Source organism: Salmo trutta, chromosome 25 (assembly GCF_901001165.1).
Source record: "Salmo trutta chromosome 25, fSalTru1.1, whole genome shotgun sequence".
Taxonomy (NCBI): domain Eukaryota; kingdom Metazoa; phylum Chordata; class Actinopteri; order Salmoniformes; family Salmonidae; genus Salmo; species Salmo trutta.
The window spans coordinates 40,423,045-40,478,582 of NC_042981.1; the positions used below are offsets into that span (position 1 = coordinate 40,423,045).

The 55,538-nt window shown below is 45.3% G+C and overlaps 1 protein-coding gene and 1 pseudogene across 3 annotated transcripts; one reads left to right on the forward strand and one right to left on the reverse strand.

Moving 5' to 3' along the window:
* Positions 1-307: 307 nt before the first annotated feature.
* Positions 308-15,504, reverse strand: LOC115162679 (mitochondrial fission regulator 1-like; annotated as a pseudogene).
* Positions 14,785-34,274, forward strand: LOC115162562 (nuclear receptor coactivator 7). 3 transcript variants are annotated; one of them, XM_029713991.1, is made up of 17 exons: positions 14,785-15,327; positions 15,596-15,802; positions 17,148-17,364; positions 17,925-18,115; positions 18,880-18,959; positions 22,643-22,759; positions 24,914-25,093; positions 25,498-25,629; positions 25,732-25,916; positions 26,298-26,704; positions 26,954-27,110; positions 27,843-28,023; positions 28,256-28,372; positions 29,418-29,570; positions 29,919-30,014; positions 30,784-30,857; positions 31,032-34,274. In XM_029713991.1, exons 3-17 carry the CDS (start codon positions 17,300-17,302, stop codon positions 31,165-31,167), a joined length of 2,271 nt encoding a protein of 756 aa, XP_029569851.1. In that variant the 5' UTR covers positions 14,785-15,327; positions 15,596-15,802; positions 17,148-17,299; the 3' UTR covers positions 31,168-34,274. The 3 variants fall into 3 exon arrangements, with proteins under 3 accessions (XP_029569851.1, XP_029569852.1, XP_029569850.1); XM_029713992.1 differs by lacking the exon at positions 15,596-15,802 and having other exon boundaries at positions 14,785-15,378; XM_029713990.1 differs by lacking the exon at positions 14,785-15,327 and having other exon boundaries at positions 15,392-15,802.
* The last annotated feature ends 21,264 nt before the right edge of the window (positions 34,275-55,538 follow it).

The following is a 55,538-nucleotide window of genomic DNA, read 5'->3' on the forward strand; positions in this document are numbered from 1 at the left end:
TATAGCAGCAAAGGGGGACAAACTCCATATTAATGCCCATGATTTTGGAATGAGATGTTCAATGAGCAGGTGTCCACAAACTTTTGAAAAGTGTACCTTTGTGGGACTTCCCTTTCACTGCAAACTAAACTAGAGTTCCCCTTCCTAGACACAAGTTGCTATTCAAACATCTCAAAGAGTACAGTAATAGAATTATCAAACATCCTATCTTGATATAAGAGCTTAAAATAAGTGGAGCAGGATTTCTTCTGTGAAGGGGTAGGGGTTTCGTGACAAAGATGAAGAAATTACACCTGATTGGCTCCTGAAGCAGTCAGTCACTTGATTTATGCAAACGTCATCAAAAGTGTGGTGGATGCATACAAGTTTATGGGGCTACAGAGGATGTAAATGGAGGAAAAAGCCAAAACAGTGGAAAGACAAATGGGGATGGGCTGATAAAAATAAAAAAAGCACACTAACCAATGAATAAAAGGAAAAACTGTCATATTGATAGAGGCAATAGGTTTCGTAGTAAGGCATGCACAGGATAATATATTTTCAAAAGCCACACAAGTGACACTCATACTCATATCTTTAGTATATTGTGACAGCATGCACATTGTCTCCTACACCTAAGAGCCCCAGATTCTGTCATTTAAAAAAAAGCTGCAGTTTATCGCTGGTGTCATATAGCACAACAGCACACAAGGAAGGAGAACACTTAAATTCTAATTTTACAGTAGATTTACAAGTCTTCCAAGCTGTCCTTGTATCAGACAAGTTCAAAGACCACACACATCATAATCATTTAGTCATGGCCGTCGACCAATTTCAAATTGGGATTTATTTCTCTGTATCATGTTGCCCAGCGTCCATCAATCAAGCTAAATTCGGAGAGTTATTACCCTAAGGACAGCGATAACATTTTCTCGTACTGGTACAATGGGGTTATGAGTAGGTTAGGAGCTATGTGAAGATTGCAAATAAACAAACTTATGCTGTACACATTGACCATGACTAACAAACTTGAACAGATGTTTTGCTGTAAATGAACAAAGAATTGTGTAGGTATTGCAGTACTCTGTTACTTTCTGCAGTCTTATTTGTATATACAACTTCAAGGACTATACAGAAATGAAAAGATAAAAAAAGAACTATCCCACAACAAATGTGTTCATCCACAACTCTTCTGTTGAAGCTTGTCAGGAAAAAAAGGGGGAATGGTTTCTCTCATGGTACCAGGACCGGCACTATACAGAAGAGAAAAAGGTTACTAGGCAGCACTGGAGTCAGTCTGATGGTGAGCAAGAGACATCAAAGTAGGTGAAATCTGAAGGGGAAGTTGTACAGCACCCACAAAATGAAGTTGCTATGACATTGCTTTTGAACCAATGGGATAAGGAATCCACCTTTTGGGGAGGTGTGTGGGCCCAGATAGTGAGCGTACGGGGAGTGTTGATTGAATAACAGGAGATGTCGTGCCTGGACATTGGGGTATGGTTTCAATTTGGTTTGGTTCAGACCGACTTGGCCTGCTGGGAGGTGGTTGCTTGTTTTTCCAGACGTGTTGTTTAGCCATTGCCATGGTTGATGAGGTGCATCCGGGTCTCCATGGGGACTGGGTCCTTAGGCACAGGCCTGGCAACAGAAGAGAGAGACACGGAAACAATGAAATACATTCCTCTGTAGACCAAGAGTAAAATCCTGGCATGCAACACACATAGGAGTGTCCACTGGCAATTTACATTTTAAAAGTAAAGCTTGATAGATAAATGTTTATTTATGTTTCCGTCTAATCTTGCGAGCCATATTGTGTATGAATGTCTGTCGACATAGACTACTTTCTATGTGGCCTGACTTACGTGGGGAGGTGGAGTTGGGTGGAGGTTGAGGACTACGGAGCCTCTACTTGAGTTTCTTCATCCCCACAATGTCATTATCCTTCAGGGTAAAGTTCTTCCTCAGGGCCTCTGAGATCAGCAAGGCAGTGTCTGACTTCCCCCATTAGGGAGGTGCAGCCTCTGTTATACCTGCATGGACACACACGTTAAAAGCATAGTCTGGTACAAAGACATAATCTGAAACTTATTACCTAATAATTGTTTCCTCTCGCAGATTTTCTACCTGTGGAAAACATGATGACAGTCAGCTGCCAATGCATTATCACACACCTTCTGCTAACATGATATTTAGACAGTGTGTGTGTGTACTAATGGAGAGGGAGGCATTTTCCTCAGTGTCCTGACTCGCCCTTTAAACCTACCTGTCCTTGCTCATCTTCATGCGGTTCATGTCCTTCAGGATGTCCATGACGTCGGCGAAGCTGGTGGATTTGGACAGCAACACCGTGTCCTCCTCCGCCTCCCGGAAGTCCATGCTGGGACGTCCAGGTCAAAGGTCGTCATGAAGGCCGACATGTTCGCAAGTGGCAGGGGGTCCGGCATCAGCTCCGATACAATGGACACCACGTCCTCCTCATCCTCCTCACCACGTCGCTGATGACAAAGGAGGCAGAGGCGGCGGGCTGGTAGGGTGCCATCTTGAAGGGCGCCATTGAAAAACTCATGCTGGTGTTGTCGGGAGAGAGGGGGTCAGGTGTCAAGGGGTTTGAGCTTGAGAGGTGCAAACAGTGCAGAGCAGTGATAGGCAAGTTATTGAACTTGTCAGAGTTAATTTAGATACCATCATTTTCCCATTAATAAACCTTAGAATTGGGACAGACAGAGCCTTAAAAAGGGACACAGATTGGCAATCAACTCGTCTCCTGCACTGTTGTCACATGCAATGTTCCCTCTAAGCTGCTCGCGGGCACACAGTAGCCCCGAGACTGCCACGCAGTTCCCCCAGGACTGCCAAGCAGAAGAAATATCAGCCCACTGAGAGAAGCACGAGATTGAACTTCACTTTCTAGAGTTTTCCCTGCGAGTTATTAGCCCAGTTATAGTTCATTTGTAGTCTGATTGCTTCCTACAAGAGCAGAAAACGTGTACTTTTCTACACATCTTTGAAAAGTGAATCAGGTAAAAAGCTTTTTGTTGTCTTAAAATAGGCAGTGTTGTATTTTGATGCAGGTTTGAATAAGCCAAGTAGCCAATAGGCAGAGGTATAGGCTCATTTGTCTGATTCTCTGTAATAATGGTTTGGAAATAATAATGCATTTTATTTTGTAAAGTAGTTTCTTGCATCAAATGAAAACATTTGCAGTCACCTCCTTGTCTGAAGGACAAGTGGATAAATAGGTTAATTTCAAACCCTGCATTTGTATTTATTTTGTGTCATGGAATGTAGGCCTACATTGAACACCACACATTGGCTGCTACTGTAGGCTGAATGATAGAACATGTTCAAATGTTAATGGATCCATTTTCTTTTTTTTGATGGTAGGCCACTCTGGTAGGCCTACATTATTATTATTTCGATTTTTTTTATTTAACCTTTATTTAACTAGGCAAGTCGGTTAAGAACAAATTTGTATTTACAATGATGGCCTACCCTAGACGACGCTGGGCCAATTATGTGCCGCCCTATGGGACTCCCAATCACGGCCGGATGTGATACAGCCTGGATTCGAACCAGTGAATGTAGTGATGCCTCTTGCACTGAGATGAAGTGCCTCAAACTGCTGCGCCACTCGGGAGCCCAAATTATGATCAAATACCCACACGAGCCTAATTAGCCACAAAAAAAACTGTAACTTAAAGTGGGTACAGCCTCAGTGTTCAGAGTAAACACACACTGGAAGTTGCACAGAATTTTCACAACATTCAAGTTTGCGCTCAGCAGACCAGAAATTTGTTCAGTGGCAAATTTATTTTTAGGGAACATTGGTCACATAGTCAGGCTATTTTTAATACAATGTCCTTGATGAGTTTTTGAGGCATGGGTGGGTCAGTGTTTTTTCAGTTTCAATGCCAAAGCCCATCACTTGGCTAGAGAATGTGAAACAGGTCATCATAATCCCTGCAACAATGACATGACTTTAGGCCACAGAGTTCCTGTGCATATCCATGCAGAAAGACATACAATCTTAATGACCAATAGACAAGCCTACAAAAATATATATACACACAGTAACAAATAAAACAACATTTTATTGATCACATGCGCCAGATACAATAGATGTAGACCTTACCGTGAAATGCTTACTTACAAGCCCTTAACCAACAATGCAGTTCAAGAAATAGAGTTAAGAAAACATTTACAAAATAAATAAAAAATTAACACAATAAAATAACAATAACGATGCTATATACAGGGGGTACCGGTACTGAGTCAATGTGTGGCGGTACAGGTTAGTCGAGGTCATTTGTACATGTAGGTAGGGGTAAAGTGACTATGCATAGATAATAAACAGCAAGTGTAAAAACAAAGGGGGGGGGGGGTCAATGTAAATAGTATGGGTGGCCCTTTGATTCATTGTTCAGTCTTATGGCTTGGGGGTAGAAGCTGTTAGGCTTGGGGGTAGAAGCTGTTGGACCTAGACTTGGTACTCCGGGACCGCTTGCCGTGTGGTAGCAGAGAGAACAGTCTATGACTTAGGTGACTGGAGTCTTTTCAAATTTTTTGGGGCCTTCCTCTGATACCACCTAGTATATAGGTCCTGGATGGCAGGAAGGTTGGTCCCAGTGATGCACTGGGCTGTACGCACAATTTTCTGTAGTGCCTTACAGTCGGATGCCGAGCAGTTGCTATACCAGGCGGTCAGGATGCTCTCGATGGTGCAGCTGTAGAACTTTGAGGATCTGGGTACCCATGTGAAATCTTTTCAGTCTCCTGAGGGGGAAAAGGTGTTGTTGTGCCCTCTTCACAACTGTCTTGGTGTGTTTGGACCATGATAGTTTGTTGTTGATGTGGACACCAAGGAACTTGAAACTCTCGACCCGCTCCACTACAGCTCCGTCGATATGAATGGGGGTGTGTATGTCCCTACTTTTCCTGTAGTCCACGATTAGCTCCTTTGTCTTGCTCATGTTGAGGGAGAGGTTGTTGACCTGGCACCACACTGCCAGGTCTCTGACCTCCTCCCTAAAGGCTGTCTCATCGTTGTCAGTGATCAGGCTGTTGTGTCACCAGCAGACTTAATGATGGAGTTGGAGTTGTGCTTGGCCACGCAGTCATGGGTGAACAGGGAGTAAAAGAGGAGACTAAGCACCCCCTGAGGGGCCCCCGTGTTGAGGATCAGTATGGCAGATGTGTTGTTGCCAACCCTTACCACCCGGGGGCAGCCCGTCAGGAAGTCCCGGAGTCGCCTCTTCACTTTTGACATTGAGACTGGTGTTTTGCGGGCACTATTTAATGAAGCTGCCAGTGAAGGAATTGTGAGGCATATGTTTCTCAAACTAGACACTCTAATGTACTTGTCCTCTTGCTCAGTTGTGCACCGGGGCCTCCCACTCCTTTCTATTCTAGTTAGAGCCAGTTTGTGCTGTTCTGTGAAGGGAGTAGTACACAGCGTTGTACGAGATCTTCAGTTTTTTGGCAATTTCTCACATGGAACAGCCTTCCTTTCTCAGAAGAAGAATAGACTGACGAGTTTCAGAAGAATGTTTTTGTTTCTGGCCATTTTGAGCCTGTAATCGATCGCACAAAGAAGGCCAGTTTTTTTGCTTCTTTAAATCAGTACAACAGTTTACAGCTGTGCTAACATAATTGCAAAAGGGTTTTCTAATAATCCTTTTAAAATGATAAACTTGGATTAGCTAACACAACATGCCATTGGAACACAGGAGCAATGGTTGCTGATAATGGGCCTCTGTACGCCTATGTAGATATTCCATAAAAAAAATCTGCGTTTCCAGCTACAATAGTCATTTACAACATTAACAATGTCTACAATGTATTTCTGATCAATTTGATGTTATTTTAACGGACAAAAAAAATTGCTTTTCTTTCAAAAACAAGGAAATGTCTTAGTGACCCCAAACTTTTCAACGGCAGTGTACATGTACAAATTACCTCAACTAACCTGTACCCCTGCACAATGACTCGGTACCGGTACCCCCTGTATATAGCCTCGTTATTGTTATTTTATCGTGTTACTTTTTATTTGTATTTTATTTTTTTACTTTAGTTTATTTAGTAAACATATTCTTTACTCTTTCTTGAACTGCATTGTTGGTTAAGGGCTTGTATAAACATTTCACGGTAAGGTCTACACCTGTTGTATTCGGCACATGTGACAAATAAAATTTCATTTGATGTCTCCAGATTGACTTCAGAAGCAGTATAACATTAGCTAGTTAGGATTGAGGGGATACCACCGGTTTTGAGTTAGTTAACATTGCTAGCTATTTTGGACAAACTTTGCTAGCTAATGACAGCATTGGCATCTGTCTAAAGCAAATTTGACGACATGATAATGGCAAAGCTGATTCCTACTAAATAGTTGCCTATTTTAGCAATGCCATCGTATTTCCAGATCACTACCGTGTATTTTAGACTAAACAGTCATTAGCCCCCTTTCAGAGTACTGTGATTCACAGGACGTTTGGTCAACAATATGGCCACGGCGTCTGTAGAATGTTCATAATAATGCCAACTACGCAACAGAGTGACGGAGGTGCAACCCATGAATAGGCCTAATATAGCTAACTTTGCCAGACTTTCACTGGGGAATTGAACTTAATGAAAACAATTCCTTTACAAATTCCCTACCAGACTCTGTGGCAACGAACTTGGCGATCTGGGGAGTCTCCTCAGCTCGCCCTGCAGGGTGCGGTTCATAGCCGTCACCGCGGGTTTCCTCAGCGTCTCCACCTTCTTGACGTAACGGCGGAAGTAGGGCACAGAGGAGTTCCATTGCATAACCAGGAGAGACATGGGCTGCCACTCGCGGGCGTGAGTCGCTTCTGAGAAAACACAATGGACCATAAGAAAACACTCTTGCATTAACAGAACAGGAAGCTTATTGACAGACACAAACACAGTGGAATCTTCCAAATTTGGAAGAGTGCCTTGCCACCACTAATGCTGGCATAACCAATAACCAGTATTGTTGTGGCTGCTTCGCATGATGTATCGTTGTCTCTACCTTCTTGCCCTTTGTGCTGTTGTCTGTGCCCAATAATGTTTGTATCATGTTTTGTGCTTCTACCATGTTGTGTTGCTACCGTGTTGTTGTCATGTGATGCTACCATGCTGTGTTGTCATGTTTTGCTGCCATGATTTGTTGTCGTCTTAGGTCTCTCTTTATGTAGTGTTGTGGTGTCTCTTGTCATGATGTGTGTTTTGTCCTATATTTTTAATCCCAGCCCCCGTCCCCGCAGGAGGCCTTTTGCCTTTTGGTAGGCCGTCATTGTAAATAAGAATTTGTTCTTAACTGACTTGCCTAGTTAAATAAAGGTTAAAAAAAAAACATTTACAAGCCAATCATTTCGACCCGACGATAGCTGCCGGCAATTTTTGCTGCCCCACTAAAGGACTATCCTCGAGATTAGCAGACCATTATTCTGCACTGTGGGTGAGAGAAGCACGTTCTTACCACACTCTGGCATAGGTCTCAGACTCCTCATCTGCTGCGATCCAGGCAATGTCTGCCGGTGTGGGCACCATGGGGCCATCCATGGGCCGCAGCGGAGAGAGGCCTGGGAGTTCCTGGTAAACAGATGCAAGTGCTCTTGGTTAGCACCTTTAATGGAATTTGGCCACAAGGTCTGCCTTCTGACAAAGTCAATGTTTGTACTATGTGTAATATTATGGCATGTGTTGAATTTGGAAAATACCATATTTACCTGGAAACATGCCCTGGGATGGGGTTTCATGGGCACAAGGGAGCCTATTCTCCTCAACACACTGTGAGTTGATCCATGAGGCTTGTTCTGCCAAATAGGAATAACCTCCTGAATAGTGGTAAGAAACGTGATGTTACTTTTTCAAACATCCACAAACTTAGCATGGTCCCAGATCTGTTTGTGTTCTTGCCAGCTTTGCTGTTATTGTCAAGCCACACATGACAATTCCGTCAGGAGTTGGCAGGAGAGTAGAAAACAACTGGCACCCAGGGCCCAGGCCACCACAAACTCTTGTTAGTAACCTTACTCTACAGAATGCATGCTTTTAATCTTTAGAAATAGCTAACTAACTGTTACAATGTATATACAAAAGTATGTGGATTCGGCTATTTCAGCCACACCTGTTGCTGACAGGTGTATAAAATTGAGCACACAGCCATGCAATCTCCATAGACAAACATTGGCAGTAGAATGGCCTTACTGAAGAGCTCAGTGACTCAACATGGCACCGTCATAGGATGCCACCTTTCCAACAAGTCAGTTTGACAAATTTCTGCTGGAGCTGCACCGGTCAACTGTAAGCGCTGTTATTGTGAAGTGGAAACATCTAGGAGCAACAACGGCTCAGCCACGAAGTGGTAGGCCACACAAGCTCACACAACGTGACTGTCGAGTGCTGAAATGAGTAAAAATAGTCTTTCCTGTTTCAACACTCACTACCGAGTGACAAACTGCCTCTGGAACAAACGTCAGCTCAAGAACTGTTTGTTGGGAGCTTCATTAAATGGGTTTCCATGGCCGAGCAGCCGCACGCACACAAGCAAGCCTAAGATCACCATGCGCAATGACAAGTGTCGGCTGGAGTGGTGTAAAGCTCGCCGCCATTGGACTCTAGAGCAGTGGAAAAGCGTTCTCTGGAGTGATGAATCACGCTTCACCATCTGGCAGTCTGATGGAAGAATCTAGGTTTGGCGGATGCCAGGAAAATGCTAACTGCCCCAATGCATAGTGCCAACTGTAAAGTTTGGTGGAGGAGGAATAATGGTCTGGGGCTGTTTTTCATGGTTCGGGCTAGGCCCCTTAGTGCCAGTGAAGGGAAATCTTAACACTATAGTATACAATGACATTCTATACAATTCTGTACTTCCAACTTTGTGGCAACAGTTTGTGGAAGGCCCTTTCCTGTTTCAGCATGGCAATGCCCCCGTGCTAAAGGCGAGGTCCATACAGAAATGGTTTGTCGAGATTGGTGTGGAAGAACTTAACTGGCCTGCATAGAGCCCTGACCTCAACCCCATCAAACACCTTTGGGATGAAATGGAACGCCAACTGCGAGCCATGCCTAATCGCGCAACATCAGTGCCCGACCTTACTAATGCTCTTGTGGCTGAATGGAAGCAAGCAACAACTCCATTATTAATGCCTGTGATTTTGGAATGACATGTTTGACGAGCAGGTGTCCACATACTTTTGGTCATGTAGTGTATCTAGCTATCTAACTTACTGCTTCAGTTTCCATGGTGATTAATCTTGCTTATACACTGTGCAGAGGACACCTAATCGGTGCTGGGCTCAGTTGGCTACTTGTGTGTTTAGTAAGCAGTCTTCAGACGCTGATAGTTAGGTCTTCCAACATCTGTAAAGGAGACAAACACACATGTTGACAGTGAGCATTGAGGAGCTATAGATTATCAACAGAATGCTTGGTGGTATTTACTAGCAACTAAACGGAAACAAACGGGGAGGGATATACCTGAATTTGTCCGATGCGAAACGTTTTGCAACTGTATGCTAAAGTGTGCACTAATGATTACACCCCAGGCCACACACAAACATCTGGAAGTTATAAAATGATTTTTTTGCTTCATAGCTATTGGTAGTAGTTTGGGGGTGTGGGTGCTGCAATTATTTCGCACTACAGAAGGCTATATATGAACGCTAATACAGGACTATTAAAGGCCCAGTGCACTACTTCTGTGACAAAAACACCCCCCCCCAAAAAAACATTTTTTATTGATGTAATAGCGCAGTGAAGCTGTCTTCGTTTCACAAGTCAGCAGGTGTGTAGTGCTTTCAATGTGAGAATACACAGAAAATGCATTTTTAACAATTATAAATAAATGATAATTAAATGATATTTAATTAACACACAAAATCCATGAAAAACAATAGAATGACAACCAAATAATGGTGGTTTCTTCCCTGTCTTCTCTCTGGCAAATTATGAAGAACTGTAGGCTACATGTGTGCACTGTAGAGGCCTGTTGGAGGCTTGACAACTTCAGAAAGTCTGCCTTGATATTCATAAAACTCCACCGACCTGCTCTTGCGCAGTTGAACCCAGAACGATATGTGACCACTTGGTTACAGCAACAACGTTCTGCCGAGGACCAGTGGCGGTTCTAGACCACTTCAACTGGGGGGCCAAGTTGGGGCCAGTTGTACTGTTAGAGGGGCCAGTTACATTAGACGTTATTGTTGTCATATCGTTTTCTTCACTGCATTGCAGGCATTAGCAGGCAAAATACCATGTTCCGCGTTGCCACTGTCTAATAACGGATGTAAAAAAAGAACGATAGCAAAAATTTGTTATGTAAAAATTATTTCATACTCCACATTTAGGGGGGCCACAAGGGGGTCCAAAATTGTTGTCACAGGGGCACTGGCTGTTTTAAAACAAATTTCCTGTAATTCTACGTAGTAATTATTTATGTTCACTACTTGGTCAATTGATTTGATACAAGAAAGGCTAATAGTTTATCATCTGCTCTAACGCGCTCACAAAACAGTAATTCAAGAAGATCGAAATGCATAGGCTATTCCCAAGAAACTGATTGAGATCAATCAAATGATTGGCATGCAGATGCAGTTTCACCGGTAAAATTTAAATAATTATCATTCACGATTGACAGTGATGATGGCCTATTTTGAAATGAGGTATTCCTAACTTGGTGTTTGAGGGTATTAAAAATATAAAATCATATCCCGATAGGTCATTTCATATCCCGATAACGATACATATCAATATATAGCACATTTTCTGTAAATTCAATGAATAAATAGTTTATATACAATGTATTAGTACATTTCGAATTACACTCAACAAATAAGAGGTACTTACTCATTAGATTATTTCTCCTTTTATTTCGAACCTTTGTGCAAATGTTCAATTAAGCATGTAACAAAATATTAATGTATAAAATCTAAAAAGGTCAATAGAAAACACCAACTATAGTTGCGAACAAAATAAATAGGCCTAAAATATATACAGTGCTGTGAAAAAGTATTTGCCCCTTCCTGATTTCTTATTTTTTTGCACATTTGTCACACTTAAATGTTTCAGATCATCAAACTAATTTTAATATTACACAAAGATAACCCAAGTAAACACAAAATGCAGTTAAGTGATGATTTTATTTATTAAGGGAAAAAAGCTATCCGAACCTTCATGGCCCTATGTGAAAAAGTAATTGCCCCCTAAACCTAATAACTGGTTGTGCCACCCTCAGCAGCAACAACTGCAATCAAGCGTTTGCGATAACTGGCAATGAGTCTTTCACATCGTTGTGGAGGAATTTTGGCCCACTCTTCTTTGCAGAATTGTTTTAAATCAGCCACATTATAGGGTGTTCGAGCATGAACCACCTTTTTAAGGTCACGCCACAGCATCTCACTCGGATTCAAGTCCGGACTTTGACTAGGCCACTCCAAAACCTTCATTTTTTTTTTTTTTTAAGCCATTCAGAGGTGGACTTGCTGGTGTGTTTTCGATCATTGTCCTGCTGCAGAACCCAAGTGCGCTTCAGCTTGAGGTCACGAACTGATGGCTGGACATTCCCCTTCAGGATTCTTTGGTAGAGAGCAGAATTCATGGTTCCATCAATCACAGCAAGTCGTCCAGGTCCTGAAGCAGCAAAGCAGCCCCAGACCATCACACTACCACCACCATATTTGACTGCTGGTATGATGTTCTTTTTCTGAAATGCTGTGTCACTTTTACGCCAGATGTAACGGGACGCACACCTTCCAAAAAGTTCAACTTTTGTCTCGTCAGTCCACAGAATATTTTCCCAAAAGTCTTGGGGATCATCAAGAAGTTTTTTCCCAAAAGGGAAACGAGCCTTTATGTTATTTCTGGTCAGCAGTGGTTTTCGCCTTGGAACTCTGCCATGGATGCCATTTTTGCCTAGTCTCTTTCTTATGGTTGAGTCATGAACACTGACCTTAACTGAGGCAAGTGAGGCCTGCAGTTCTTTAGATGTTGTTGTGGGTTCTTTTGTGACCTCTTGGGGTAATGTTGGTAGGCCGGCCACTCCTGGGAAGGTTCACCACTGTTTCCATATTTTCTCCATTTGTGGATAATGGCTCTCACCGTGGTTCGCTGGAGTCCCAAAGCTTTAGAACTGGCATTGTAACCCTTTCCAGACTGATAGATGTCAATTCATTTGTTTCTCATCTGTTCCTGAATTTCTTTGGATCGCGGCATGATGTCTTGCTTTTTGAGATCTTTTGGCCTACTTCACTTTGTCAGACAGTTTCTATTTAAGTGATTTCTTGATTCAACAGGTCTGGCAGTAATCAGGCCTGGGTGTGGCTAGTGAATTTGAACTCAGCTTTCCAAAAAATGTGATTAACCACAGTAAATTCATGATTTAACAAGGGGGGGGGGGGGGAATTACATTACTTTGTCACATAGGGCCATGAAGGTTCAGATAGCTTCTTCCCCCGTAATAAATAAAATGATCACTTAACTGCATTTTGTGTTTACTTGGGTTATCTTTGTGTAATATTAACATTTGTTTGATCTGAAACATTTAAGTGTGACAAATGTGCAAAAAAATAAGAAGTCAGGAAGGGGGTAAGTACTTTTTCTCAGCACTGTATATTTTGGGGGCTTGCCTGTTTTGCATGTTATTTTGTGTCACGACTTCCGCCGAAGTTGGTCCCTCTCCTTGTTCGGGCGGCGTTCGGCGGTCGAAGTCGCCGACCTTCTAGCCATCGCTGATCCTCTTTTCATTTTCCTTTGGTTTTGTCTTGTCTTGTATCACACCTGGTTCCAATCCCATTCATTACATTGTATTTAACCCTCTGTTCCCCCTCATTGTCCTTGTCGGTGATTGTTTGTTTGTAAACATTGTGCAAGTTATGTTCTGGTGTGCGACGGGTTTTGTACCCACTTGTATTATTTTGTATATTTTGGTTTTCAGAGTTTTTTTAGCACTTATTAAACTGCTCCGTGTTATACCAAGTTCGTTCTCCTGCGCCTGACTTCCCTGCCACCAGCACGCGGCCTTACATTTTGGCATTAATACGTGCAACATATCAATTTGCATTTGGTACCTTGGGTCGTTTCTCGACCGTGTAAATTGGGGCCATGTCTTTGCAGATGTACAGTTGAAGTCGGAAGTTTACATACACCTTAGCCAAATACATTTAAACTCAGTTTTTCACAATTCCTGACATTTAATCCTAGTAAAAAGTCCCTGTCTTAGGTCAGTTAGGCTCACCACTTTATTTTAAAAATGTGAAATGTCAGAATAATAGCAGAGAGAATGATATATTTCAGCTTTTATTTCTTTCATCACATTCCCAGTGGGTCAGAAGTTTACATACACTAAATTAGTATTTGGTAGCATTGCCTTTGAATTTTTTAACTTGGGTCAAACGTTTCGCGTAGCCTTCCACAAGCGTCCCACAATAGGTTGGGGGAATTTTGGCCCATTCCTCCTGACAGAGCTGGTGTAATTGAGTCAGGTTTGTAGGCCTCCTTGCTCACACACGCTTTTTCAGTTCTGCCCACAAATTTTCTATAGGCATGAGGTCAGGGCTTTGTGATGGCCACTCCAATACCTTGACTTTGTTAACCTTAATCCATTTTGCCACAACTTTGGAAGTATGTCATTGTCCATTTGGAAGAACCATTTGTGACCAAGCTTTAACTTCCTGACTGATGTCTTGAGATGTTGCTTCAATATATCCACATAATTTTCCTGCCGCATGATGCCATCTATTATGTGAAGTGCACCAGGCCCTCCTTCAGCAAAGAACCCCCACAACATGATGATGCCACCCCCATGCTTCACAGTTGGGATGGTGTTCTTTGGCTTGCAAGCCTCCCCTTTTTCCTCCAAACATAACTATGATCATTATGGCCAAACAGATATATTTTTGTTTCATCAGACCAGAGGACATTTCTCCAAAAAGTACCGTCTTTGTTGTGCAGCAAACCATAGTCTGGCTTTTTTATGGCCTTTTTGAAGCAGTGACTTCTTCCTTGCTGAGCGGCCTTTCAGGTTATGTCGACATACAACTCGTTTTACTGTGGATATAGATACTTTTGTACCTTTTTCCTCAACCATCTTCACAATGTCATTTGCTGTTGTTCTGGGATTGATTTGCACTTTTCACACCAAAGTATGCTCATCTCTAGGAGACAGAACGCGTCTCCTTCCTGAGCAGTATGATGGCTGCGTGGCCATATGTTTCGAAAGCGATTACTGACGTTTCAAACGTTAACCACAGCGTAGGGGATTCGAGTTCACATGAGGCAGTCGTGGGCGAAGCTATGGCTGTGAACTGTATGGAGAATGCAGAATGCCGCCTACAGTTTGGGAAAGCTAAAGCACCGCTAGCTAGTTTATAGTTTAACGTTAGTTGCGATTTACTGTTAGCAGACGACGCTTGCCAGTTAATGTTAACTAGCCCTTCCACCGGTCTTCCTGGCTTTAATCACCCTCAGTGTAGACATCGAAATTATACCGTGTATTGTAGCTAATGTCGGTTATCCTAACACAAAATAAAGAATGGCGTTGCTTTTCCTAGCAGGTTAGAGTATTTTAGCTAACCCTTTTCCTAACCTGCTGCCTAAATTCACCCTTAAAGGCGCTCCATGGGCAATCAGATGTCTGCATTGGCCGTGCAGCATTTACGGCGATACAGCCTCAGCAGGAGTCAGGGCATTCATACTTCTCGCGCAGAGTTGTCAAGGAAGTGCGTTAGTTTATACAGGACCTTCCGCCTTCACCTACCGTCATCAATCATGTCAATGCGTAGCTATATGGTGCCGTCCACATTGTTACAACATTTGAGAGGCTCATGGCGATGCTGTACTGAGCTCATTTTCGCCTCTACTGTACATGCCTCTGGGAGGAACCGCTACTGAGTCACAACATCCATATGGCACCGCCGACCACATTTCGGATCAAGCATAAATTGTCTCTTAAATGCACTGCATGTTCAATCTGAGGTCTGCATTGGCCTTGCGGCATTTACATGATATTGCCTTTGCAGAAGTCAGGGAGTGTTCATACTTCGGCTTCGCAGAGCTATATGGGAGGTCCTGTAAAAACAAACTCGCTTCCTTGACAATTTATTTTACAACAACTCTGCTCGGCGAAGCGGAAGAAGTATGAATGCCCTGACTTCTGCAGAGGCCGAATCAGCTGCACGGCAATGCTGATGGCAGATTGACCATGGAGCGCCTTTTAACCCGCTACGAAAAAGTTACGTTTGGTTTTAGCTGTACTCACTCTCGTCAGAACCGTCGTTTTCTCCAGAATTTGAGCATCAACAAGCGAAGCGACGCAATGAAAGCGCTTCGAGTGGCAGAAGGCAGGTGCGAGGCCTTTTGCGGAATTGATTTATAAGCTATATATATTTCCCAAAGGTATAAGCCACTCCAGTTTTCTATTCTAAGAAATGCCATGTTATTTTCTGCGAAAGTTATGTATAGGCTTTTTCTATCTGCAATTAATTAGTGCAACAAACCAAAGTCATTTTGAAAAGTTACCATTGTAATCTATGCTATTTTAAGGCGTTTGAATGGGGAATTTAAAAACATGGGGGTTGGATTCATTATTACAGTGAGTTAACCGTTATTCCAGCCATGCAATGATTCAACCACGGGCCCTTTAAAAAGGATGGAGGATGAGGGAAATAGGCGGAGCATACATGCTCAACGTGTTGCTGTTGGCGCTGCAGTACTGAGCTATATTCTGCAGTGCTATCACAGTCTACACAGTAACACCGCAATATGAAGTCTGTCGAAATCACCCGCTCTCCATCAACATTCCGGGCAGTCTTTGTGACAGGTCAGTCCCCAAATGCTTGTAATATGTTGCTGAATTCTGGGTACCCCAGTGCTACGTTTTATTGCCGCATCCCCCGGATTTTCGATATGGAAGTGGGATCATTCATGTGTAGGAAGACTACAGTAATTGCAATCTTCTCCATGGCATAATGATTTGTCGGCATGCTTCATACAGTATTGCACGTAGAACCCCTATTCATTATGAACTTGAGCTAAGTGGAGAAACCGATCTCTTCTGACTGAATGTGCTAGAAATAAAAAGGACCATAGATTACATAAATCACAGGAGTTAAATTCATTGCATCAGAAGTCGATCAGGCCCTAAGGAATTTGTATTTGCAAAGTCAATTTAATGTAAGAATGAATGCACCAAAATGCCATTCAATATACACTACATGACCAAAAGTTTGTGGACACCTGCTCATCGAACATCTCATTACACAATCACGGGCATTAATATCGAGTTGCCCCCCCCCCCCTTTCTGCTATAACAGCCTCCATTCTTCTGGTAAGGCTTTCCACTAGATGTTGGAACATTGCTACTTCCATTCAGCCACAAGAGCATTAGTGAGGTTGGGCACTGATGTTGGGCGATTAGGCCTGGCTCGCAGTCAGCGTTCCAATTCATCCCAAAGCTGTTCGATGGGGTTGAGGTTAGGGCTCTGTGCAGGCCAGTCAAGTTCTTCCACACCGATCTCGACAAACCATGGACCTCGCTTTGTGGACGGGTGCATTTTCATGCTGAAACAGGAAAGGGTCTTCCCCAAACTGTTACAACAAAGTTGGAAGCACAGAATCGTCTAGAATGTCATTGTATGCTGTAGCAAAAATATTTCCCTTCACTGGAACTAAGGAACTTTTTGTGCTGACATTGCTTCCAGAGGCAGTTTGGAACTCTGTAGCCATGTTGAAAGTCACCGAGCTCTTCAGTAAGGCCGTTCTACTGCCAATGTTTGTCTTTGGAGATTGCATGGCTGTGTGCTTGATTTTTGTACACCTGTCAGCAATGGGTGTGGCTGAAATAGCCGAATCCACTCTTTTGAAGGGGTGTCCATACTTTTGTATATATGGTGTACATGCATTTACTTCCTGGCTTCTCTCCCCTGGCATTTGTCTTGTCTAGATAGTCTTTGAGAGCATTTTCTCAATACAAAATGTTTTTTAATTTTTTTTATTGCTTATTCGACCTTTTGTGACAGTTTTTCCAGCGCAAGGTTATATGCCTGCTAAAATGCTCAGATTGCATCATTGATTCTCCTGAAAGACCTGACTCCATTACTTGGGGTATATGCACTGTCTCACTCTCTTATTCTTCTATGTGTGCACTAACTTACACTCTCCTGTAGGTATGATTACGGGGGCCTAATAAGCATGGGGACCCAACATAGGAGGATGGATGCCAGCTGAGCCCCTCAACTCACCAGACCATCGCTGTTGTCAATATCCCAGAATTCTTAGCTAAGCCCCTGAGAAGGCCTTCTTGCAAACCCTTGGAGCCATGGAACACAAAATACAACAGAGGGACAAAAACAGGCCCAGCTACTTTGGCAACGTCAAGACCAGGTCAGGCCTGCGATTAACTGATTATTGGCAAAAAATGAGGAAAAGCACTGCTTAGAATTGTGACGCGTTTAGTTAATCCCAGAATGCGTCCTATCCTTTTTTGGATTGATCTCCCTACATGTTGTGTTGCTCTCCCTACATGCTGCGATGAATGGAGCACAGTAGCTCAAAGTAGAACTTCAACACCTTTTTTGATATAGTCACTCTTTTGAATTTACTTCTCGTTTGCATAAAGGAACACAAACAGTCATGGGCATTACGTGGGCAAGAGGAGTGCAGGTGCTTGCCAGAAACAGTAACAGCCCATATCCCTAACTCCCACTATCCTATGAATCACAAATGTGATTGCAAAAATAGAGCACTCTTTTTTTTTATGTCAAGACAATTATAAAGCATCATAGCTGATTGCCTCGGATGGGTTATCAACAATTTTTACCCTTACATGCTCATATACTGTAGATGGGGTCAGAAGGCTTTAATGACCATAATAAATGGTGAACTATAAATATCCAAGTAGTTTTCCCTACCACCAGTATCCCTCTGTTCTTTCTCCCCTCCAGACTGGGGTCCAAGCTCCCTGCTGGGGACACCCAGTCACCCAGGTTCATTTCCGGACCCTTGGAGACAGGGCCTCAGATCGGCCCAACCAAGGAGACCAGGGCCAGCGGTAAGGGCCACTGTGCCGTGGGGCGTCCCCTTGACCACGTCCCCCACATCCGGAACCCCCGACTGCGACAGTATTACCTCCAAGGTAAGGTATCTCTCAACAAGGTTATAGCGATATCTCTGGTTTGTTTGCTTTAGTAGGGGCTTGGTAGCTGCAGTAGAGCCATAGCCAATTATTCGTATGGTATTTATAAATGTGTTGTGTATTTTCGTAGCAAACCATTCTAGAGCCTGACAGAACACACACAAACGAAGGTTGTTAAGGAGAACGCCTCTCTAGATGTAGCGTTATTTAACTTTTGAGGAATTGCAACACTGCAGCAAGGAAGGCTTGAACTTCTGACAGATAAATTACCTGTTGACTCTAACAACAAAATGTGGAGTAAGTCAAGGGGTATGAATACTTTCTGAAAGCACTGTACCCAGAACCACAGATCTGCCCCTGTTAATGTTGACATTTTTTATAGAAGGACTTATTGGATCAACATGATCACTCCTCCCGCAGGCTTTCAATTTGATCTAGTTTGCTGACACATGACATTGAGCCAGAGATCTGACATTTCTATGTCGGTGTGTCAATTCCAACAGTGTTGCCTTGTTGCACACCTGAGGCACTCAAAGAGAAACAGTACTTTAATAAACCTCTGAAATGTATATAATTTCTTGCATGTACCTCAGAAGAGATACACAAAGGAGCCCACACACAGGTCCAGAGAGAGTGGGGGGTTGTTTTGCATGAATTAAACTATATACAGTACCACAAACAAGTTGTAAGTCAGCAGCAGAAAGAGTACTGGTGGAAAGAGTTATCGCTTCTCAACATTATGTTTTTACATCTTGCCTTCATAGAGCCTAGATGGGGAACGGAGGGAACCATGGCCAAGTCCATGGGCAGAGATCACCTGTCAGATGACAAGGTAGACACTACGGTGAGTCACAATCTCATGTAGACCTACTCCCATGTCAATGATCTTAAAGACCTGCTGCACCCTCACATTTGATAACCAATACAGTGCATAATATATGGTATTGATAGATTCTGATAATGAGGGTTCAAAGGTCAGATCAGCTGTATTTCAGTGAAACAGTGGTCACAGATCTTCCTTATTTCATTGGGTATCCACGGGTATATTCTGAGGCTCTACAACAGTTATAATGGAAGGACAAGGTATGTGTTGAAAATAAATGTTCGTAATTATATCACGTGCAGATGAAAAAGCTTCTATTACTACAGCTTTCAAACGTTATCAAATTTCGTAAAGGGGAAATTGATACAGTTGAAGTCGGAAGTTTACATACACTTAGGTTGGAGTCATTAACATTTGTTTTTCAACCACTCCACAAATTTCTTGTTAACAAACTCTAGTTTTGGCAAGTCGGTTAGGACATCTACTTTGTGCATGACACAAGTAATTTTTCCAACAATTGTTTACAGGCGGATTATTTCACTTATAATTCACTGTATCACAATTCCAGTGGGTCAGAAGTTTACATAGACTAAGTTGACTGTGCCTTTAAACAGCTTGGAAAATTCCAGAAAATGATGTCATGGCTTTAGAAGCTTCTGATAGGCTAATTGATATAATTTGAGTCAATTGGAGGTGTACCTGTGGATGTATTTCAAGGCCTACCTTCAAACTCAGTGCCTCTTTGCTTGACATGGGAAAATCAAAAGAAATCAGCCAAGCCCTCAGAAAAAATGTGCAGACCTCCACAAGTCTGGTTCATCCTTGGGAGCAATTTCCAAATGCCTGAAGGTACCATGTTCATCTATACAAACAATAGTACGCAAGTATAAACACCATGGGACCACGCAGCCGTCATATTGCTCAGGAAGGAGACGCGTTCTGTCTCCTAGAGATGAACGTACTTTGGTGCGAAACGTGTAAATCAATCCTAGAACAACAGCAAAGGACCTTGTGAAGATGCTGGAGGAAACGGGTACAAAAGTATCTATATCCACAGTAAAACGAGTCCTATATCGACATAACCTGAAAGGCCGCTCAGCAAGGATAAAGCCACTGCACCAAAACTGCCATAAAAAAGCCAGACTACGGTTTGCAACTGTACATGGAGAAATGTCCTCTGGTCTGATGAAACAAAAATAGAACGGTTTGTCCATAATGACTATCGTTATGTTTGGAGGAAAAAGGGGGGAGGCTTGCAAGCCGAAGAACACCATCCTAACTGTAAAGCACGAGGGTGGCAGCATCATGTTGTGGGGGTGCTTTGCTGCAGGAGGGACTAGTGCACTTCACAAAATAGGTGGCATCATGAGGCAGGAAAATGATGTGCATATATTGAAGCAACATCTCAAGACATCAGTCAGGAAGTTAAAGCTTGGTCGCAAATGGGTCTTCCAACTGGACAATGACCCCAAGCATACTTCCAAAGTTGTGGCAAAATGGCTTAAGGACAACAAAGTCAAGGTATTGGAGTGGCCATCACAAAGCCCTGACCTCAATCCTATAGAAAATGTGTGGGCAGAACTGAAAAAGCGTGTGCGAACAAGGAGGCCTACAAACCTGACTCAGTTACACCAGCTCTGTCAGGAGGAATGGGCCAAAATTCACCCAACTTATTGTGAGAAGCTTGTGGAAGACTACCCGAAAAGTTTGACCTAAGTTAAACAATTTTAAAGACAACGCTACCAAATACTAATTGAGTGTATGTAAACTTCTGACCCACTGGGAATGTGATGAAAGAAATAAAAGCTGAAATAAATAATTATTTCCTATTATTCAGACATTTCACATTCTTAAAATAAAGTGGTGATCCTAACTGACCTAAAACATGGAATTTTTACTAGGATTAAATGTCAGGAATTGTGAACTGAGTTCAAATGTGTTTGGCTAAGGTGTACAGTATGTCGACTTCAACTGTATGTGGAACTACTGTAAATCCTACTGTAGCCTAAATATAACTTAATCAAGGCAAAAACATGTATTCAATAACTTTGTTTTTTTTGGTCTAGAAAATCCCTTTGCCAATGCGTTTCTGTCTAGAAAATATACATTGAGAAGATCTACAGCATATCAAGAAGCTTTCAAGGACCAATATTGCTTTGAGTCTGGTATAGGGGGATAGGGGTGACGTGTTTGTATATTGATTTATGCAACATATGGAGTAGTCAGAATGTATGTCTATTCTTTACTCTTTGTATTCTTTGCAGTTTAGTACTTGGTCTATAAACTTCTGTGTTATGAAAATATCAATGAGTTCCATGTCTGTCATGTATGAAGTTGATTCACTAAACCAGTATTCAAATAATGTCGAACTGGTACATTTACATGTACACTTACGTCATTTAGCAGACTTACAAATTGGTGCATTCACCTTATGATATCCAGTGGAACAACCACTTTACAATAGTACATCTATATATTTTTTTGGGGGGGGGTTAGAAGGATTACTTTATCCTATCCCAGGTATTCCTTAAAGAGGTGGGGTTTCAGGTGTCTCCGGAAGGTGGTGATTGACTCCGCTGTCCTGGCGTCGTGAGGGAGCTTATTCCACCATTGGGGTGCCAGAGCAGCGAACAGTTTTGACTGGGCTGGACTTGGGAAGGTTGAACACCAGCCGGGCTGCGGCGATCTGGATGAGTTTTAAGGGTTTAATGGCACAGGCAGTGAGCCCCGCCAGCAGCGAGTTGCAGTAATCCAGACGGGAGATGACAAGTGCCTGGATTAGGACCTGCGCCGCTTCCTGTGTAAGGCAGGGTCGTACTTTGCGAATGTTGTAGAGCATGAACCTACAGGATCGGGTCACCGCCTTGATGTTAGCGGAGAACGACAGGGTGTTGTCCAGGGTCATGCCAAGGCTCTTAGCACTCTGGGAGGAGGACACAATGGAGTTGTCAACCATGATGGCGAGATCATGGAACGGGCAGTCCTTCCCTGGGAGGAAGAGCAGCTCCGTCTTGCCGAGGTTCAGCTTGAGGTGGTGATCCGTCATCCACACTGATATGTCTGCCAGACATGCAGAGATGCGATTCGCCACCTGGTTATCAGAAGGGGGAAAGGAGAAGATTAATTGTGTGTCATCTGCGTAGCAATGATAGGAGAGACCATGTGAGGATATGACAGAGCCAAGTGACTTGGTGTATAGTGAGAATAGGAGAGGGCCTAGAACTGAGCCCTGGGGGACACCAGTGGTGAGAGCACGTGGTGCGGAGACAGATTCTCGCCACGCCACCTGGTAGGAGCGACCTGTCAGGTAGGAGATGGAGATGCCCAACTCGGAGAGGGTGGAGAGGAGGATCTGATGGCAGCCTGTATCACTGTCTTGTTTAAAAATGTTTTACACACACAAAAGCATACAAGCAATTAGGCATGTTCCTACACACTCTCTCATACCCACACACATACAGTAGCGGAGTGTGAATAATGCCCGCAGACATGGAGTCTCAAACGTCGGGAACGTAATTTAGGTCAATGGACCCATCTGTCAATAGCTAAATCCTGTGTTGTGCGGATGGAGGGTTCACATGATGTTGGGCTTGTCAGAGGACTGTGGAGCCTCAAATGAAGGGAACGGCTTGGCATTCTTTGGTCTGATTTCTGAAAATATTGGAGTACTACCTAAAATGGATTTCTGCACTGCGTACACACAGGCTCACCATGAAGACACGGTGTTCAGTGTCACCTCCAAGTGTAGTAGCCTGGCAGATCAGACTAAGCTGAACAGGCAGCTCTCCACCTCCATCTCTTCCTCCCTCATCTCCCGGCAGGTAAGAGTCACCATGGTTCCCACCCTTATCAGATGCTGCATCCTGTACACATACATACAGTATCTTCCAGAGCCAACATTTACACTTTATATATATATACGTGACATCTTCTGTAACTTCTCCTCACTCCACATGTGACACCTTGAAATGTCACAGGGGCGAAAAAAACATTAATTACAGGCCTATGGGCACGATCAACCTCATATCATTTGAGCAGACACTGACAAGATGTACATCATTATCTTTTATATCTGCATATGTTTTTCCCAGTATGAAGTTTCAAGGTAGTGACATAATACACTACATGACCAAAAGTATGTGAACACTTGCTCGTCGACCATCTCATTCCAAAATCATGGGCATTAATATGGAGTTGGTCCCCCCTTTGCTGCTATAAGTCTCCACTCTCCTGGGAAGGCTTTCCACTAGATGTTGGAACATTGCTGCTGGGACTTGCTTCCATTCAACCACGAGCATTAGTGAGGTCGGGCACTGATGGGCGATTTAGGCCTGGCTCGCAGTCAGCATTCCAATTTATCCCAAAGGTGTTCGTTGGGATTGAGGTCAGGGCTCTGTGTCAAGTTCTTCCACACCGATCTCAACAAAGCATTTCTGTATGGACCTCGCTTTGTGCATGGGGGCATTGTCATGCTGAAATAGGAAAGGGCCTTCCCAAAACTGTTGCCACAAAGTTAGAAACACAGAATATTCTAGAATGTCATTGTATGCTCTAGCATTAAGATTTCCCTTCACTGGAACTAAGGGGCCTAGGCCGAACCATGAAAAACAGCCCCAGACCATTATTCCTTCTCCACCAAACTTTACAGTTGTCGCTATGTATTTGGGTAGGTAGCATTCTCCTGTGATCCGGCAAACCCAGATTTGTCTGTCGGACTGCCAGATGGTGAAGCATGATGACTCATCACTCCAGAGAATGCGTTTCCACTGCTCCAGGGTCCAATGGCGGTGAGCTTTACACCACTCCAGCTGACGCTTGGCATTGCGCATATTGATCTTAGGCTTGTGTGCAGCTCCGCCATTTCAGGAAGCCCTGGACGAACAGTTCATGTGCTGACGTTGCTTCCAGAGACAGTTTGGAACATAGTGCAGGTCCCGTTCTATGATTTTTGTATGGCCTACCACTTTGCGGCTGAGCCTTTGTTGCTCCTAGACATTGCCACTTCACAATAACAGCACTTACAGTTGACTTGTGGGAAAGGTGGCATCCTATGACGGTGCCACGTTGAATCACTGATCTCTTCAGTAAGGCCATTCTACTGTCAAGGCTTGTCTATGGCGATTTCACAACTGTGCTCAATTTTCTACACCTGTCAGCAAATGCTGGCTGAAATAGCCGAATCCACTAATTTGAAGGGGTGTCCACATACTTTTGTGTGTGTATATATAGTATGTTTTACTTGTACCTTCCACTATGATTTGACATGCAAAGTGAGGGAAAGACTACGTAGCCTTCACCACATAGTCTTCAGAGAACCTACAGGTAACTGGCAAAATAAAATAAACACCAACATAAAATGTCTTAATAGGGCGTTGGGAAACCATGAACTGCGAGAACAGCTTCAATGCACCTTGGAATAGATTCTACAATTGTCTGTAACTATTGGAGGGATATAACACAATTTTTCCACAAGAAATTCCATAATTTGGTGTTTAGTTAATGGTGGTGGAAAATGCTGTCTCAGGCGCCGCTCAAATCTTCCATAAGTGTTCAATTGGGTTGTCTGGTGACTGACACTCTCCCTCTATGCTCCTTTGAGACCACTCTTTCAAAGTCACAGATCTCCTCTAGCCATGTTAGCCAAAATAATGGGCAACTCTGCATTTTTATACATGACCCTAAGCATGGTGATGTTAATTACTTAACTCTGGGACCGCACCTGCTTTCTATATACTTTGTATCCCTCATTTACTTGTGTTTCCTTAATTTTAGCAGTTACCTGTATTTGCATGGTTACCAAATCAAGCATCCACCCCTCCACTCCAGTAGGCTACAGATAAGACCACAGTAAAGCAGATTTTAAAGTTCACAGTACAACGGAAAGAGGAAGTGGGAGGTCTTAGGCTGGGCAGAGTTGTATTTACAGCAGTGCACGAATGTGTGTTGTGATGTTACTCTGTGCTTTCATTTTGAAGAACCTCCGCGTTCCCAAGAGTAAAGGCTCTGGCCAAGGCTCATCACCCGCAGTGATGCACCTTGACCCCAACCTCAGGCTGGAGCCAGAGTTGGACACTAACCCAGGGCTTGGGCTTTTTCCGGCCCCATCTGCCAGCTCTCACTCCCCGTCACCAGATGCAGAGTATGACAAACTACTGGTAAGGATAATGTGAATGAATTCCACAAATCATACAGAAGAGGAAGTACATTTGACAATGTTTTTAAATTATTTAACCATGATTATCTGGCTCCTATCAGGCCTTTTAAGGGAGTGTGTTCTTGCTTTTCCGATGGTAGAATTGAATGTTCTTGTCACATGGTTTTTAAATTAAGCTGAAATTGTTCAATAGAATAAGAGCCAATGCAGGACTGGAAAAACTTGGCTAATGGCAATGATTGATTTCTGTGAGAACTGTTCTTTTAAAACCAGCTTAGTCATCTCTGTGTATATAAAGCACTGTCTAACAAGTGGCAAATGCCTGCTTTAGACATTAAGTCAAGTGGAGAAGTGCTACTGAGCTACGGTTGTGTTTTTGCTCTGTGCTTGTTTTGATTCTCCCAGGATGTGGAGGCGGTGCCAATGCCTGACGGACGGCTCTGCCTACTGGCCCTCCCTCCCGAGTGCTCCCAAAGGGAAGGGCAAGCCGCCATGCCATATCTCAAATTGTTTTGCCGCTACATCACTGACCGCAAGGTGAGTGGAGACTAGCACCATTCTCACTCAACTCTCACGCACCTCGCTCTCGCAATTCTTGCTCACCCCTCGCTTACCTTTCTCACCTCTCTCTCTCACCAGGGTGTGGTTTCTGGTATCTTGCTAGTGACGTCCAATAAGATCTTCTTTGACCCGTGTAAGACCCACCCGTTGGTGGTGGAGCACGGCTGTGAGGAGTACCTGCTGTCCTGCTCAGTGGACAGCCTGGACTCTGTCTCGTTCTACTCGGACATTTCCCACGTGCACTTCAACACCTCCACACACAGGTCAGCATTAAATGACAATGTGCACGATTGAGACACACATATTTGGTGCAGCTCTTCACAGATCAACATACTGTGTCTTCACATTGCCTGGAAAGGCGTTTTAACCTAGGAGGTCACTAAAATAATCCTATATTCTGGGCAGACCTGTCAAATCGGTAGATCGCAAATACGCACTGACTGAATCAGTGTGGGTGAGTCTCTGACAAATCCACAGGTAGCCACAGTGACCTTAAACTCTGTATGTTCTCTGTGATATCTAGCAGTGCAAATGGAGTATAGCCAATGAAATTGGTCCATGGATTTCTATGGTATCAAGGAGCGCTTGCTGGGTCACATTGCAGAACATGCAACATACATAGGTGGTTGTTTTTCTGTCGCTAGGTGGAAAGGAACTAAAAAGACCCAGAAAACTGGCTCCAAAACTGGCAAGACGCTCCAGCAGGGTGGGAGGCGAAGCAGCAGTAGCCCACAGCACAAGGGGGAGACTGTCCCAGTGCTGGTCTCTGCTGCTACGTCGGAGCTGAGGTCTGCCCTGGCTCTCAGCCTGGTCCAAGGGTTTGCTGAGGAGGAGAGTAGCAGTGACATGACTCAGGCAGAGAAGCAGCTGGAGGGGAAGGGAAGCCCACTGGAAGAGCTGGTTGTGCAGTCATCCGGGGCTGTGCTGAGCAGTGCTGCCACCTTCTGTTGTGGAGGACAAGAGGCAGCAGGGACGGGAAATCTAGTGAGAATGGAGCAGGTGGACAGAGAGGGGACGGAGAAGGAGCAGTCTGTGAGGAATCGGACGCCAGGTAAGGAAAGGAATCAAGTCAATAGTTTTATGTCATTGTTTTATCCCAAGCAGCACTGTGTGGTTGAAGTCTGCTTGAGAAGTTTGTAGGAAGATGGTATAACAAATGGTTCCCACTCAGTCTCTGTTTTGCTACCCAGTCACTTTCTCCATCCTCCCCCCTTTTCTCTTTCTCTCTCCCCTTTTCTCTTTCTCGCACTCTTTCCCCCCTCCCTCTTTCTTCCTCCCCCCTACTTCTCTCCTACTCCAGGCCTCTCTAGACCTTCAGGGACTTTTGGATGTCTCATGTTTGTCAGGCTGCGGCTCCAGGGGTCCGCTGGGAAGAAGGGTGTGGCTGCAGGCTTGCAGCTGGGGACAACCAAAACCTTACCCCGGAGGGATGCCTGGTTCACCTTTTCCCAGGAGAGGTAACAGTCTGGAGCCACAGAAAGACTGTTTTAGTTTAGCATTAACTTACATTCTGTGAACATTAGCACCTCACACTGACAATGTCTGACATTAACATAATGTTTACATGTCTTTTTTCCCTTTTTTTAATCCTTTTTTCTCCCCAATTTCGTGGTATCCAATTGGTAGTAGTTAGTCTTGTCTCATCGCTGCAACTCCCGTACGGACTCGGGAGAGGCGAAGGTCGAGAGCCGTGTGTCCTCCGAAACACAACCCAACCAAGCCGCACTGCTTCTTGACACAATGCACATCCAACCCGGAAGCCAGCCGCACCAATGTGTCGGAGGAAACACTGTACACCTGGCGACCGTGTCAGCGTGCACTGCGCCCGGCCCGCCACAGGAGTCACTAGTGCGCGATGAGACAAGGATATCCCTGCCGGCCAAACCCTCCCTAACCCGGACGACGCTGGGCCAATTGTGCGCTGCCCTATGGGCCTCCCGGTCACGGCCGGCTGCGACAGAGCCTGGACTCGAACCCAGAATCTCTAGTGGCACAGCTAGCACTGCGATGCAGTGCCTTAGACCACTGCGCCACTCGGGAGGCTTGTGGAGGCATGTTTACATGTCTTGTTCAGCAATTTCAATGCCCTCCCTTGCTGAGGAATATAGAGACTTTTACAATTCTCACTAGAAGTAAGTCAAAGGTCTTTAACACTAAATCTTTCTGCTCTCATGTCTTGTTGTCTGTAGCTCAGACGAGCTCTATGCCTATCTGAGCCACTGGAGGCCTGACCTATGCATACTGGAGGGAGGGTCGGAGGAGGGGGAGGGCGACAAAGACGAGTTTGTACTGGTCGACAACGGAGAGGAGGAGGAGGAGGAGGAGGAAGAAGTGTCCAAGAACCACGGACGGACAGGGGAGGACTGGGAGGTAAGTCTGTATATTAAAGTCATTGAGGAAAGTCCTAAAGTCTGTAGTGGCTGACAACAAAAATGGCTATTTCCATTAACTTTGACTAGAGCGTCAGTGGTGACGATGCATCTTTTGCACGTCTTGCCCTGGGGAAGTTTTGAGCAGTGTTTTAGGTGGGGTGGGGTCCGGAGTTGTTGTTTGAGTGCGAGGTTAATGGGTTTATAACTAGGTTGCGTGTCTTGTCTTGCAGATGGTGTCAGTGGAGGATGGTGGCGGGAGACTACCTCTGGTCATGGACAAAGATCCAGAGGGACTGTGTGAGATCGTAGAGCAGAGTCGCATCTTGGACGCAACACTTGTCAGAGAGGTAAGCACCCAACCATAGACATGTATGTCGGATCTTTACAAAACACTGTCTGATCTAATCACACCTGCACAAATTCACAATGGAAGATTATTCTCATCCATTATTGGATAAGAAGGAGATTATGACTTCATTAATCCCCAAGGGGAAATTAAATGAAAGCTTCTCATGACATGTCACTGGTCAGCACCACACATATAGAAGAAATTGCACACATTCCTCTTCTTGCCTCTAGTTCCATAAATGCATTACAAGTTCATCATTCCCTGTCTGGTCTGGGGTAAAAGATAAATCCAGAGTCTGAGACAAAACCTGACTTTTCTGATTCTGCCTCCGTCTCCCTCAAGCAGCGTTGGCCTTCAGTCATACACACAGAGCCATTCATGACTGAACCTTCGTGCTGAGTAGAGTACTGAAAATACTCAACCCCTACTGTGGCCATATCTCAAAAAGGGGGTTATGTATAAGGTAGAATGCTGGTAGTGAACTCCTGTGGAGAGATTGAAGCAGAGCAGTGCTGTGAGCACTTTGAACCAATACATTAGCTATGGCGCCTGCAGGTCAGCTCTTCAAATGTCTCATGTCCAGGCTCATTCACTTGTTGGATAGATGAAGATTAGCTCAACAGAGGAAAAGCTTAGCTAAAGAAAAGGGTAATATAATTGGATATCAATTATTACAGTTTTCTCCCTTTTTCCTTAGCTCAACAGAGGAAAATCTTAGTTAATCTTGTAATAAGTGTCTATTCTTCCATTTTAACTTTTTATTTAACTAGGCAAGTCAGTCAAGAACAAATTCTTATTGACAATGACGGCCTACACCGGCCAAACCCGGACGACGCTGGGCCAATTGTGCGCCGCCCTATGGGACTCCCAATCACGGCCGGTTGTGATACAGCCTGGATTCAAACCAGGGTGTCTGTAGTGACGCCTCAAGCACTGAGATGCAGTGCCTTAGACCGCTGCGCCACTCGGGAGCCCACCTGTGCCCCTGCTCTCCAACCCTCTCACACAACTCTTTCTCCTTCTCAATCCTTCCCTCTCTCCAGCTCTCAGCCGAGTTGCCTCCCAGGACAGTGGGCCACATGTGGCATCTGGCCTATAGCACATCTCTTCACGGCTCCAGCCTCAAGTCCCTCTACCGGAAGCTGAACGGCAGCGACTCGCCTGTACTCATGGTCATCAAGGACTCGCTCAATCAGGTGACTTTTTTTTATGGACTCAGATTTTAAATTTAAGTCACAAACTCCCCAATGTTCCACCCACCACCCTCAACATTTTGAATATCTATCCGCTTTAGAGATTCAACACAAACACGTACCATAGAGCACTTGCTTTTCATGGCATTTGCACTATTGACTTCAGACACTCACAACTGCTCCAGAAACTATGGTGGGGTTGGTTTGAATAACATATGATTTGCCAGGAGTCACAAGAGTTCATTGTGGACTTGTGGTCACCTATGAAGACCGCCATTGTATGAGCTCGGTCTTGTTTGGTTACCAGAGGGTTGTGTTTTTGTTAATGGTAGGTATGTTTCTGTGCCCCAGGTGTTTGGGAGCTTTCTCTCACACCCACTGAGGCCAAGCGAGACCTTCTATGGCACAGGAGAGACATTCCTCTTCATGCTGCATCCTCGATTCAAGGTCAGACAAGACACACACACACACACACACACACACACACACACACACACACACACACACACACACACACACACACACACACACACACACACACACACACACACACACACACACTATGATGCATACACTACACTTACACAACCATTGCCAAACAATTCTCTCCCACATTTTCTAATCCGAAATGTGTCTTAAGGTATTGCTGCAGGATTGTTTTGTCAACCTAAGTGAAGACAATACTGTTTGTTGCAAATCTTGCTGATGTAATATTGCAGGAGTTTCCATGGCAGCCAAATTACTATTCACATCAAGGTCTCTACCAACGTCACATGATCAATTTAATGCAAGACTGGATTATGAAAGGTCACGTTTTGGCTTTTTAAGCACAAACAACATTTAAGAAGTTAGGAACTCATTGCTATCAATCACATGAGGTTGGTGGCACCTTAATTGGGGGGGACGTGCTCGTGATAATGGCTGGAGAGGAATAGGGGGAATGGTACCAAACACACGGTTTCCATGTTGATACCATTCCATTAGCTCCGTTCCAGCCATTATTATGAGCCGTCCTCCCCTCAGCAGCCTCCTGTGCTATAAATAGTGTGCTGTATATGCAGAGCATTACAAAGGCCAAGTTCATTGATTTGCAATTCACCTGGTCTGCAATGCGGAAAGGGCTGCTGTCAGAGAAGTAAAGCATTAATCAGATAGGACCCTAAGGTACTCCTGTGTTGGTGTCCCTGACTGACTCTGCCCTTGTCACTTCCCATAGTGTTTCAGATGGACCAGAGAGAACTCCTTCTTCATAAAGGGAGACCTGGACTCTTTTGCTATCGGAGGAGGAAGGTAGAGCCACTCCCAATTATAGAAATGTGTTACATTATGGTTTTCTTGATGCTGTTTCTATTTCCTTGACACTTACTGTCCATTGCTTTGTGGTACAGTATGTGCCAATATGTTTTGGAGAACACATTACTTTACTCTAAAACAATGAAATGCGTTTCTTTCTCTCTTCCGCAGTGGTCACTTCGGCCTGTGGCTGGATGAGACGCTGTACCTGGGCAGGAGTAGCCCATGTTACACCTTCAACAACTGCTGCCTCTCAGAAAGAGACGACTTCCACGTCATAGAGCTAGAGGTGTGGACGTTCTGGTGAAGGCCTGCCCTCTTCAACTTGCCTAGCAACACCCACTCACGATGTCTGGCTGTCCAATGACTGCTTTAAACAAGACTCTAGAACCCATCTCTTCTAGAACAATGAGTTGGATGTACCTCACTATTTTGACTTAATTCTGTGGTTTTAGGCTGCGAACTGAACTGTGATTATTCTGAACCTCATCTCTGAATGTGGACCAAACCATTAGGTGGAGGAGGGGTGTTGGTGGTTGTAGCCTCACTGCATTGGAAGACTTGCCCTGTTGCAGCCCCCCACTCCTTTCGCAGGTTGGTATGGTCCTCACTTCAACTGACTCTGCATTGTGGATACTGTAGTTCAGTGGTGGAATTCACATCTTCTAGCAATGGATCTCCATCTGAAGGCCTACCTGCATGTGTAAGCCTGCATTTCCACCCCAGCACAATTGGCACTGTTATTCTGGCACCATCTTTTTTTTTTACACATCTTTTTGCTGCCTGTGAATCGCTAACCTGAAGGTGGCTGTCTCTTTTGTAAAACGGAGGAACTGAAATTCGAAGAACTAGGGGCTCACTATGCCCCTTTTTGCATATAGACCAAATTATATGACCTGATGTACAAATTTAGTCAACGTGAACAAAAAAAAGGACTTGGGGGACATGGTCGAACCTAAATATCTTTAGAAATGTTTAATGTTAACCACTCAATCAAACAATACCTGAAAGTTGCTGTCACTGATCAGAAGTTAGATCTATGTTCCCACAATATAACAAGTAGACAAAATCAACAAAATGTGAAAAATAGGGCTAATGTTATTATAACATGTCTTTATCTGATACTTTTTGAGAAACATTGATTTCATCCAGTGGTCATTGCAAGCTTACGGACCGAAAATAACAATCAAGACTCCTTTTAGCATAGACCCAATCTATTTTTTTTTTTTTTTTTGCACAAAATTTGGCAAACAGTCAAAGGTTATTTCAAGGGGATGACTACCTCTGCAATGCTAACGTGCCTATATTGCAGTGCTTAAAAGGAAAGATTCAACCATTTTGAATGTTGTATCATATTTGTGCATCTCTGAGCGACGTTCTATCAATTCCTAGGGTCCTTTCATGTTTATCTGAGCTATTCGCTGTTCAAGCAGGCAAAAATACAGCCTGCTTGAACAGCGAACAGCTCAGATGCACGTGAAATTAACTCTGGAATTGATAGAACAGAGATGCACATACGATATAACATTCAAAATGGGTGAATCTTTCCTTTTAGAGGATGGAGTAATAACATTTCGTTAAGATATTACCTGTTTCAAGTGTCAATGTACACGTGGTAGAATCCGCAAAGAATATCACTAAGTCCATTTCATCTTGCTCTTAACTGTTGATTTTGTTAGATAATCTTTGGTGTAGTCACACTTTAAATTCTGATCTCATGGGCAAGGTGTTAATTAACCTGTAGATCCATAACATGAGATCTACATCAACAATGTTTGGCTTCATATGTGCCAGCATCCAACTTTTTGTGTTTCCATGACAGCTGTTGGCGACCTCGGGAACAGAGCAGGGGTGTTGCCTGCAGAGGTTTTAGCAATGACATCAGGCCTTGGCCAGCCAACTTTGGACTTTCAGGCAAGGCCGTCACAAACTGCTAAAACTCCACAGGGAACGACTTGACCTGCTCTGCCACTCCAACAATGACAAAGTATGACAGAAATCTATGGCTCTTTACATATTGCAAAACAGTGCTTATTAAGAAAAACAATAATTAGTACAATGCATTATGGTGCAGTCTGCTTGTTTTGGTGTGAAAACGTTTTAAGTGAGTAAAACAAATTTGAACTCACTATTACAACAATTAAATATGAATTAGTCAATAGTAGCAGAGACCAAAGCGATGTTTAAAAGCTGGCTACTTTTCTGACTGATGAGAAGTATGTCTACTTGAACGTCTAGCTATTGAGTTTAGTTATAAAAAAAAACATGTCTAAAGCGTATTTCTTCAGAAGGGCTCAACTGGTATAGCTGCCACTGTCATTTGAAGAGGTTCTTGTAATACTGATCATGTTGGATGCTAATGAAACCTGAAAAGTTGCCATCGCCGAAGGAATCGGATCCCTACACAGAAGTTGGACGTTTAGCGTTTCATTTGATCATTATCCTTCAGAGGAATTACCCTAATTTACAGACACAAAATTGACTGCTGCCGCTGCCAGTCTTTACTGTGCTAGGTATTCCTTGGCTTTCTCCAGCCCCTCTTTGAGAAAATTGATGTATCTTGCAGTGGAGGGGTCCTCGAACCCCCCCCCCCCCCCCAGAGAAGCTAAATGTGGCGTCTTCCTCAGGCTTCATGGACGTCTCGTCCAGAAAGTAATTAGCATTGATGTGGTGGACGTAGAGTCATTAGGAATTTTTTTTTGTCATTTTCACACAACCTTATTGCCGTTTTTTATTTTATTTTACTTGGGTCTGGCACAGGCACCAATTACATTCCCTTAAAGTTTTAGCTTATTTTCAACTTCCCTATTGTCGTTTCCTCCAAACCAGTTAAATTTGTTAAGTATCCAAATCAAAGTTTATTGGTCACACATACAGATTTGCAGGAAGGGCTGGGTAGGTTACTTTCTAATTGTAAACCGTTAGTCAAATTTAATCTGATTACTTTGTTACTTTTAGTTTAATTTCCCCTTGAGGCATTAGACACACTATTTACAAATTGAATGACATCTACTGCAGGATAAATCCATGTTAGTTTACATAGCTGGTCATAAATGGATGTTGCATGGCATTTTGGGTTGGTTTTGTAGGCTTCTTCTGTCCCATTGCTTTCTACTACAGATAATAATACAATTTAGATGATCTTTACATTGAAAACCAAAGTCTGTCAGATTTCCAGTCATTCCAATTAATTTAATACCCCTTGATCTTCAAGAATATGACTTGGAAATATGGAAGTATAGATTAGCCAAATTGTTACACCTGAGCATAACCCAAAAATGATGGACTTATTAGCCTGCCCTACTCTTTTGTTCATGATTTTGTTGTCATGGAGGACTGATTGGGCTCATTGCTTCAAGTTGAAAAATAAATGCTGCTCTCATGGAATGGAATGCTTTGGGCACTACCGAAAAATGTATTGTTGGTGACACTTTGATATCTTGATCATTTGCAGCTGTTTAAAGGGCGAATCCACAGTTGAAACAATAACAAAGCTGCGTCTTTTGGTAAAATGCTGAGGGATAGGCCTGGAGAAATGTATCCACTCTCAGATTAAGACAGCTATGGATGCAAGGACTGACCATCCATGATATCACAATTATTGTTTTAACCATGTTATATGAGTCTATACAGTGTTTGTTTACATTTACAATGTTTACAAACATTGGCGAAAAACAAGCTTATATTTTGGGTTCTCATGGGGTGTGATAGTTGAACTAAGCTCATGAAGTATTTATAGGTTATAGTCTTCAATAATCAATAGGTATATATCATTAATTTACAAGTTTAAAAAAATGGATGTAGTGTCCTCCCGAGTGGCACAGCGGTCTAAGGCGCTGCACTGCATCGCAGTGCTAGAGGTGTCAGTACAGATCCAGGTTGGATCCAGGGCTGTGTCGCGACCGGGAGACCCATGAGGCGGTGCACAATGGGCACAGGGTCGTCCGAGTCAGGGGAAGGTTTGGCTGGCTGGGATGTCCTTGTCCGATCGCACTCTAGCGACTCCTTGTGACAGCCGGGCACATGCACGCTGACTTCGGTTGCCAGCTGTCCGGTGTTTCCACCAACACATTAGTGCGGCTGGCTTCCGGGTTAAGCGAGCAGTGTGTCAAGAAGCAGTGCGTCTTGGCGGGGTCGTGTTTTGGAGCATGCATGTCTCTCGACCTTCGCCTCTCCCGAGTCCGTACGGGAGTTGCAGCGATGGGACAAGACTAACTACCAATTGGATATCACGAAAATGTTAAGTACAAAAAATGTAAAGTATGGATCTACCAACTACAAATTTCCCCTTTGTGTCCATCAAAACTGCTCGAGTTTGAACATGTGTCCGTTAGGCCTATGGATAATTTTGTCAGCACAAATTAGATTTAATATTAAAAGCCCCACTCGTGTTCTTAAATTAAACTCGTTTTTGACAGTATGGAGCACATTACCACAGAGGAGTTTAGAAGGTAGGAACTCAAACTTTAATTCCATAGGCTGGGATCTGCAGCTGTTACAGGGGTAATAACATGGTAACAAAGTGGAAACGAGTTGTAAACTCACTGGACTAGGCTTGATGAGGAATCCCAGAGTTCCCTCACCTGAAGACTATGTCCAGATAGAAGTCTCTGGCAGCTCGAATGCAGGCCACGGAGGGGCGAAGCGGGACTTGATGAAGGGCCGTGGGTGGGACATATTCAGCAGTGAGTGAATGAGAACCTGTGGGGAAACAAACACAGCCACTGCTATGATCATGTATTTCATTCAAACAAGTTATAGGACATTTGATACAATTTGCTGCTGATAACACTAGACAGACTATGCTGTGGTAATAATAATGTAGACATATCATAGTCAAAGTAACACTTAGTCTTTGCCAAGGGTATAAGTGAGGATTATTTCTTTTTTTAAATCAAACTGAATATGAAAGATCAGATAGTCACTTCCAGAGACTGTACCTCTTTTCCTCGTGGTGCAGGAGGGTAGTAGCAATTGTTTGGCAGGTTACCCAGTGAAAATGTTGACCATCCAGGTGTATCCCACCTCCCCTTTGTTTTGGGGGGGGGCAGGAAGTCCCTGAACTGACTGGCACTCTGCCAGGATCTCAGCCCACTCAGGGAACTATGGGTAACCTGGTGATACTGAAACTTAATTGTGAAATCTGGATCACGTTATAGGGAAGACCCAGATGCAGACAGTGTCGAAGTAACAAAAGTTTATTACTAGAACGGGGCAGGCAAAACGACAGGTCAAGGGCAGGCAGAGGTCAGTAATCCAGATCAGAATCCATAAGGTACAAAATGGCAGGCAGTCTCAGGGTCAGGGCAGGCAGAGGTCAATAATCCAGTGTGGTGGAACAAGGTACAGGAAGGCAGGCAGGGTCAGGGCAGGCAGAATGGTCAAAACCAGGAAAACAGGAACTAGAAACAGACAGGCGCAAGGGGAAAAACGCTGGTAGGCTTGACGAACAAAACAAACTGGCAACAGACAGAGAACACGTGGAGAGATGGGAGACACCTGGTGGGGGGTGGAGACAAGCACAGACAGGTGAAACAGATCAGGGTGTGACAATGAGGCTTTCTCTGCAAAGTGTTGGAATGCCTATTTGAACCTTATTCTCTCTTTTTTGTCATTTATCACCATAAGTCATTTTATACTTTTAAAACCCACTCATAGACACAGCAGTAAAAAGTTTACAAGGTAGGATGTAATCTATTCTTGAGCTGGATTACAAATAACTTCATCTTAAATCACGGTAAGGCAACACCCAGTAATTATAATGTGAGTGTTTTGCTGGGTCTACTCTTCGTCATTGTGTCAAGCTGCAGAGGTTAGGGTCATCGGTCACTTGCTCCTCGAAATCCACTGGATGTGTGATCCCTGCGGGAAGGTGCGCAAGAGGTCACCAACAAATGATTGTGTGTGTGTTGGGTTTAATAATAATAAATGCCATTTAGCTGACACTTTTATGCAAAGCAACTTAGTCATGCATGCATTCCCGAGACCACGTATGGGTGGTACCAGGAATTGAACTCACTATCCTGGCATTGCAAGTGCCATGCTCTACTAACTGAGTTACAGAGAACCAGAAAGATGAATCATATTGGATTTGAATGTGTTAGGACGCATAGGAAGGCTGGTGGTGAACCAGTGAGTTTCTCTGCGATGGTTTGAACTGAGGAAAAGGTCATGGTCTTTGTCCAAGGAAGAGAAGAGAAAGAGGCCCTCTGCGCCCAGTGCTTTCTCTGCCACTTCCTGTTGGAGGAACACACAATGAGAGCTCCTTATTTTGTCTTAGTGTGTCATTTCTCACGCTCCAGTGACATTGAATTTGATGCCCCACACAATATGTCTGGGACAGATCATAGTGAATTTTTGTAACCCCAACTTCTAAGAGCTCTACAATTATGAAAACATTGTTTTGTATCAGTTTATCAAAATGTACCAAAGTAGTGTACTGGGAGTTGAAAGTAAACAAGGCAAGGAAGTGAGGGGATAAGTTTCTGGCGATTTGAGCACCCGAGTGGCGCAGCGGTCTAAGGCACTGTATCTCAGTGCTAGAGACGTCACTACAGACACCCTGGTTTGAATCCAGGCTGTATCACAACTGGCTGTGATTGGGAGTCCAATAGGGTGGCGCGCAATTGGCCCAGCTTCGTGTAGGCCGTCATTGTAAATAAGATTTTGTTCTTAACCGACTTGCCTAGTTAAATAAAAATACAGAATGATGCTGAGCCTCTGATTTTTCACCTCAAAATGTATGCTAACAAAAACCATTGATTGCAATGTTAAACAAATCACAACTCTATGCCCAAGGACTATTTCCACTGACAATTTTACAAAAACGCATGCAATTGAAGAACAGTGCACATGTAAAGTTTTGTGACAGAATGACAGTAAAATCTCCCTCAGTTTGTGACAAAGTTTCCCAAAAACTCTTAAATGTCTATTCTGAATTAAGATTCAAAGACGGCTGCAGAAAGAATGAAGTGTCAGCTATGATATGACACCTTGGGCTCTATTTTAACAAACCTAAGAACACATTGGACAATCTGGGTGTGTGTCAGAAATATGTTTGCGGAAATTATGGAGGACAAGAGCTGGAGGTGGCGTGAAATGGCTGGATTTTGATGAATAAATGAATTATAGGTGTGACAACGGCTTGACCACCTTCATGGCTTAATACCGCATGTAATAGTCAATAACCTACAGAATTTGAGACAATCTTTGCTTTGTCATCAACTTCAATTCATCTGGGGACACGGAATATTCTCTTCCTAGGCTGTTGTAGATTGATACAGTTTATTAAATAGCATAGGCTACAGTAACAAGTAAGAAAAGTCGCCAGATCATCGTTCCATGATGGTCATATAGCCTACATTGAGGGTTTTTTATGCACATCTAAAATACTGTACAATAGCATACGTAGATAAAAAAAAAAAAAGGTGACGCTCCCAACTTGATTTTTTAAATAAAGCTTTGGTGATTAAGATTTATTTCAAAGCGGTCTTAGGAGCCAAACCCTTTATGATAGTCTTAACTACTTGGCGAATGCATTGGGCAGGACCAAAAAAAACAGCCTGCAAGGAAATGGATTTTTTTTTCTTCTAAATACCAGATTACGGGCACAAAAAGCACATGAATTTAATTGAATTTAAGGGCTTTACTAGCATGGGAAACATATGTTAACATTGCCAAAGCAAGTGAAGTAGATAAACAAAAGTGAAATAAACAATACAAATTAACAGTTAACATTACTCTCACAGAAGTTCCAAAAGAATAAAAACATTTCAAATGGCATATGTCTATATACAGTGTTGTAACGATGTGTAAATAAATAAACAAGTATGTAAATACAAATATGGGTTGTATTTATAAAGGTGATTGTTCTTCACTTGCTGCTGTGATGGCACACTGTGGTATTCCACCCAGTGTGTGTGTGTGTGTGTGTGTGTGTGTGTGTGTGTGTGTATGTATGTATATTCATAAACAATTAATGAACATGCACCTGTGGAACGGTCGTTAAGACACTAACAGCTTACAGACGGTAGGCAATTAAGGTCACAGTTATGAGAACTTAGGACACTAAAGGAGGCCTTTCTACTGACTCTGAAAAACACCAAAAGAAAGATGCCCAGGGTCCCTGCTCATCTGTGTGAACGTGCCTTACGACTGCAGATGTGACCAGGGCAATAAATTGCAATGTCCGTACTGTGAGACGCCTAAGACAGCGCTACAGGGAGATAGGACGGACAGCTGATCGTCCTCGCAGTGGCAGACCACGTGTAACCACACCTGCACAGGATCGGTACATCTGAACATCCCACCTGCGGGACAGGTACAGGATGGCAACAACTGCCCGAGTTACACCAGGAACACACAATCCCTCCATCAGTGCTCAGACTCCGCAATAGGCTGAGAGAGGCTGGACTGAGGGCTTGTAGGCCTGTTGTAAGGCAGGTCCTCACCAGACATCACCGGCAACAACGTCACCTACGGGCACAAACCCACCGTCGCTGGACCAGACAGGACTGGCAAAAAGTGCTCTTCACTGACGAGTCGTGGTTTTGTCTCACCAGGGGTGATGGTCGGATTCGTATTTATCCTCAAAGGAATGAGCGTTACAGGGAGGCCTGTACTCTGGAGCGGGATCGATTTGGAGGTGGAGGGTCCGTCATGGTCTGGGTCGGTGTGTCACAGCATCATCGGACTGAGCTCGTTGTCATTGCAGGCAATCTCAACACTGTGTGTTACAAGGAATACATCCTCCTCCCTCATGTGGTACCCTTCCTGTAGGCTCATCCTGACATGACCCTCCAGCATGACAATGCCACCAGCCATACTGCTCGTTCTGTACGTGATTTCCTGCAAGACAGGAATATCAGTGTTCTGCTGTGGCCAGCGAAGAGCCCGGATCTCAATCCCATTGAGCACGTCTGGGACCTGTTGGATTGGAGAGTGAGGGCTAGGGCCATTCCCCCCAGAAATGTCCGGGAACTTGCAGGTGCCTTGGTGGAAGAGTGGGGTAACATCTCACAGCAAGAACTGGCAAATCTGGTGTACTCAAATGGTGGCCCCACCAGATACTGACTGTTACTTTTGATTTTGACCCCCCCTTTATTCAGGGACACATTATTCAATTTCTGTTAGTCACATGTCTGTGGAACATGTTCAGTTTGTCTCAGTTGTTGAATCTTGTTATGTTCATACTAATATTTACACGTTAAGTTTGCTGAAAATAAACGCAGTTGACAGTGAGAGGACGTTTCTTTTTTTGCTGAGTTTGTTGCACACCCTTTAGTTTGCCCATTTTCGTCTCACATGAATTTTTCCAAATTTCAATAGCTCCTTGGTCATGTAGCCTACAGACTTCAAACAAGGTTCAGAATGGCCACTGACTACCCTTCTATAATGCACACCGTTTAGTTTGTCCATTTTCATCTCACACATTCAAATGTCAATAGCTCCTTGGTCATGTGACCTACTGACTTCAAAACAAGGTTCAGAATGTACACTCAGTGGGCCTACACACTGCACACCCTTTAGTTTGTCCATTTTCATCTCACACAATTTTACATGAATTTTCAATATTTGTCAATGTTTCTAATTTCAATAGCTCCTTGGTAATGAGACCTACTGACCTCAAACTACTTTCAGAATCTCCACGGACTGGCGGAGACGGGCGCCGCAAGGCATCCAGTGTGGTAAAGTGACCGATCCCGGAGAAGCTGGCGGGAGCCCCAGGGAGAGTTCTCTTTTCTTTGTGAAGGGCAGGGCACCCTGGAATGGGTTTGCCCCAAGAGAGGGGCCCAAGCCCTGGAAAGCGTTGCGTTTCGGTGGCGTCCGGAGAGCTCTCCCTGGCCCTTGAAAATCCGGGGGAGAGTGTGTAAATCTCGTACCCATATCCGCAGCAGGTCTCCAAGGTGAACAGCCTCTGGCATGTTAGAACAATGTAGGTAAGGGAAGTTTGAGGTTAGTAGGTCACATGACCAAGGCGCTATTGAAATTAGAAAGTTGGAAAAATTCATGTAAAATTGTGTGAGATGAAAATGGACAAACTAAAGGGTGTGCAATGTGTAGGCCCACGGAGTGTACATTCTGAACCTGTTTGGAGGTCAGTAGGTCACATGACCAAGGAGACATTACTAGGAATACAAAAAGATGCTCACATTTCCACATGTTTATAAGCTTTGCAAAGCAAATTAATGTCCAAAACGTGAAAATAAGACCAGTGCAATGTTGTCCGCAATTTTTCCGACATCATGAAACTTATTTGGAGTCTGTGGCTCAAGTGCTTTGAAAGCTATTGAGGTTTGAAAGCGCAAATATACTACCTGAAACTGTCTTTACCTCGGTCAGGGACAACTGACTTAGTATGAATAGTGTAGCAATATTGATGTTACTCATATTGATGTTACACAGGAAATGGAAACCAGTTGTTACTCACTTTATTAATGTGCTGGTTGACAACATGCCCAGTAAAGTTTGCTTAACTAATATATATATATATATATATATATCTCTTTGTCTGTCGTGACTACAACACAAAGCATATTGAAACATGGTGGCAGCGGTACTCAAAATAACCTGGATCTCATCGATGTAAATGAAGAATACATCCCAGGCGGCAGTTTGAAAAAAGTGCCGCGTTTACAGGCTAGTCATCGCGCCGAACGTCTACGTTAGCTGGCTATCGTGAGTAACTCTATACTAAAATCTAGCTGGCTATTGGATACTGTAGCGACCCGCACAGACAGTTGTGGGTTAGGTGTTAGGCTATTAGTGGGTTGTGTCGTACTTACCAGTGTTCGCGGGGTCATGCCAATCAACCTGCTATCTGCCAATCACGGGAATGCCTGGAATGTTCAGATACCGGGCAGCCTGGTGGTTGGCGGAGTGGCGTGAAGGGGGGTTGGGCAGGGGGATGGAGCATTGGAAGTTAAGACCGGGTTTTAGCCATTGTTCTCTCTCTTACGTCTGGGCTTCACAAGAGAAGGTCATGGTTCGTTTGTAGTGTACCGTTCATTTATTTGGCGTGGGCTACGGCCAAACAGTAGCCTGTGTTAAGTTGGGTTAATAAACCGTCCATTCGTTAACTCCATCCTCTGTCTGGACAATTGTTCCTTCATGATCTAGTCAGGTCATTACACTGGTGTCAGAAGTAAAAACGTGTATAAAAGTTAGCCGGCTAGCTAACATTGGTGAGAACGGGGTTGAAAATGCTTCAAGGGCATCCAAAAGTGACGGTGGAGGTAGGGGACGATTATGGCCAAGGAGGTGCGTGTGCATGGACGTCGGAGGATCTGGCTGAGGAGATCGCCAGGGCGTCGGATCCCAGAGGCCGCGTGAGGGAGGACGTTAGAGTGATGGCGGCTGAAGCGGGCATGAGTGCTTCGTCTAACGTGTTTCGCGCGGATTCTGGTGGGCGGACCGAAGGGGTGACGTCGACGCGGCGGGACGAGGAATCTGGGGCTCAGGATGTAAACAAACATGGCGGCGCCCAGCCCCCGGCTGCATCCGTATCCGTTAAGACCCCAAAGTATTCCGGTAAGGCGGATTGGGAAGCTTTTCATGCTCAGTTTGAACTGTTAGCTCATTTTAGGGGGTGGTCGAATGAAGATAGGGCACTGCAGTTGGCTTTATGCCTGACGGATGATGCTCTGGCCTGTTTGTTATTGATTAGCCCCGAGGACAGACGCGATTATGGTGCCTTAGTGGGAGCACTGAGGAGGCGCTATGGACAGTGTGTACAGCCCGGGCTGCTGCGCTCCGAACTGAGTAATAGACGCAGGCAACCTGGAGAGCCTCTACGGGTGCTAGCTAATGACATTGAGAGCCTCTCTCGGCGGGCATATGCTCACATGCCCCCCTACGTGCAGAGCGAGCTAGCACGGGACCAGTTCATACAGGCGCTTTCTCCTACGGAGCTGCGCATACAGACCCAGCTGGCTCATCCTGAGTCATTGCAGATAGCCTTGGAGATGGCTTTGGAGAGGGAGCTGGTGTGGGCTGGGGCTTCAGCTGGGTCTTTGGTGGGGGCGCAGGGAGGCAGACCCTCTGGGAGAGCTGGGGGGCAGAGCAGCCCAGAGCCGGAAAAGCCTGCATGCGTGGCTGATATGACAGAACTCATTCGTGCTGTGTCGCTACAGGTGGAACGAAACACACGCCGTGGTCCCCGGGTCTGCTGGGGTTGTGGCCAGACAGGCCATCTGCGCCGAGATTGCCCCAAGTTCCCCGGAGCTCAGGGAAACGGCTCGGGGTCCGCATTGACCGGGTAGTGCGGACCCCTGGCTTTCTATCCCAACCACCACCATCTTCTTCAGGAGGAGCCCACCGGCCCAGACGGGGAAGCAAGGCTCCACTTCCCCCAGAAGCAGACGTGGGCAAGCGGACAGAGCCTGTTGTCGTGGTGGGCCGGACCTGTGTTGGGGACTTTTGTAATGTCCCTGTCACTGTGGAGGGGGTGCCCTGCTCTGCCCTGGTGGACACTGGGTCCACAGTAACCCTGGTGAGGCCAGATATTGTACCAGGTTGGATTCAGTGTGAGCCCACAACTGTGCAGCTCCGCACAGTCACAGGTGAGCTGGCACCCATGAAAGGGAAGGGAATAATGACTCTGACAGTAGGGGGCAGGACTGTGCGTCATCCCGTGTGGGTGGCGGCTGTGCAGGACCCTTGTATCCTGGGGTTGGACTTTCTTAGGAGCACAGGCTGCCAGTTAGACCTAAATGGGGGCACACTGAGCTTCCAGGGAGGGCCTGCAGTCATCATGGCCCCCCCTAATATCACATACACTCAACCCAACAAACCCTTTACTCCAACAGTTAAAGCAGCAGAGACTCATGGCTGCCCCCCCTCCCCCACATCTGTGTGTGACTTTTCCCCAGCCCCCCTGTCACCTACGGCTGTGTGTTACATTCCCCCAGCTACCCCCACGACACAGCCCTCCGTGAGCCCGGGCCGCACCCCCCCAGCCCAGCTACCCCAGATGGGAGAGGAGAGGACACTGTCTGCAGTGAGGGAGATATGGGGGAGGAACTGTGTTGGTCTTGACCCTGAGCAGCAGGAACGGTTGTGGCAGTTGCTGTTTGAATTCAGAGACAGCTTTGCGCTGAGTGAGGGAGAGGTGGGTCAGACTCATCTGGTGCAGCATGAGATCGACACAGGTGATGCTCGACCCATCAAGATGCGTCCCCGCCGTATCCCGCTGGCACGCCAGGAGGCGGCAGACAAGGCTGTGTTGGAGATGCAGCGGGCAGACTTCATCGAGCCCTCAGACAGCCCCTGGGCGGCGCCGGTTGTCATGGTTCCTAAGAAGGGGGGCAAGCTGAGGTTCTGTGCGGACTACAGGCGGCTGAATGAGGTAACCAGGAAGGACTCATACCCCATACCACGTATCGATGAGTCACTGGACCTGGTTAGGGGGTCCTCCTGGTTCTCCTCACTTGACCTCCGCAGTGGCTACTGGCAGGTGCCCCTCTCCCCAGAGGCCAGAGCCAAAACTGCGTTCTCCACTAACAGAGGACACTGGCAGTTCAAGGTCCTGTGCTTCGGCCTGTGCAACGCTCCAGCTACTTTTGAGCGTTTGATGGACAGGGTGCTGGATGGCATCCCCCGACAGCAGTGTCTGGTATACCTCGATGACATCCTGGCCCATGGCAGCTCCTTCCAGTCAGCTCTGGTGGCGCTACGGAGTGTGCTGGAGCGGGTGGCTGCCGCAGGTCTGAAGCTCCACCCCGAGAAGTGCCACTTCATGAGGAGAGAGGTGTCCTTCCTGGGCCACCGAGTGGGGAAGGAGGGGATCAGCACCATGGAGGACAAGGTGGGGGCTGTCCGGGACTGGCCCACCCCCACCGACCAGCGTCAGTTGAAGAGCTTCCTGGGCCTGGCCTCGTACTACAGGAGGTTTGTACGGGGCTTCTCAAGCGTCGCTGCTCCCCTGAACCGCCTGCTGCCGAAGGACAAGGCCTTCACTTGGACAGGGGAGTGTGAGGAGGCCTTCAACACCCTCAAATGTGCACTGATCGAGGCCCCTGTGCTCGCCCCCCCTGACCTCACCTTGCCCTTTATCCTGGACACAGACGCGAGCAATGTGGGCATGGGTGGGGTGCTGGCCCAGGTGGGGCCAGAGGGGGAGAGAGTGGTGGCGTACTTCAGCAGAACATTTAACAAACATGAGCGCCGCTACTGTGTCACCCGGCGGGAGCTCTTGGCTGTTGTGGCTTCCATCAAACACTTCAAGTACTACCTGGGTGGCCTGCCATTTACTGTGAGGACTGACCACTCTGCTCTCCAGTGGCTCATGTCGTTCAGAGAACCAGAGGGGCAGGTGGCACGCTGGTTGGAGGAGCTTCAGCCGTATGACTTCACAGTGGTGCACAGGGCAGGGGCACGCCACTCCAACGCCGATGCCATGTCCCGTCGGCCCTGTACTGCAGATGGCTGCCGCCACTGTGAACAGAGAGAGGGACGGGAGAGAGCGCTGAGTGCAGAGGAGGGGGTCTGTGCCACAGTGTGTCGGGTGAGCGGCCCTGTCTGCTGTGAGCTGCAGACTGTCGACGTGGCTGAATGGGGGCAGCAGCAGGGACGGGACACAGACCTACAGCCAGTGCTACAGTGGGTAGAGGCGCAGGTGAGGCCACCATGGGAAGAGGTGACAGCGCTCTCACTCGCGACCAAAGGGTTGTGGTCAAAGTTTGAGAGACTGCGGCTGGCTGATGGCGTGCTACAGCGGGCATGGAAGGAGTCAGCTACGGGAGAGGAGAGGTGGCAGGTGGTGGTCCCAAAAGCATTGCGGGAGGCTGTGCTCCAGAGTACTCATGGGGGGGTGGGGACTGGACACTTTGGGGTCACAAAAACACTCCGCCGCCTCCGTCAGGGCTTTTACTGGGGGCAGCACAAGAGGGATGTGGAGGACTTTTGCCGCCGCTGTGACAACTGCACAGCGAGAAAGGGCCCCCCAGGCCGCTCTCATGCTCAGCTCCAACAGTTCCCAGTGGGGGCTCCCATGGAGAGGGTGGGAGTGGATGTAGTTGGGCCGTTCCCCACCACAGACAGTGGAAACCGCTGGGTGCTCACGGCGATGGACTATTTCACAAAATGGCCTGAGGCCTATGCTCTGCCTGACCAGGAGGCAGAGACCATCGTCGACGCCCTGACAGCGGGGATGTTCAGCAGGTTTGGAGCTGCGGAGTCCATCCACAGCGACCAAGGCAGAAACTTTGAGTCCCGTGTGTTCGCCACCATGTGTGAGAGGCTGGGTATGCACAAGACCCGCACTACTCCTCTCCATCCTCAAAGTGATGGCCTTGTGGAGCGCTTCAACAAAACGCTTGGACAGCAGCTGGCCATCGTCTCTGCCAAACACCAGCGTGACTGGGACAAGCACCTGCCTATGGTCCTCATGGCATGCCGTTCCGCTGTCCAAGACTCCACCTCCTGCACCCCTGCCCTCCTCATGCTGGGGAGAGAGATCCGCACCCCTGCGGAGATGGCGTTTGGTCGGCCCCTGGATAGCCCTCATGTTCCCCCGGGACCGGAGTATGCCCGGAGACTCCAGGACCGCCTGGAGACAGCCCACAACTTCGCCAGAGAGCAGCTGGGGAATGCAGGTGTGAGGCAGAAGAGGAACTATGACGTGCACACCCGAGGAAGGCACTTTGTGGCTGGGGAGCTGGTCTGGGTCTACAGCCCCCTAAGGAAAAAAGGCAGATGCCCCAAGTTGGACAGTCACTGGGTGGGACCCTGCAGCGTCCTGGAGAGGGTAGGGGAGGTTGTGTACCGGGTGCAGCTTCCTTCCAGGGGGAGAAAGGTGGCACTGCACCGGGACAGGCTAGCCCCATACAGAGGGGCCGCTTCTCCCCAAACCCCAGGGACCCCCACAACTCCCCTCTCTGGCAAGGACATTCTCCAGGCACCCACCCCCAGGTGCCGTCGACAAGGCTCCAGACGGCCCACTCCCCCTGTCTCCCTCCCTGTGTCACCGCGTGGTTCCCCGGTGCCACGGACTGTATTCCCCGTTCCCGCTTCCTTGTCTCCCATATCCCTTCCTTCATCCCCTGGGTCCCAGAGGGGCAGCCCCCTGCCACGGGTGGAGCCCCCTGTTTCACATCTGGACACTCTGCGACCATCACGGCCACGCAGGCAAAGGAGACCTCCGGGTCGCTTCAGAGACTTTGTTTGTTCCCTCGGGGACGAGGGACTTTGTGGTGGGGGGGCTGTGTAGCGACCCGCACAGACAGTTGTGGGTTAGGTGTTAGGCTATTAGTGGGTTGTGTCGTACTTACCAGTGTTCGCGGGGTCATGCCAATCAACCTGCTATCTGCCAATCACGGGAATGCCTGGAATGTTCAGATACCGGGCAGCCTGGTGGTTGGCGGAGTGGCGTGAAGGGGGGTTGGGCAGGGGGAGGGAGCATTGGAAGTTAAGACCGGGTTTTAGCCATTGTTCTCTCTCTTACGTCTGGGCTTCACAAGAGAAGGTCATGGTTCGTTTGTAGTGTACCGTTCATTTATTTGGCGTGGGCTACGGCCAAACAGTAGCCTGTGTTAAGTTGGGTTAATAAACCGTCCATTCGTTAACTCCATCCTCTGTCTGGACAATTGTTCCTTCATGATCTAGTCAGGTCATTACAATACAATCAGATTCGTGAGTAGCTAACGTTCCATTCTACAAATAAATAATAATAAATACCGAAACCTCTGAGAAAAATAGACTTGATTTATTATAATTTAGCACTGACCTGGAAAAGATGGAAAGAGGAATTAAATTTGTACATGGCTCTTACAATGAGAGAAAAACCTGAAGACTACAAAGTGAAGCTACTGTATCATCTCATTGGGGGAAAAGGTAGAGAGATTTGTGAGACCCTGTGTGTGGGCAGTTCAAAAGACAATTTCTCTGTTGAAGTAATTGCAGCACTGGACGCATTTTGTGATCCCAAGAAAAATGTAACAATTGAGAGATATCATTTTTTCATGCGAAGTCAGGGCCAAGATGAGAGTTTAGACAAATAACTCACTGAATTGAGGACTCTAGTGGCCACCTACAACTTTGGAGTAATCACAGACTCTCTTATCGGGGACAGGATTGTGTGTGGCACGTGTGACCCACACTTAAGAGAGTGCTTACTCAGAGACTGATCTCAGTTTAGAGAAATGCATACAGATTGGAAGAGCTGCAGAACTGTCCAGACAGAGAGCTAAAGTCAAATGTGCAGGGCCCTGTAGCAGTGCATGCAGTAACACAGAAAGAGAAACCGAGAGGGAAAGGAGACTCTACAGAGGAACAGAGCATAATACAGTGCAGATACTGTGGACGGACACATGAGAGAAAAAAGGAAAAATGCACTGCATATGGACAAAAATGTAAATCCTGTGGAAAAAACAATCACTGCTCTACGGTTTGCAAAAGTGCAGGGACCAGCAAGAGAAACAGAGTCCTGGCAATGGAAAATGCGTCAACAAAAAGTCAAGTCAGATTTCAGCTAGATTGTGGTGCTAGTTGTAATGTTATCCCTGCAAACTTCATAAAAGCCAGTCACCTAGAGCCCTGCAGTCAGGTATTGGTGATGTATAACAAGAGCACTCTGACGCCACTGGGGAAGTGCACACTTAAAAAGTGATCAATCCACGCAATAAGAAAACCTACCGAGTTGAATGTGCACAGGCCCATTCTAGGCAGTAAGGCTATCCAGGCAATGGAGTTGATTACTGTGCAGCATCATAACATCCTGGCCATTGAGAAAACAACAGGATCCTAGATTAAAGAGCAAATTAAACAGGAGTACTCTGCTGTATTCCAGGGAGATGGATGCTTACCCGGCAAACTGAAGCTGAAAGTGGATGAGCGAGTGGAGCCCGTCCAGCTGCCAAAGAGAACAGTGCCAGTAGCGCTATATAAACCACTCAAAGAGGAGCTCCGTGGTCTAGAGAAAAGGATGATAAAAGCAGTTGAAAAAAAGCACAGATTGGATTAGTGAAGAAACCGTCTGGAAAGCTAAGAGTGTGTATTGATCCGAAACCTCTCAACAAGGCGCTCAAGAGGAGCCATTACCCACTTCCCACTATTGAAGACATGCTGCCAGATCTGAACAGAGCACGTGTGTTCTCTGTTTGTGATGTAAAAAACAGATTTTGGCACGTGGAACTGGAGGAGTAATCCAGCTATCTCACCACGTTCTCTACTCCCATGGGACGCTACAGGTGGCAGCGCATGCCAATGGGAATCAGTCCAGCCCCAGAGATCTTTCAGAGGAAGTTGAACCAGGCAATGGAAGGTCTTCCAGGAGTCAAAATCATTGGAGGTGACATCCTGATTGTGGGAGAAGGAGACAATGATGAAGTGGTGACTCTGGACCATGACAAAAACCTGAAAGTGCTCCTGGACGGATGCAGGAAGCTCAATATCAAGCTGAATCCGGCGAAGCTGCAGCTCAGGCTGAAGGAAGTGCCCTACATTGGCCACCTGCTAACATCAGAGGGGTTGAAAGTGGACCCAGGAAAAGTGACAGCCATCAAACAGATGCCTAGGCCTACAGATGTGCAGGGGGTGCAGCGCTTCCTGGGCATGGTAAACTACCTATCCAAGCTCTGCAGCCACGCCGCGGAGCTCTGCGAGCCACTGCGACAGCTAACACACCATGACTCACTGTGGGAGTGGCCGGAGAGACATGAGCAGGCTTTCAATAAAATCAGGGATACCATTGCACAGACCCCTGTGCTGAAATACTACAACCCAACAGAGCAGCTTGTACTACAGTGTGATGCTTCAGAGAGTGGGTTAGGAGCAGCCTTGATGCAGGGAGGACAACCAATAGCATACACTAGCAGAGCCCTGACAGAGACTGAAAAAGGGTAAGCACAGATAGAGAAGGAGCCGCTTGCAGTGGTGTTTGGCATGGAGAGGTTCTACCAATTCACATATGGACGAACTGTGGAAGTGCAGTCAGATCACAAGCCTCTAGAGAGCATCATGACAAAGCCTCTCCTCAGCGCACCAAAAAGACTACAACGCATGCTCATGAGACTCCAAAACTACGAGGTCAGTCTCCGATACGTCCCGGGAAAACATGTGGTGCTGGCCAACACCCTGAGCAGGGCGTACCTCACAGAACAAGGCAGAGGCCCTGTGGAGGTCCAAGTGGAATCAATCAATATGATACACTACCTCCCTGTGTCAAGCGAGAGACTAAAGCACATCCAGAGAGCCACTGAGCTGGACTGGGAGCTCCAGACACTGAAAAGTGTGATCCTGTAGGGGTGGCCTGAAGTGAAAGGACATGTACCCTTGGAAGTAGCCATGTATTTTCACAACAGAGATGAGCTGAGTGCGCAAAATGGAGTTATCTTCAGAGGTGAGCGAGTCGTTGTGCCTACTGCCCTCAGGTCAGAGATAATGCAGATAATCCATTCCTCACACATAGGAATAGAGGGATGTCTGAGAAGAGCTCGCGAGTGTGTCTACTGGCCAGGCATGAATGCACAGCTGAGAACATACATGGCACAATGTAGCACCTGCACTGCATGGGGTATGAAGCAGCAGAAAGAAACGTTGAGGCCACACGAAGCACCAAAGTGTCCATGGGAAAAAAAAAATAGGGACTGACCTGTTCTAGTTCAACGAAAGAGACTACATGGTCACAGTTGATTATCTCTTCAACTTCTGGGAAGTGGACCATTTGGAGAACATACAGTCGAAAACAGTCATTCGAAAACTGAAGACACACTTTGCACGTCATGGGATACCTGACATCCTTTACTCAGACAATGACCCGAGTACTCTTCAGACAAGTTCCGAAGTTTCAGCAAGGCATGGGACTTTACACACAAAACATTGTCTCCAGGATACCCGCAAAGTAAAGGGAAAGTGGAATCGGCAGTGAAAACAGCCAAAAGACTGATGGCAAAAGCAAAGAGAACAGGTGCTGACCCTTACCTGGCCATGCTGGATCACAGAAATACCCCATCACAAGGAACAGACACCAGCCCTGCAATGGTGCTCATGGGAAGATGTACAAAAACACTACTTACAATGAGTGAAACTCTTCTGAGACCGGGTATGGCAAACTGTCAGCTGGAGAAGTTCAAAGAAAGACAACAGAAACAGGCAAAGTACTACAACACCTCCGCTCAGGATCTCACAGAGCTGCAACGAGATGACAGGGTGAGAGTTCAGCCACTCACAGGACAGAAACAGTGGTGGCAGAGGGCCACAGTAGTCAGACCTGTGGAGCAAAGGTCCCACGAGGTGAAGACAGAACAGGGCCAAGTCTTCAGGAGGTACAGGCGACACCTGAGGAAGAGCAGAGAAATAGAGGAGGATTTCCCCACGGTTGAGGAGCCTGGCACAGAGCCAGTAAACAGAGCACCAGCTGACGCCCAGCAGGGTGCTGAACACAACCTAGAGGTGAATGCTGCACCTCAACAAGAAGATCCAAACATCTCAGGTCAAGCACCTCCTGATGTAATCAACACTGCCCACACAAGGTCTGGTAGTGCCATCCGAAGACCTATACACCTGAAAGAATGTGTGAAGGTAAAAAAAAAAAAAAAAAAAATTAATGGACAGTCAGACAATAAACAAACATTCAGTTCACATTCCAATTTATTGCAGACATGGACTACAAGCCAAAGTTAGGTGGAGTCTGCCGTTGTTGTAAAAAAGAATTTAAAAAAAGAACATGTAGCAATATTGATGTTACTCATATTGATGTTACACAGGAAACAGAAACCAGTTGTTACTTACTTTATTAATGTGCTGGTTGACAACATGCCCAGTAAAGTTTGCTTAATTATATATCTTTGTCTGTCGTGACTACAACACAAAGCATATTGAAACAAATAGCTTGCTAAAAGTTTGCCTGCATTGATTAAATGTCGGCTAAAGGAGGAGCGAAATGTAAACACTCAGAATTTTCTGTCAATATATTAAGAAACTAATATTGGGGGAGCAAAAGGAGCCTATTTCACTATGGACTAAGCTAACAGGTTAATTTCCACCATTCACGGACTACACCCACCTTCCTCTGTGAAAAATTGAGTGACATGCTGTCGCCCCTTCTTTTCTTTCTCCTGTCTTTCTTTTCGTTTTTGGAAGCCAGATTTTTCTTTAGGAAGCTGAGACATGATGCTCCACCGGCACTCACTAGCAATTCACTGCTAGCAAGTACAGCAGTGGTTCGGCAGGACCGAACCATTTCATGTAAATAGAGGGGGGAAGGTTGGGCAATACAGAGGCTCTCTGAATATTTACTTTTTTTTGTGCCAAAAACAAGAAAAGAAACCGTTAGTTTTATTAGTACATTGTAAATAAAATATTAATGATGATAGGTTAATAATTTAATATTGAAAAAAGTTTACCTAAATGTTCGAATAATTTTTTAGGGCCCATTTTTTAGGGTCACAGGCCCTTAGAATCACCCTAACCCCGACTGTACTGTTCAAACTTGTAAACAATAGATGTCTAAATTTCAACTACTTTTCAACATCCATGGACGTTCGCTGTCGGTGTGTGCTGTCGTTCAAGATTCTGCACAGATTATTAGAGCAACTGTGAAAATCTCCACAGACCTGCGATGATCTATGCATGCTATCTTGAACATGCACGCTTAATATCATTAGATAAGAAGAAATTTACATTAACAGTAACCTCAAAATGTGGACATGGAAGTGTTACTCATTTTAAGGTTGAATGTTATATTAGTTGTAAGATAGCCTTTAGGCTATTTACTATATTACAAAATGAATATTGAATTGTGTTTAGTTGACAATCCCCTCAAATCTACACACAATACCCCCAATAACGACAAAGCGAAAACAAATGCATTCAAAATAAAAAACAAATACCTTATGTAAATAAGTATTCAGACCCTTCGCTATGAGACTCGAAATTGAGCTGAGGTGAACCCTGTTTCCACTAATCAACATTGAGATCTTTCCACAACTTGATTGGAGTCCACCTGTGGTAAATTAAATTGATTGGACATGATTTGGAAAGGCACACCGGTCAACATAAGGTCCCACAGTTGACAGTGCATGTCAAAGCAAAAACCAAGCCACAAGGTTGAAGGAATTGTCCGTAGAGCTCTGAGGCAGGATTGTGTCGAGGCACAGATCTGGGGAAGGGTACCAAAACATTTATGCAGCATTGAAGGTCCCCAAGAACACAGTGGCCTCCATCATTCTTAAATGGAAGCCGTTTGGAACCATCAAGACTCTTCCTAGAGCTGGCCGCCCGGCCAAACTGAGCAATCAGGGAAGAAAGGCCTTAGTCAGGGAGGTGACCACTCTGACAGAGCTCCAGAGTTCCTCTGTGGAGATGGGAGAACCTTCCAGAAGGAAAACCACCTCTGCAGCACTCCACCAATCAGGCCTTTATTGTAGAGCGGTCAGACGGAAGCCATTCCTCAGTAAAAGGCGCATGACAGCTCGCTTGGAGTTAGCCAAAAGGGACCTAAAGGACTCTCAGAGCATAAGAAACAAGATTCTCTAGTCTGATGCAACCAAGATTGAACTCTTTGGCCAGAATGCCAACCGCCACATCTGGAGGAAACCTGGCACCATCCCTACAGTGAAGCATGGTGGTGGCAGCATCATGCTGTAGGGATGTTTTTCAGCTGTAGGGACTGGGAGACTAGTCAGGATCAAGGGAAAGATGAACGGAGCAAAGTACAGAGAGATCCTTGATGAAGACCTCAGACTGAGGCGAAGGTTCACCTTCCAACAGGACAACGACTCCAAGCACACAGCCAAGACAACGCAGGAGTGGCTTCGGGGCAAGTCTCAATGTCCTTGACTGGCCCAACCAGAGCCCGGACTTGAACCCGATTGAACATCTCTGGAGACCTAAAAATAGCTGTGCAGCGACACTCCACATCCAACTTGATGAGCTTACATTTTAGTCATTTAGCAGACGCTCTTATCCAGAGCGACTTACAGTAGTGAATGCATACATGTTTTACCCGTACTGGTCCCCTGTGGGAATTGAACCCACAACCCTGGCGTTGCAAACACCATGCTCTACCAACTGAGCCACACGGGACCAAATACAGGGGACCAAATACAGGTGTGCCAAGCTTGTAGCGTCATAACCACGAAGACTCAAGGCTGTAATCGCTGCCAAAGGTTCTTCAACAAAGAGTATTTATGTACATTTCTGTTTATTTTTTATACATTTGCAAAATTCATGAGGGGGAAACATTATTTAATCCATTTTACAATAAGGCTGTAATATATCATAGGAAATGGGTGATGGACATCCACAAATTAATAAATACCATACGGAAGGTAACATATCATACTAAATTCAGTGTTTCGTATTTACATACAGAATAATACTAAATGCTCTGAGACCAGGTTGGGGAGGGAGGAACAAGAATTTGTGTGCCAAACAAATAATGCTGTAAGTGGGGGGTTGAGCGCGTGCTACCAGCTGTGGTAGACATCCAACCCCCTAATAAAACGATGGGGTAAAAATCGCTGTGGGGGTAGAAAACAATACGTGGTATTTGTTTCAACTGTTCAATTTCTAAAATCGTACAAAAAAAAATGTATAATAAAATATGTCCACTTTTATTTTAAATACAGCTAAAAATGTTAAAAGAAAAATTACAGAATTGTGTTTTTCAGATATACGTCATGTAAATTCAACATGTCTTGTTAGACAAACGCAGACATGCACTCTACAAGACAATTGGCGCAAAATATTTATGGGAAATATAGCCACAAATCACATTTAAAATGTACTCTGTATAAATATTTGTTATGTAGCGAGAAGTCCGCACCTTCACTGTCGCTGCAAGCGTATCAACATTGCTTTCTCATTTTCCAGATCCAATCCACTCCCCAAAGGACTGCGAGACAGTTTTAAAGGGTCAGTATGCTATTTTGTCATTCACTGAAATATCTGATTAGTTCATAATGTTAGATTTGCCAGAGTACATCCAAAGTACATCCATTTGCCAGAGTACATCCAGAGTACATTTTCCCAAAATATCTGTGGCTTCTTGCTGCTACACATACAGTACAGCCATTTGACCTTGCTGCCAAGGACTATACAAATCAAATTTTATTAGTCACATGCGCCGAATACAACAGGTGTAGGTAAGATACTCAGTGTTTGTGATCATACCCTGATGAAGACAGCTTGGCTGTCGAAACGTTGGATATAACATTTTTGCATCTGAGCTCCTAGAGTGTGCGGCTCCCCCTTATTTTCAAATGTTCTACTCCGCTAGCCAGCACCTCGCCTTAATAGGTGTGAGTTTCTTTTTCTTCTAGAAGGTACTCAGTTACACCAGCTCTGTCAGGAGGAATGGGCCAAAATTCACCCAACTTATTGTGGGAAGCTTGTGGAAGGCTACCTGAAACGTTTGACCCAAGTTAAACAATTTAAAGGCAATGCTACCAAATACTAATTGACTGTATGTAAACTTCTGACCCACTGGGAATGTGATGAAAGAAATAAAAGCTGAAATAAATCATTCTCTCTACTATTATTCTGACATTTCACATTCCTAACTGACCTAAGACAGGGAATTTGTAGAAGGATTAAATGTCAGGAATTGTGAAAAACTGAGTTTAAATGTATTTGGCTAAGGTGTATGTAAACTTCCGACTTCAACTGTATCATTTCTATGCAAAAACGATTATACTTGTAAGACGCGTGCATTAATTTATTTCCGAACTCACACTAAAG

Coding starts and splice junctions, on each gene's coding strand:
- LOC115162562 (XM_029713992.1), top strand. CDS start 17,300: ATGGAACACAAAATACAACAGAGGGACAAAAACAGGCCCAGCTACTTT. Junction 18,116..18,879: donor GCGACAGTATTACCTCCAAG/GTAAGGTATCTC, acceptor TTGCCTTCATAG/AGCCTAGATGGGGAACGGAG. Junction 28,373..29,417: donor ACGCAACACTTGTCAGAGAG/GTAAGCACCCAA, acceptor CCCTCTCTCCAG/CTCTCAGCCGAGTTGCCTCC.